We start from the raw sequence: 72,089 nt of genomic DNA, 5'->3' as shown, positions 1-72,089 counted from the left end.
ATCTCTTGGTTTGAAGACTTATATGATACTACCGTCTCACGATCACTCGAGATAAATTCCTTGAAGTGATACAAGTGAGCGTGGGTTGATTCCAATACTTAGAACTTATGAGCACTCATGAATGTTGCAACATCAATTGCTATGTCTAATACAATTCAAACAAATCTACAAACCCAATTCATGACAGTCTTATTTCAATAGCTACTTCCAAAGTATGATCGACTGTGGATAGTCTAAATAATATGATATACCATAACATAATTATTCTGGAAGTCAAAATATGCAAAATGAAACAATAGTAAATGATTGACACAAGACAGTACCATACTAGTAAATAAAAACGCCTTTTATTTATATATCAAATGTCAATTACATTTCAAATATTACAAGTTTCAGAAGCTATCTAATTACTAAAACTAATATCATCCTTCAGCCCAATGTGCCTCGCATGTTGTAAATGCTTAACCCTGCACAGTCCCTTCGTGAGGGGATCTGCTGGGTTCTCATCTGATGATAACCTGTTTACCACGAGGAGTCCTTCTATTCGATCTTTAATGAAGTGGTATTTACTGACGATGTGTCTGGATCTGCCGTGATCCATTGGTTCCTTAGTTAAGGCAACTACACTCTTGTTATCACAGAAAATTTCCATAGGCTACTTTTTTCACACCCCAAACCGTCTGAAAACAACAGCGGAAACGTTGGGGGTGGGTGACGTCATGCGTAGTATCACAACAATTGTATCATAGCAATCAAAGTAAACACAACCATTACATTACAGTATGATTATCTACATTTGTTTGAAAACATATTTTGTACATAACAGTGTATAACAAAAGTAAGAGACGCGACTCGAAAATGCTCCGTCTTCTCCAAAAGTTGGCAAGAGTACCTGTCTATTGTTGCCCTGAGAATACAAGCAGTTTGAAAGAGTATTAGCATAAAGCTGGTGAGTTCATAAGTGTTTAATTTTGGTGAAATTTTTTTTCTTTGATCCTTTTGAAAAGTGTTTCCCAAGAAAATCCTATATTTTCTTATAGAAAGTATGTTTGAACATCCGTTAGTTACTTGTTGAAAATCTGTTTATGAAAAGTCGAGTTATCCCGGGAAAATCCCATATTTAAAAGTTGATGGTTGGTTAACTATTCTATTCTGAGGTGTACAAGTATCTACCATACTTATATCGTTAGACGTAGTTTGCTTGAAATAACCATGTTTGCTCCCTAGGAGGTGTATTACCCTTATTACATAAATAAAACTAATAAATATGTGGTGAACTAAATCCTAAGGGTATTATTTATGCCCTCTAGTAATCAAATCGGTTATTACTTTGAGGTTAGTTCACTTGTTTCATTATTACAAAAGTAAATTATTGTTATCTAGGTTGCAAGTGTCATAACTGTACTTAGACTTGATATGGAGCGTAACGGGGCCAATATCTTTTTATGACTTTGTCACCCCTGGACCTGTCGGTCCAACTGTAGCTAGCAGTAAGGTGCAGGATTGTCGGTCTCGTATAGATCTATACACAACAATCACGTTCTCCCTCAAAGAGATTATGGTTACAAGTGCTAATTCTACACCTTGATTCTGTGGGGGTGTTACCAAGGACGTGTCTCCAACTTTAGACTAAAAATTTATGAGTAATAATACTGAAATCTTGTTTATGATTTGCATGAATCCTTTATAAAATAACACTTTTTACGATATGATTCACGATTTCATTGCTTTAGTTTTGAAAATTGTTTCTACGAGTTGATTTTTTAATCGTTTGGTAAAACTGTTTTCTGTGTTAAAAGCATACTGAACATATAATTATATTAAACAAACAATATACTTTGAGCACAATTTTCCTTGTACTTTTGCTTGTATTCCCCCTGAAAACATGAAAAACTCAGAAAAAGCTAAGGGTATGAACTCACTGTTTAACGTAGGATTCCACTTTACGATCAGTATGAGTGCTGAGTGTCAACTAATGTTTCATATGCAAGTGGATCCTATTAACATACAATAACACATATATGTATTAGATTAGAGTATGCCATGACTAAACATGATGGGAAACCACCCTAAGGACCTGGAAATGCTTGAACTAAGTGTCGGAACCATAAATGATTGAATGAGGGAGGTGTATGTCCACCCTAAGGGTGTGTACGGCCATGGGTGTACGGCCCATGAGTGTACAGCTGTACACTCATGATGGGGAGTGTTTTTGAGGTGTTTCCAATGTTATACAAGCATCCAAGGAGTGTTTTAGGTCCCATACTTAGTGGTTTTTGCAATTTTAAGGCCAAATATGAGCATTAAAGTGGGTGTAAGGCCATAAGAGTGTGTATGTGGTCGTACATAGGAGTGTGCATCTGTATAGAGGGGTGTGCGGCCATACATAGGGGTGTGCATCCATACACTCTTCATTTATGCTCAAAACGTTGATTTTTCAGGTGATTTAAGGTTAACACCAAGTTCAAGCTACTAGATGGGGGCCAAACTCTCACTTTGGAGAGTCTTTAAGGTCTGCACGACCACCTTATGAAGGTGTGCGGCCGTACACCTTCAAATAATGAAGAACATGAAGAATTTATGCTTAGATCAAGAAGTCTTACAAGTATAACAAGCTAGATGTTGGAATACATACGTTTTTGAAGCCTTTAGAGTGTTCTTGGATGAAGATTCTAGAGAGAGAAAGTAGACAGCAGCCAAAGAGGGAAAAGAATGAATGAAGGGGTCTCCCCCTATATATGGAGGTGAGTGTGTAGCTAGGCAGTGGGTGTGTGGCCGCACACCCATGTGTACGGTCGTACACACCTCCCAAGAGGGTGTATGCCCGGTTTTGACCCGGTACGACTTGTTGACTCATTCCTAATCTCATTCCCGGTTGTACTCGGGCTTAGAACACTTAAATGAACCCTTAAACGGTGTTAAAAGGTAATGGAATTGAGTTTAATATTGATAGAATTGACCAATCTTTACAGAATAAAAGTTTCGGCTAGTCACACCTTTATAGTTGGTACAACTCCAAGGTCTCCAATGAAGTTCTTCATCCATATTACCTCCTTCGCCGCCTTGATTGCTTTTATATACTCTGATTCGCAAGTTGAATCAGCTACTGTCTCCTGCTTAGAACTTTTCCATGTAATTGCTCCTCCATTTAGGGTTAAGACCCATCCCGAATGAGAACGGAAATTATCCCTGTCAGTCTGAAAGTTGGCATCACTATACCCTACTACTCTCAAGTCATCACTCCCACTAAGGGTAAGGACCCAGTCCTTAGTCCTCCATAGGTACTTGAGAATGTTCTTCATTGCAGTCCAGTGAGCCTTGTCAGGCCCTTGATATCTGTTGACCATGCTTAAAGCAAAGGTGTAACGACCGAAAAATATAACCAATTTAAATTTTTCAAAAACAACCCGATTTCATTAAATTGTTTACAAAAAGGTTTTCAATACAAATCATTTAGAGTATTCCCAGAATCACATTGCTACAAAATCATGAGGAGCGGTACGATTACGCCTTCGCCTTGCCACAGTCTCCTGAAGAACCTGAAAAACATTAAACCACAACTGTAAGCCCGAAAGCTTAGTGAGTTACCCCCAAAATACCAACCACATATATGCCCTTCCAGGCTACGACCTTCCGGTCCAAAACATATTGCCTTCCAGCCCATAACATATAAAGCATACATAACATAACAGAACATAGAACAACCATGCATATCGGGTCTACTGTGTGACTGGTCCGCCGGATCGGGCCTTCAGTCCACCGGATCCATCCTTCGAGTCTAGTCATGTCCTTCGAGTCTACAGTGTGGTTGGTCCGCCCGCACTGGGCCTTCAACTCACCTGGTCCACTCTCTGAGTCTACAGTATGACTGGTCCGCCCGCATCGAGCCTTCAGTCAGCTTGGTCCACTCTCCAAGCCTCGGCACGTCTGGTCCGCCCGCATGGGGCCTACAGCATATCCGGACCGCTCGTTGGGCCTTCGGAACAACCGGTCCGCCCTGAGTATCTTGGCCTACAGCACAAAGCAGGACCGCCTCAACCCATCTCCAATCCAAACAACCATGTACACATAAACATATAATCATATAACAGTTCACATTCAAACAAGCCGATCTAGCAGATCACATAGCATAACATACTCTAAGCAGGAAACCGACCTAACAGGTCATTAGCATAGCATCTCCCTATCTCTCAGGATACCGATCTCGATCAGGTCTCTAACATATATCATCCTAACTCTCAAGATGCAAGCATATCACAACAACAAAATAATAACAACTACCCGGATCTCAATCCGATAAAGGTCGGCCTTGGTGCCTTAGACCCTGTTGATATAGTGAGGATAACTCACCTCGAAACTGCCGGCTGAAAGGATAAGATCCCGCTGCTCCAACCCTGACACGAACTCCTCCACTGAACACCGAAACATTCAATTCAATAAATACCTCTAATTACCAAAATACCCCTGGAAGACAACTGGTCACCCTTGGACAAAGTCAAAGTCAACCCCTGACTAACCCTACTCGCCGAGTCAACCCGATGACTCGCCGAGTCCCTATGCTCAGAACTTCCCTCAATCAGCGACCCAACTCGCCGAGTCACCCCAAGACTCACCGAGTCCAACAACTCTGAGTCCACTCGCACCCAACTCACCGAGTCATCACTTGACTCACCGATTCTTGACTCAACCATGAAATATTGGGACTCTTCGACAAGACTCGCCGAGTCCAAGAACAGACTCGCCGAGTCTAAGGCTATCTTCAACCTACTCGCCGAGTTGTTCTTCCAACTCGCCGAGTTCCAGGCCATCTTCAAGCAACTCGTCGAGTCCACCCATGTGACTCGCCGAGTAGCACCGGTCTGAATCAATTCAGAAGCACTCCAGGCCATGCAATTGATCCAAAACATAGATCCGACCTCCTACAATCCATCCATCACGTAAAGTGGCAAACTTTACGTGAATCCAAAGAGATCTAGGCCTTATTCACCTTAGAACTAAGGTTTGGGACAAGATAGCTCCATTAACAACAAAAGAACAGGGGCTTTAAAGCTCTTAAGATCTTCTCCACTCCAGATCTGAGGTAGCAACCTCAGATCCATCCTTCCAACTCAAGATGCCACACAACTAAGCTTCCCACACAACCCCAAAAATGAGAATCTAAGAGAACACAGCCCAAGAATGAAATATTACCTCCAAAGAATGCCCCAACAGCAAAGAAACTCGAATCCAAGCAAAGACCTTTGATCCAAGCCTCTTCTCCTCCAAGATTTCTTCAACAAGCACCTCTCCAAGCTCCAATTTTCTCAACAATGGGGTTCCTCCACGAAATTAGGGTTTCTGGGACTCAAGGGGGATCAAGGAGGCTGTGGAGGAAACATAATGGTCTTTATATAGGGTTCATTCCCCGGATTTAGGGTTATTTTCGCCCAGCACCTACTCGCCGAGTCCATCTTTGGACTCGCCGAGTAGGTCGCTTGACACGCGACCAAAGTCGCGACTCTACTCGCCGAGTCCCTCCATGGACTCGCCGAGTCGCCCTTTAATATTTACACTTTTAGCCCTTCCACTTTACTCTTGCTATTCTGGGATGTTACAAAAGGCCACATCAGGGTGAGTACAAGTCATAGCATACATTATCGAGCTCAGCTATCTCAGCCTCTGTACTCCGGATCTGAGTCTTACTTAGTGTGGCATTACTCTAGATTGGTAAGTCCCCTTTCATGGAATACTGCATGTTGAACCTATTTAGCACCTTATCCAAGTAGGTACTTTGACTAAGTCCAATTACTCTCTTACTCTTGTCTTTCAATATCCTTATCCCTAGGATATAGGCACCTTCTCCAAGGTCCGTCATAGCGAAACATTTCCCAAGCCAGGACTTAACCTCCTGCAAGGCTAGAATGTCATTCCTATGAGTAGTATGTCATCCACATACAATACCAAAAAGCTAACTATACTCCCACTAGCCTTAACATATACACAGGACTTATCCTCGCTCCTCGAAAAGCCAAACTATTTTACTTTCTCATCAAAACAAAGATTCCATCTGCGAGATGCTTGTTTTAATCCATAGATGGATTTCTCAAGCTTACACACTCTATTAGGGTACTTTTCATCGACAAAACCCTCTGGCTAACTCATGTAAACATCCTCAGCTAACTTTCCATCAAGGAAAGCAGTTTTGACATCTATTTGCCATATTTCATAATCATGAAATGCAACAATGTCTAGCATAACCCTAATAGACTTAATCTTCGCTACTGGTGAGAATGGATCATCATAGTCAACTCCCCGAGTTTGAGTAAAGCCCATCGCAACCAGTTGCGCCTTATTAGTGTGTACATTCCCATCCATGTCGGTCTTCTTCTTGAAGATCCATTTTCACCCGACTGTCTTACGACCCGGTACATTGTCAACCAAGTTCCAAAATTGATTGTCATACATGGATTGAATCTCGTTGTCCATAGCCTCTTTCCATTTGGCAGATTCAGGGTCTGCCATGGTTTCCTTGAAGTTGTTAGGCTTATCCAAATTTATCAGTGTACTATCACTGATAAATGCATCACCTTCTGTAGTAATATGGAAACCATAATAAAAATCAGGTGTGTTCCTAACTCTTGTGTAACGCCTCAAAGGTACGGACTCATCAATCAGATCAACAAGAGTTTCCTCCTCATGTTGAATACTAGTGTTTGAGGTTCCTTCATCGCTTGACTCTTGAATTTCTTCAAGGTCAATTTGCCTCCCACTATTTCCTTGGCTTATGAATTCTCTCTCACGAAAGACTCCTCTCCTCGCCACGAAGGCAACATTGTCACTCAGTCTGTAGAAGAGATAACCAAAAGATTCCGTGGGTTGCCGATGAAAATACACCACTCATTTCGAGGTTCGAGTTTTTCGTGAGTCTCTTGCCTCACGAAAGCCTCGCAACCCCAAATCTTGATGTGGTCTAAAGTGGTAACTTTCCCAGTCCACATCTCGTGAGGTGTTTTGGCAACCTTTTTGGTAGGGACTAGATTAAGGATATGGGTAACAGTCTCTAAGGCATACCCCCAAAATGAGATTGGTAATGAAGCTCGACTCATCATGGAACGAACTATGTCTAACAAGGTCCGATTGCGCCTCTCAACCACACCATTCAACTGTGGTGTCCTAGGAGGTGTCAATTGTGAAACAATTCCACATTCCTTAAGATATTCAAGGAACTCGATACTAAGATACTCACCACCCCGATCGGATCGGAGCATCTTTATCGTCCTGCCTAACTGATTCTCCACTTATTTTTTAAAAGCTTTGAATTCCTCAAAGGTTTCTGAGTTATGCTTGAATAAGTGGACATAACCATATCTACTGTAATCATCACTAAAAGTCACATAGAAGCGATTAGCATCCCTTGTGATGGTTTTGAAGGGTCCATACACATCTATGTGTATGAGTTCCAATAAACCTTCACCCCTAGCACAAGTACTAGTGAAGGGTGACTCAGTCATTTTTCCAAGTAAACAAGATTCTCAACTATCATTTGACTTTAAGTCAAATGACTCCAAGAATCCAACCTTTTGGAGTTGGCATATGTGCTTCTTGTTGGCATATCCAAGTGAACAATGCCACAATGATGCCTTATCCAAGTAAGCAAGATTCACAAGTGTAATCCGAACTAAAGTCGAATGACTCAAAAACTCCATCCTTTTGGAGTTGTCCTATGCGCTTCTTGCTGACATGTCCAAGACGACAATGCCACAAGCATGCCTTATCCAATTCATTGGAAGAATCAATGTGTAAAACATTATTTCCTAAGTTTTCTACAACCATCATAGTTTCATATACATCATTACAAGGTAATTCTTTAAAATAAAAAACACCATTATAAAAAGCATTAATACCACCACACTCATTATCAAATGAAAAAGTAAATCCTTGTTTGTACAAACCATGAAAGGAAATAATGTTTCTTGCCATTTCAGAAGAGTAACAACATTTATTCAAATCTAATATAAACCCACTAGTAAGCAATAAATAATAAACTCCAATCTTGGTGACAGGCGAAGCTTTCCTATTCCCCATGATCAAGTTTATCTTCCCGTGCTCCACATCCTCACTTCATTTTAGGCCCTGCAAATCAGAACAAATGTGAATTCCACACCTTGCATCAAGGACCCAAGAATTAGTATATGGTGAGTTATTAGACAATATAGTGTAAATACCTGCATGTGTGGGTTTCACTTTCCCATTCTTAACATCCTGCAAGTACTTGGGGCATCTTCGCTTCCAGTGCCCTTTTTCCTGACAGTAGAAGCATTGTGCATCATTCGTGTTGGAAGAGGGAGTGGCAGAACCACCTTTGGTTCCACTTGAAGAGGAGCCATCAAGAGACTTTCCTTTGGTACCCTTCGAAGGGGTCTTCCTTTTTTACCATTTACCTTGCCCGATTTCCAGAACAGGGGCGGTGGTAGGAGTGGTAACAAATTTGTTACCTTTGACACTATTTTCAGCAGTCCTCAAAAGTCCTTGAAGTTTGCTAAGTGTGACCTCCTCCTTGTTCATATGATATGTCATATGGAACTGATCATAACAGGAGGGTAAGGAGTGTAGAATGATATCTATTATGAACTCCTCATCAAAGTTCACATTTAACTTTAGCAAACGGTCCACGAATCTTTTCATTTTCTGCAGGTAGCCCGTGATGGACTCTCCATTCTTCATTTTTGTTGTTATCATGGAGGTGATGATTTCATACATTTCTTGAAGAGCAATTTGATGGTATCTTTCCATTAGGTCCTGGTGCATCTCATAAGGGTAGAAATCTTCATAGGATTTCTGGAGTTTTGTTGTCATGGTAGCCAACAAGATACAAGATACTTTAGTGGCATCCTTCTCATGGGTAGTGTACTCAGGAATTTCCTCGGGGGTTCAAGATGACTCATCGATGACCATAAGCTCCTTGTAGAGGACATATTTCTTATCCTCATAATGAGTGACCATCCTTATGTTCCTAATCCAATCATTGAAATTAGTTCCATCAAAGATGACTCTCCCACAAAGGTTCATGAGAGAGAAGGATCCAGAAGGGTTTGAGCTAGAAGCATTGTTGGAAGACGTCTTAAAAAGAAGAAATACAAGTTTAGATTAGATAAAAATCCTTAATAATAAAGCCAAATGAAATATTAAGTCTAGGACCCAACACAATATTTTATAAATTGGAATAAGGATGTCATAATCCAAGCTACAAAACATTTGAAGGTAGGTAAATGACGATTTACTAATTTCCACCATGAAAAACGAAATAGATTATTAGGTTTTAATTGGATTGAAACTTTTAGATCTTTTGAGATTCATTGAACAATTCAATGGCATGTTTAAATCTCGATTATTCCCTTCAAGTTTGTGACTGGGATACCAAGGATCACAAACAAGGTGTGAATAACCATGCAAATTAACTTAGCACTCATAATTTTATCACCTAATTGATGTGTCACTTAACCACACACGCTCCATCGATTTATGATAAACCCTAAGCCACCCTTTGCCACCCTTGTTAGTCCAAGTTAGTGTGCCGGTTAACCACACACGCTCCACTAATGACTTAGCAAGGTGAAAAGAGTAATTTTATGGGTTAGCATCAATTTCACATTTTCCTAAAGTAACTAAGATTGGAAATTTAGTAAAACATTTAGTTACTTTATTATCATTATACTTTTAATGAGAATTATAGTCTTTGTCCTATCCGTTTGGCTAACAACCCTCCACCAATCAAGGTAGCGGTGGGTGAGACTGGACACCCATTAAGCTGCCATTTTATAGGCAACAACCTTATACCCCCCTTATAGAATAACTTTGTGAATGAGGCCTACTAACGGGAATACTGACGTGGTCTTACACACACACACACACACACATATATATATATATATACACACACACACTTATAATACTATAAAGTATAAGGGTTGAATTTTAAACTTTTAAAATTCTAGAGTTTGGAATTAAAGTATTCTAAAGTGACTTTACAAATTCCAAAACTTGAGAGAAAATTTTGAAACTATTCAAAACCTTTCATTTCTGTAACTTATGAGTTTTAATGATTTTAATGGAAGAGACTCTTGGAATTCCATAACTTGAGGACAAGTTATGGATTCCATTAAAAAAATTCAGATCAACAATTAAACTAACAAGCATGTCAAATAATTTCTATGATCTAACAAAACTCATTAGCATGCATAATTCATATCAACAATTTTCAAGAATCATATGAACTTAATATAAAACTTGAAACTTTGACAATTATCTACGAAATTGGATAATCACAATCATTACCACATCAAAAACAAGTTGAACAATTTAAAAACATTTTAGGGTAATGATCCTAGTCCAATTTCAGCATTAAAACTCAAAATTTTGCACTCATGGCCTCCAACTCGTCGAGTGCAAGAACCAACTCGATGAGTTGGATGAATTTCAACATGGACTCGTCGAGTCCCTCCATGGACTCGGCGAGTTCACTGAACAGTGAGCAGAAAATCGATTTTTTTAGCAAGTTGCATCAAGTATAATTAAAAACAAGCCTAGGCACTGATACGAATGATGGGTTTTGAGCATTCTAACACTTCTATGGTGTACATGCAACCCTAGAAACCTTTGATCTATGTTTTCTCTATTATATATGAAAACTTTCATTTTTCCAATGTTTCATCCTAACTAGCATATCATGGGGTATATGTAATACAAAAAAACTAGTAGAATGACATACCTTTCATGTAGCTTTGATTCCTTAAGACTTTGTGAGTCTAGCACCCCAAACGTGATGCCTCAAATGCTTCACATAACACCACCAACAATTGGAATAACTTGAGAGAAGATTATTATGCACCAAAATCGGCTAGCCTTCAATTGTATCTCTTAAGTCTGATTTTGCTAGGATGAGGCTTCATTATATAGTTTGCACATTAGGGTTACACCATGTAGCTCATGACTTTACACATTCCTCATGATCCATGGGTTTTAACCTCCATGGAGTATCCATGGGTCACCACATGGGTTTAGCCCAACATGAAGAACTATGGATCATAGCCCACTATATAAGAATGAATGATTTACCAAATCAATCCCCATTTATTTAATTAGTCTCTTTTGATCACAAAATTAATTCCAAACTAATTATTGATCAATACTAATTAAATAACTCATATTAATATATTAGAACTTATAATATATTAATAAACCATAAATATCCTCTTCTCACAAAAGTCTATCCAAATTCTTCCGATGCCATGCAACCCAAATGGATCATGCCAAATCGGGTCAAGTACATACCACATATAGTTATGGACTTAGACACCTTTTCCAACAAGAACATCATGCTAGTTATAGGCTGGGGATCTTCAGGAATTGCATTATAGAATTGCCTGATTATATGATGCTTGTTAGCCTATGATCTTGCTTTTATGAAACTGACATCATTACTGTAGTTTCTTAGGATATGCAACATAGTTGTAGATAACTAAGATTCTATAGCTTGATAATGTTTTGTTTGGCCTTATTTCTTGTTCTTGTCTAATGAAGGGCTTATGGTAGGATCAGATATTCGACTGTCTATAGGATCCGGTGTTATGTATGATTAGCATACACGAGTGTTGCAGTGTTGGTGGAAGTTTCTTGAGTGGGTGCAGTATATGGCGGGTCGGCATGAGGATTATTATCCACTCGTGAGAGTGTAAGGGCAGAGAAAAGGTGCATCCGAGATGATGGGAGATAGAGATCGAATATTTCGTATGAGGATCTATCTAATTTTATTGTGTTTTAGTGCCAGTTGACTCCAGTACTTGAATGTTGCTTGCTTTGTGCTTTGTGGGACTCACATTGATGGGAGCTAACTATCAAATGAATACATTACGTTACATGTTATGGAGATTAACTAATCCAAGAGTGAAGGATTTGGCTCTATTGCTCAACACTTGTTTAAGTCTAATTATTGTAGGGTTGGGTCGTTTTGTTGAAAGATTATTTAAGTTTTGTTGCATGTAATTATATTCATGAAGTGGTTCGCTGGCATTGATTGGAGCCCCTCAACAGATGATGGTAGGGGAGGCGGGGAATCCTAGGAAATCCTAGGGAGTATTTTAGTGTTGTTGTTTCGTTGTTGAGTAGGTTTCGAGAGTATTTTATGAATAGGTCTTAGAGGACCCAAGATGATTCTGGAGGAAAGTATGGATAGGTGTGGAAGGTAGTATTGGGCCCGTACTACTAGAAGCATAGGATCCATACTCGAATCTAAATTTTTTTTGGGGGTTCTAAGGGATTGTTAGGGTATATAGCATGGTTTGATACCATGATTCATGGCAGTGGTCGCGTATCGGTCAACCTTTTGGTTATGGATGATCAGGCATAAGGATGGGTATTGTAATTGTTTTGATCCCCAGTGGTAATAGCGCGTTGGGTTGATTGGTTCAAACCTAGATGAGTTTGTTGGTCTTGAGGTCTCGATGGTTTTGATCAAGGTTGTGCATTGAGTCACGGGACTCAAGAAGGAAACGATTGTTATGACCGGCTAGGGAATTGCAACTGAAAATTGAGTGGTGGATTGATGGATTGGATTGTCACTATATGCGGCAAGGATTATTCCCTTTCAGTTTTCCGAGTTCATATAAGGAGCGAGCAATCTTGTGAGTGTCATAGTTGGGATGTAAACCCAACATGGGGTCTATTGTCTGTGGTGTTTAGCAATAATATGTCAGCGTGGAAGTATGCAGGTGGATGGATATGGTATGGATGCTTTGTGATGCAATCAAGGGTTCGTGTTCTTGGGTTATAGGCAGGTCGGCTATCGTATTGACGATTGGGATTGAAAGCTAGGAGGTGATGTTTTGGATTGTAAGCTGGTGTTGGCTTATGCCCTTGCAAGGAATCTTTAATGTTAAAGTGGCCATGATTGGGGAAATTTCAATGATCTTCAACTAAAATTCAGGAATTCTCTTGGGATATGTTTGACCCTTATCTGGAAGATCATCCTACGTGTGTTATCATTCCAAGGCCAGTGATTTTTGCACCTGGTTAAGCCGATTTGAGTTATGGTTTGGTTTCAACACCAGTAGGTGGTAGTTCGACCCCTAATTGGGTTAGAACTGGGTATTCTGCTTGGAGAATCATCGATCTGTTTAGGTTTGTAGTATTGTGAGAATGGTTCCTAGGGATCTACGGTGCGAGTATGTGGGATTTCGGTTCAAGATTTGGTGAAGGTAGAGGTATATAGTAAGTAGCGATCGGATGTATGTGTTTAGGAGACACATGAGTTGTCCCTCAGTAGGAAGTGGTTGGTCAAAGAGCTCATTGCAACTATTGGTTTCTTGTGGGGTGTGCCAAAGAATAGATGAGGAGCTGTTGGGACCACTCAGGTTGAGTATTGGTTGCAGAGGGAATTTTTAAGCTCGTTGCATGGATTTCTAATTATAGTACTAGCTTGTTCAGAGGTCGATCAAGGAATCGGTTTCAAAAGTGGGTGCGATCACTTCCACATGAGTTTTAATGCGCACTCGATTTTTGGTCGCATCGTTCTTCATTCATCGAAGGTTCCTTGGAACTTTCAAGTTGTGAGAGTTGAAGTTCAATGGATGTGTTAACCTATCATTAAGTTCAGTATGTTTTATGCCCCTTTAGTTTCTGGGTATGTTTACCCTCAACGGTGGTGTGGAATTTTAGTCCGTATCAGGCTCGGGTTTTGGTAGCATTCAGGATCTCCTTGGAAGTATTTTGGAGTTAGTTACATGTTTGTAGAATCTATTCATTCTCAATCAAGTATGGGATCTTGTTTTGACCGATCATGAGGATGTCTTCTATTATTGAGTGAGGTGTTGTTTCGATAAAATTATGATATTTCTTCCATTTTGGATGAGGTTATGGGCTCCCTAATGATGGGCATTGTGGTAAATTCATTATATGTATTGTCGAGAGGGGTATGCAAATGGACAAGATAGTATTGGAGAACTTGGTTCGAATTATACGCATGGTTCTTTTGGGTTATGGCCTTTGAGTTGGATCAAGAATACGACCATTTATCCTATTATCGGGTCATGTGCAACTATGATTTCGTTGTATTTTGCATTGATAACATCGTGTTCTATGAAATGAAGTGTGTGTGGTAAGACCATGGGCGGTGACCATGGCGGGATAGTCGTCTCGTGAGACTTCAGGATGGCCATAACATTTACTGGATTGGCAGATAGTATGGAAGTGTTGTAAGTATGCGATGGGATCGTAGCATTCACCAGGTTAAGGTAGAACATCGTTGGGGTTGTCGGAAGTATAAAGGTGGACCATCTCGTGTCGTGGTCAAGGCTTGTATGAGTATGTAAATGTAGGTGAGACCTGCTAGAGACCGGTTAGGTCAAGGAATTGGATTATGATTTTAGTAGAATGATTATGTGGGTAGGGAGCGACATAGTGTAGTACATAGGCTAGAATAGCCTTATCTGTTGGACTCTCAGGAACCTGATGGTTGGACCAAGTGCGAGACTGGCAGTCTCAGTGGTGGTTTGGGGATTTTATATCCCAACTTTGGGAATAGTTGTTGTGAATCAAAAGACTTCAGGTGAAAGGCAAGTGTAAATCCTTGGATCTCGGGTTATGGGTTATGTACCGATTTGGATCTTGGTTTAGATTCGCATTGGGAATCGTTAGTATATAAGTGCAAAATTTGTATCTCAGCAAGTTATGGATTTAGGAATCTGTATGTCGGGTTATCAGCTGGAAGGTTCAGGGTCAAAATGATTATTCAGTTCTGATGGTAGGAGGAGACCCTTGTGATTGTGTTTTAGAATGGTTCTACCTGTGCGGAGATTGGGCGAGTTATGGGGATTCAGAATTATAGAAGTTGTGTTTTAGATCGACAATTATAGGTTTAGTGATTTGTTCAGCACTAGAAGGTTTTTTTTGGAACGTTGGTTCTTACGAAGGTGGTAAGGAGTGATTTCAAGTACAAAATCTAATTTAAGTGGGGGAGAGTTGTAATGCCTTGTTCCGAATCCTTTCTTATGTCTGGGTGAAGGACCGAAGACCGAGTATCATTAGGCTTAGGGTCTTTGAGGAAAAAATATATAGACCCATTTGGGTGTGGATAATGTAATTTGAATGATACGGGAGTTATGTCTGTGTTTTGGCGCCAATGGGTATTTCGGTAAAGTGTTGGTTCAGGATTTTATGAATTTTGGATTTTGTTTTTTGGAACGTTTTTATGGCAAGTATGAGTTAATAGAAGTGTATAGATTCTAATTACCTTTCCTTGGATATAAAGAACATCAAAATCAGATTTAGAACGAAGACGTTATACCCGTTTGAAGTTTGGTCGGTTTTGGGTTATGCTGAGTACATTGGGCATACTGAGGCACTCTGAGTACGTTGGGCGTACTAGAAGTACGTTGGGGGTCACAATCAGTTCCCAACCTTATTTTCATGGTATTAGACCTATTTAATCTCCTTAACTCCCCCAAACCCACTCCATTCTCAGCCTCCACCCCTTCCATGAAACCCTAACCCTAGTTAAGCCTTGTATGCTAAAAGAAGGTGTTTTTGTTGGATTAATTTCTAAGTCCATAACTATAATTGGTAAGACTTGACCCGACCCGGCATGGTCCATTTGGGTTGCATACCATCATGCACTTGGATAGACTATAATGAGAGAAATAAGACACTTATGGTTATTAATATATTATAAGTTCTAGTATATTAATAATAAGAATGATAAGATTATTTAATTAGTATTGATCAAGAATTAATCTAGGATTAATTAAGTGATCAAAAGAAGACTAATTAAATATATGGGTTGATTGTGTAAATCATCCATACTTATATAGTGGGCTAATGCTACATGGATAATCAAGTTGGGCTAAAACCCATAGGATGATCCATGGATGCTCCATGGTGTATTTGAACCCATGGATCCAAGGAAATGGAAAGCCATGACAATTAAGGATTTACCCTAATTGTAACACTATATAAAGATCTTATTCTTGACAAAAAATCGGCCACTAGAGAGAGTAACAAAGGGCTAGCTGATTTCATGAAGTGTAGGACTCTCTCAAGTTATTCTAAGTGTTTTGATGATTGTGATTCCATTTGAGGCTTCCACACTATTGGGGCTAGGCACTCAAGCTTAATGAAGACTTTCTACATCAAAGAGGTATGTATTCTATCTTGTTACACTCATTGTTTTGTATGCTAGATTAGGATAATACCTTGGACGTTCTTATTTGCATGTATAATAGAGAAAACATAGATCCAAGGTATTTAGGGTTGCATGTACACTTAGCAGTGTTAGAATGCTCAAAACCCAACAGTGGTATCAGAGCCTAGGCTTGTTTTCTTGTTATACTTGCAAATGGAGCTGAAAAATCGAGTTTTGATGTTGTCAGCCCAGCAGACTCGCCGAGTCCATGAAGGGACTCGACGAGTCCAAGGCAAAATGCATCCAACTCGCCGAGTTTTGTTCATGCACTCGACGAGTTGGACCCCAGACAACATATTTTCGAGGTTTTTGGCTAGAAATGGACTAGGAACATTACCCTAAGTTGTTTTTGAACTTATAAACTTGTTTTTTAATGTGGTAATGTTCATGCTAATCCATTTTCAAAGATAATTGTCAATAGATTCATGTTTTGTATTAGTTTAAGGTTTAGACTAATTACATGAGAAAGTTTGATTTGAATTATCTTGTTCTTATGAGTTGCTTAGATTAATAGAAAAGTTAATTGAAATAGTTGTTTTCAATCCATTTTAATCTAAGAGTTGAGTATAAAATGTGTTTGTGTAACTTGTCCTCAAGTTACATGAATAGTCACATTAAAGACTCATAAAACTCATAAAATTGGCAAAGGTTACAAAAAAAATGAAGAGTCTAGTTCTAGTTAATTGGAGTTATGACTCCATAATTTGTCCTCATGTTATGGAGGGCCAAGAGTCTCTTCATTAAATAAATAAAAAAAATAATGTAACCTTAATTAATTCCATAAGTTATAAAAATAAAGAAAAGTTAATTCTCTTATTAGTTTAAAGTCTTCCATAAGTTATGGAACTTGAAGAGTTTTTTGGATTAAAACTACTTTAAACACATAAGTTATGGAATTAATTAGTTTTGAATAGTTTCAAAACTTGACCTCAAGTTTTGGAATTTGAAAAGTTTTCTCTTATGAATACTTTAATTCCAAATTAGCCCTTATAATTTTTAAGAGTTAAAATTCAACACTTATACTATTTATAACATTAATGGTTAATTATTATATATATGTATAAGAACAAGTCGTTTTACCGTTAGTAGGCCTCATTCACGAAGCCGGTCTATAAGGTGGGTATAAGGTTGTTCCCTATAAAATGGCGACTTAATGGGTGTATACTCTCACCCACCGCTTGCTTGACTGGTGGAGGGTCGTTAGCCGAACGGGTAGGACAATGACTTTAAATTCTCCCTTCATTAAAAGTATTAATGATAAATACTAAGTAACTAAAATCTTAATAATTCCCAATCTTAGTTACTTTAGGAAAAATGTGAATTTGGTGCTAGCCCATGGAATTCACACTTTGTACCTTACCAAGTCGTTGGTGAAGCGTGTGTGGTTAACCGGCACACTAACTTGGACTAGTAAGGACCACGAAGGGTGACTTAATGTTTGTCATGGATCAATGGAGCGTGTGTGGTTAACCGATACATTGATTAGGTTATAATATTAAGGATACCAAGTGAATTGGTATGGTTATTCACACCTTGTTTTGTGATCCTCGGCATCCCAGTCACAAAATTTGAGAGGGCACACTCGAGATTGAAACATGCCATTGAAAAGTTCAATGAATCTCAAAAGATCTAGGAATTTCAAATCCAATTAAAACCTAATAAATCATTTCGTTTATCTTGGTGGAAATTGGTGAATCGTCATTCACCTACCTTCAAATATTTTATAGCTTGGATTAAGGCATCCCTCTTCCAAATTATAAAATATTGTGTTGGGTCCTAGCCTTAATATTTCATATTGGGTGTCATATTAAGGACTTTAAATCAACTATCTTGAATATCTTCCAAAACATGTCTGGTTTAGACATTTATGATCTTCCCAAATCTCTTGAAGATGATGTTCCTCAACATCATGCTTCACTTCCTCTATCTCCTCCAATTATTCTCCCTCACCCACAAGTTCTTGAAAAGTTTAAAAGTCACTTAATCCCTATTGGCAAGCATGGTCTATGTGTGCTCACATCTTGGAGATAAAGTCACATATTGACAAGCCGGGAGAGTTGGGTGTCAAAGTCTTGAGAAAGTTGGTGGTTCAATCACTTTCTAAGTCACATAGTGAGTTCTTTTGGAACACCTATGAAAAAGACTATGACAAGACCCTTAATGATTTTATTTGTTTGTTAAGATCAACTTCCTCAAAACTTGATGGACAATGACAATGGTGACACAGGAAATCCAGAAAAGCATTCTCTTCCCAATGGAAAGGGATCGGCCATAGTCAACTCGGTTGACCAAATGGTAAAGAGAAAAGCTAAGTCTGTGATAGTCCCGTGTACCATTATCAAAGGGTCCATATGTTTATATTGTCAAAGAAAGGAGCATTGGTTGCAAAGCTGCCATAATTTACCTAAGGATGTTAAAGTCGATAAGTTTGACTCTACTTCAGGTAAAGTCCACTATCTAACTCTGCTAAGTTTCTATTCTGAGATTCTTATTACATAATGTGAATGGGTCACATGCTGATGTCTTTTAAGAATCAAAGAAAAGATAGGAAGCTTAAAGAAGTATATGCTGATTTTGATTGCGAAGATGGGTTTTGATCGCATGGTTCGGTAATCAGAATTTTGAGCTGTTGCTTAAGAGTTATAATATATTGCTTGTGAATAGATAACAACAAGATTTTCATGTGGATTGTAAGGATAAGTTTTTCCGCAAAGTTTTAAAATAAAAGAAAAAAAGGGTTTTAATTTTATTTATTTTAAAAATATCCTTACAATGGCATCTGTGGAAAATTGTTGCTTATATATTTCCAGTAATAGCAATATTGGAAAGTGGATTTGATTCTTTCATTTGTGGTAGTGTCTGAATTTACCAAATGAAGAAAGTTTTTCATCACCCAAGTTTCAATTGGACAGAAACTTGGAATCATACAAGTTGTTTTGTATGATGAATGAGAATTTTCATCTTTGAAAAATTAAGACTAATTCTTTGATCACATGTATATGTGAGTCAATTGAAGGACTAAGGAATTAGGTACATTGGGTGTGCGTTGGTCAAGGTCCACCACAAAGATTGATTTGTCATGTTTTACTAAAGATTAGTAAATATGATTATACTTATAAGGTTAAGTATAATTCTGTAACATTGAAAAGGATCCAATGTATGGCAGAGCGAATAAGAAGAATCAAATTAGGCAGAAGGATAAAAGTTTCTCAAATCTGAAAAGATGGGAGAGTATTTTAGTATCGTATTTCATGATCATCTTAATGATTATGAAACCATATCACAAATTCATACTCTAAGGACGTCTTAGTGCATTGTTATGGCTAAGAAGAGAGGTCATGAATTGTTGGATTGGTTAAGATCAAGGAGATGAGTCATACTTCGTTCCAAAACAATTCTTAGAGTCATACTCCAAGATTGTAACATTGAGTGACATAAAGTAAGGTTTAAAACACTTATCAAATGTAGTGTGAAATGTTTCTACTCTTGTACATTTGAGATTGGTAAGTTGTGATGTCTTGGATGAGACAAAGACCAACTAAGACCAATTGTGTGAAGTGTTAGTCTTGATAAGAATCTGCACTATCCCTTGAATATTTGTTTTGTCAAGGAATGGTTCTTGACTAGGAAAACTTATATGTCAAGGGGACAGTGGGAGCCTTAAAGATCCTGAAAGAGTTTCAAGATTTAATCAAGAGTAAAACCTGTAATTTATCACTAACACACGACTTAAGGTTTGCAACCTATCGTGTTGACATAATTCTCATTTCTGTACCTACTTCAAATAAGTTGGATTTTCATGTGAGTTATCAGAGTTCAACTTGGAAGCATTGGTGGGCCTTGTGCTACCAAGGTGACAGTAAACTAAGATTGAACACGTTTAATCCATGTAAGGCTGAATTTCTCACTAACCTTATCTTGTGATTATGGTTTTGACAAATTCGCATGGATAGGAACTCATACACTTTAAAATCTAAGTGTCATAAGGTTTCTCTCCGATTCATGAAAATGATGGTGAGGAAATTCTTTCACTAAGTAGATTTTACGTAGATAGCAATTGTGTTATTTGCATTTTCAAAAGTCGTTAGTGGAGCGCGTGTGGTTAACCGGCACACTAACATGGACTTGTGAGAAATGGCAAATGCCTAAGCAATTGAGACTATGATTACGGAATCCCTTTTCATAGTTCTGAAAATTGTTTAGACACACATGTGAGATATCTAAGAAAGGATGTATGAATCTAAATTTCAGAAGTCCAACAGATTTCTGAAAATATGTCAGAGCTAGTGGGAGCATAAGTGTTATGCTGATACTCATCATGTTAGTGGGAGCATGATTATTATGATTAGTATTGCAAGCTAGCAATTTTAATTATAGAAAACAAAGTTTCAATTCGTGAAGTTGCAGGGGTTGAAAAGTTGTTTTGCTATAATTAAGGGAGAGGAAATTATACTTCATTTCAATTCTAAAGCTTAGATTGAGATTTTAATCATCTTTAGTCAAGAATATATATAAGAATTTTATGTCTGAATGGTTCGACTTAAGAAAATTCTATATATATTGTGTTCTCAAAATTCAATTATGACTACGGCATCCCTCTTCATAGTTAAATTTTGAAAACATGGCAAATAAAAAATATTGTAGCAAAAGACTGGTCTAGTATCATGTCTTTATGTCAAACATCATGAATCGTGTCCCATATGCTTCGAATATAGGATCGATTTCACGTGCTATAATATTCATCCTTTCTAAATTTTCCAAATGCTTAAGGCATTTAGAAGGGAAAAGTCTAGAACTGGATATGACTAAAGTGATTAAACAATTGTCGAGGACAATCTAAGGTTTACCAAAGATTGGTTTCTCAAGGACAATTGGAAGTATAGTGATAATTCTGGAAGGACCATATTGACATAATCTGTAAGGAGGAAACTCTTGTTCGGAAGTGATAGTCAAAATGGGATCTGGAAATGTTTCAAAGTTAGAAATTATTCAATCAATGTAAGATTAGGAAACTTAATGCAAGAAGGATGTTCCCAAGGAGCTGATCTCCTTTGGAATGCTCTGTAATGGTTGTTGTCAAGTCTTTCTGACTTCGTGCATAATCATTACAAGAGGATCAATGCATATAAGTTTAGAATCTAACAGATTTCAGTAAATGACATGAATTTGGAATTCTTGCATTTACAATAAGGATTTGGGATTGTGAAATGAGTATCATTGGAATCATGTTCAATTGATCTACATCACAATGTAAGGATCATAGACAAACATAGTGTGCATACTTGGGGTATGGCATAACTATTGTTTAGAAAACAAAGTGTACATGCTAGGAGCATGGGACGACTGTTGTTTTATTCAAGTCTTAAGTTGATTATTTGAAACATTGAATAATGTGTAATCAATATGGTGATAAATAAAAGGTGGTTTTATTTATATTCAAAAGGGTTCTGAGACCATATTAGATTCGATTATTATTGTGTTTTACTTTGCATGTTTTGACTTCCAAAATATCTAGGTTATTCTTTCTGAATTACTAAGTTATTTAAACACTCCATAGTCATTCATATGTTGGAAGTAGGTATGAATCAAGACTGTCATGAATCGGGTTTGTAGATGGCTAAATGGGTTTAGTCATGGCAATGGTTGCTACAACATTCATGAGTGCTCATAAGTTATGAGTATTGGAATAAACCCACGCTCACTTGTATCACTTCATGGAATTTATCTCGAGTGATCGTGAGACGGTAATATCATATAAATCTTCAAGCCTAGAGATATGAGTTGTTACCTATGAGTTGGTTGTGCATTGATTGCACGTAAATGCATCAGTAACTTGATGTTATAAAACGTGCCTTTGTGTACAATTCAACAAGTAGTAGAACAAGCATATGAGTCGAAGTTTATCTGTTCCTTCTAGAAATAGAAGCGATATCTGGGCCCTCGATGATTTTGTTGTGACCTATGTACCGGCCGGTCAGAACTGAACTGATGTGTTCGATTAAGTTCTTTGTCAAACAAATCGAAAATCGGGAAACAAACTGCTGGACAATAAGTACGACGTTGTTCCATGTATTTGTCCGGATGATATCATGAGAACAGAGGATTATATGATCACTTATCTAAAATGGACAAGTCATTGACAAGATCAGAGTTCATCTACAAGGTCAGAGTTCGACAGAAGCTTTTGAGAGCTACGATTGCCAGTTGGTTCCTGAAGTCATACGCAATAATAGTTTTAGACTTATCCAAGTGGGAGACTGTTGGATTAATTTCTAAGTCCATAACTATAATTGGTAAGACTTGACCCGGCCCGGCATGGTCCATTTGGGTTGCATACCATCATGCACTTGGATAGACTATAATGAGAGAAATAAGACACTTATGGTTATTAATATATTATAAGTTCTAGTATATTAATAATAAGAATGATAAGATTATTTAATTAGTATTGATCAAGAATTAATCTAGGATTAATTAAGTGATCAAAAGAAGACTAATTAAATATATGGGTTGATTGTGTAAATCATCCATACTTATATAGTGGGCTAATGCTCCATGGATAATCAAGTTGGGCTAAAACCCATAGGATGATCCATGGATGCTCCATGGTGTATTTGAACCCATGGATCCAAGGAAATGGAAAGCCATGACAATTAAGGATTTACCCTAATTGTAACACTATATAAAGATCTTATTCTTGACAAAAAATCGGCCACTAGAGAGAGTAACAAAGGGCTAGCTGATTTCATGAAGTGTAGGACTCTCTCAAGTTATTCTAAGTGTTTTGATGATTGTGATTCCATTTGAGGCTTCCACACTATTGGGGCTAGGCACTCAAGCTTCATGAAGACTTTCTACATCAAAGAGGTATGTATTCTATCTTGTTACACTCATTGTTTTGTATGCTAGATTAGGATAATACCTTGGACGTTCTTATTTGCATGTATAATAGAGAAAACATAGATCCAAGGTATTTAGGGTTGCATGTACACTTAGGAGTGTTAGAATGCTCAAAACCCAACAGTTTTGAGTGCTTTGGAGTATGTATCGTGCACCTTAAAGAAGAAGGAACTTCTTTGAGAAGTGTTGGCTGCTTTGGATCTTGTAGATCTAGACTTTTTTCACCTTGATCTATCTTTTTAAGGTATAAAGTTTGAATCTTGATGATGCACTTGTTAGATCTAACTAGTTTTGGATGTTATGATCTTTTGGTCATTTTAGTGCAAAAAGTTTAGATCTTGAAAGTTTGTGACCTTGTTATAGATAAAGTTGAAAACTTTATCCATCTAAACATCATTTTGATTCAAATCTGAAAGTTGGAGACTTGTACTTAATGGGTTAAGTTGAAAAAGATGAACTTTTAGGTCCCTTTGAGACTTAAAGATTAGATCTTGTTTGTTTGGACCATTCTAATGGATAAAGTTGGAAACTTTATCCATTATAAAGCTATTATGAACTATAAAAATGTGATATTGGCCCTTTTATCCCTTCCATGCAAGATTTGTGAAGTCTTATTGGGTTAAGAACTTAGGGTTCTGGACATTAAGCACTTTATAGCCATGCAAAGTCATAAAGTTGGAAACTTTATGGCTTAGGACATCATTTTGGGCTTGGATCTGAGTTTTGGATGTAAGAACTTATTGGAATAAGCTCCTAATGGAGTTTTGGGACTGAGATGAGTACGTTGGGCATACCTGGTGGTACGTTGTGTGTACGCAGTCAGCGCTCTGCTATTGGTCAACATCATAGTACGATGGGCGTACTCCGTTGGGAAGAAATATTGACTTTTAGACCTTGACTGTTGACTTTGACTTTAGCCAGGTTTAACCAAGTTTGACCTAAGGATATTTTGGGTTATTGGGTTAATTATTGTTAGCGTGAGGTTCTCCGGTTCGGTGGTCTGAGCAGTTATTTGATTATCAGCAGACCGAGGTGAGTTTTCCTCACTGTAATTGCAGGTATAATGCACCAAGGCCGGCCCTTTGGATTTAATATCCTAGTATGTATACTATTGTGTTGTACTGATCTGTTAGATCGGTATCCTGGTATATAGGATGATACTATGCTTATTGATCTGTAGATGTGTCTAACTGGTTGTAGACTGTTATATGATTATCTGTTATTTGTGCACATATTTGGCCGGTGGCTGAGGCTTTATTGCTTTGTGCGCAAGCTAACAGGCTGGGGGGGCATACCAAAATGATGGTTGAATGGTCCTGAGGGTATTCCATCCCGAGGATGAAAGGACCTATTATAGATTGGCATTCCAACCTGATGGTTGAGGGGCCTGGGGTATTCCAACCCGATGGTTGATTGAACATATAGTGCATGGGCATTCCAACCTTGATAGGTTGTGGGACGGGGATAATACCACCTCGATAGGTTGTGGGCCCAGTATGTATGGGCATTCTAACCTCGATAGGTTGTGGGTTGAGGGTAATCCAATCTCTATAGGTTGTGGATCCATTGTATATTGGCATTTTGTCCGTGGTATTCCATCCCGAGGATGATCAAACCCAACATGTTGTTTGTTTGTTATTACGTGTATGTGGTGGTATTTTGGGGGAACTCACTAAGTTTCGTACTTACAGTTTTTGGTTTATGGTTTCAGGTACTTCAGTGGACTATGTCAAGGCGAAGGCGTGACAGTACACATCCTTGGTTTTCAACTGATTTGTTCTTGAGAGACTCCAATTTTAAATAATGTTTTGAAAATAATGGTTTTGTAACACTTCTATTAGAAAATGGGTTGTTTTGAAAAGTTTTAAATTTATTTAATTTTTGGGATGTTACATAGGGATTTCAATCCCACAATGTTATTGTTGGATTAGGTACCTAAGCCATAACTATATTTGGTATGTACTTGACCCGGTTGTAGCATGGTCCTTTTGGGTTGCCTTCACCAAAGAAACTCAACTAGATGAATAGTGGAGAAAGAGGTTATTATGGTTTTTTAATATATTATATGAATAATATATTAAAGGAGAAATCATATTTGTTTAATTAATATTGGTCAAGAATTAATTAGAATTAATTGTGTGGTCAAAAGAGATTAATTAAATAAGGGGGCTGATATTGTAATTATAAGATAGTTACAAGGTTGGGCTTAGGATCCATAAGGAAGCAATGGACGAATTCTATGTGGGAGCCCACATAGAAATCGTCTAAGGGGCCTTCTGGAAGGATCCTTTGGGTTGCTTAAGGACTAAGCAACCGAATTAGGGTTTGACTGAAACCCTAATTGCTCAGCTATATATAGAACCCTTGGGCATTCAATTTTTTGCGACCACAACCCTAGAAGGATTCATTGAGCCGAAAATTACCTCTCCCCTCTCTCTCTAAGATTCTCCAACTTGCTTTGGTGTTTGTGATCCATTAGAGGCATTACATTGGAGGTGCTAGGTTCTCATAAGCTCAAGATCATCAAGCTACAATCAAAGGTAACATTCTTACTAGTTTATTTATGTTGATTTCGATTTTGATATGCTAGATCTAGGTTTTGCGAGATTTGGATGATTATTGCATGTACAGATAGAAAACCTAGATCCAAAGCTTTAGGGTTTGCATGTGCACCATAAGATTGATGTTTTGCTCATAACCCAATAGTTATTATATATATATATATATATATATATATATATATATATATATATGTGTGTGTGTGTGTGTGTGTGTGTGTGTTTTAGAACTCATAATATATATAATTTCACCTCATATAAACAATTTTACCCCACCCTGTCGATCCTCACAACGACACGATCTATACTCTCGGATCTAAAATTAACCTCTTTACCTAATCCATACTCCCGAATCAAGTATGTCTAATCCATGCTCTCATATCAATATATATGCCCATTCCATACTCTCGGAGTAGGTAGAATTGACTATGTCTAATCCATGCTCCCGGATTAATGACAAATAACTATGTCCTCTCCATACTCTTGGACTAAGGACAAATGACTATGTCTAATCCATGCTCACAGATTAATGACAAATAAGTATGTCCTCTCCATACTCTCGGACTAAGGACAAATGACTATGTCTACTCCATGTTCTTGGATCAACGACAAAGCTTAAAGTTGGACCCTCCATGTATATCTCACCCACACTCATAAGTAGATACTACCCGATATTTATCTCAATTAATTTAGGTTTGTCTGTATCCTAAATCATCATATATTAGCAGATATGCTCTTAACACGTATTTCAGGCAATAAAAAATATTTCACACAAAAAAATATATTTAATACTTTAATCAATATTTGTATTAAAATCATGTTCATGAAAGTAACTATGCACTCACTTGTTAAAGTGATGACTCCAAACTTGGGCAGCGCTTCGCTTCTAACAATTCTATTTTCCTTCGACAAAACCTAGTATCATTATCACTAGATTTTAGACTAATATTTATTACGACTAATTATTAGTCTAGATTTATGAGCAATATTGTTTTATAAGTGTTAAATAAGACTTTTCAACTACTATGTACAGAAAGGGGCCAGACATGGAACACCGGAGGGCGGGACTATTTTGTCATTTAAGTTGTTCTGAAATCCAACAACCCTATGTGGCCCTTCAAACCAGATTTCTCATTCTGCGAGCAATTAAAAGGTATTATAATAACACTTAGTATAGTTTAAAATACTCTCATATATTTTTTATATGTTCATAATAACGATAATGAACGTAAACATAAGCTATACTTAAAGTAGGGTAAGCATAACTCACTTACAATGGAGTTTAGCGAAGAACCGGGCTATGCGCGGGCAGAACATCTGAGCTGAAATCTCTTCTTCTTGGGGCCTTCTACCGCTTCGGGACTCGCTACTAACTCCTAAGAAGGGCTAGAGAAAAGCCTTGAGTCTTTGGGAGTGTTTTGGGAGAAGAGAAGTGGAAATGTGTGAAGAAATGGGATGATTTGCGCCTCTATTTATAGGTTGGAAATGGCTCAACATGGCATGTTTATGAGCCCTACACGACGTGTTGGTGTGCTAAGTTTCATCATTTGGTGGCAAGGCGTGGGGAAGAAGCAGTGGCTTAGATCGCGCCACATGTCACTCGCTGATCACTACAAAAACTAATTACCTTCTAAAATCCTTAACTTTCGCATACAAGTTCCGTTTTAGACGTTCTTTATAACCACACGTAGGTATTGACGGGATCTACACTATCGTTTAGACTCTGTTGGCTAATTTTGAATTTATTTTTAAAGTTATATTTTAACAGACTTAGACATATAAAGTCTGTTAAAAATTAATAACTTTGTCATCCGACGTCCGTTTTCGTTTGTCTTTATATCATTGAGTTCATATCAATGAGATCTTCAATTCTCATTTATATTGTGTCGGCTAAAAATCAATTGATCTAAAATTCAATTTCCGGGATGTGTATTTTTACGCTAAATCTTAGAAAAATAATAACTTCCTCAAACGAAGTCAGATTTTGACGTTCTTTTTATGCACGTTCTCGGTTTAACGTATAATACGACTTTCGTTTAGATCTCTATGGCTAAAAAATATTTTATCAAAAATTCAATTTGTACGATACGCGACGTTGTACCGGTTTTATCCCAAAACGTCAATGTTTCATAACTTCTTTGTTATAAGTCGGATTTCAACGTTCTTTATATGTAAGAAATCCTTGTGATATATATTATGACTTGGTTAAGATTATTATATATATATATATATATATATATATATATATATATATATATATATATATATATATATATATACACACTAATTTACAAGTGCCTGAACAGGACTTGGCTTTGATTGAACCCTTCCATTTTTTTTAATCTGATTTATTGTAACACCTGTTGTGTTACGTGGTCTTTACATGCTTCCCCCACCGCCTTTGCTATCCAATAGGATGATTACACAAATGCTTCCACCGCCTTAATACCTATATAGCACCGATCGGAATTGTGTCTGCAACGACTTCTAGCCCTAAACATCACGATTTAGGCCTTCAGATGGAAACATCGACCGTGATGTAGTCCAAGCCTAACAATCGTCGGCTCAAATTATGTTTATTCAGAGTGATCGATGGTCGGCGCCTGAACGCTCTTCCGCCATGGATTTCGTCATCACACTCTACAAACTACGGAATCCCGTCCAATTTCACGATTCTCTCTTTGTAAGCCCTACACCCACAAATGGTCCTCGGTCTGGTATTTGATTCTTTTTCCATATGCGGATGTTACCTCTGTCGTTGTCCAATCTCTGCGCCACCGCCTGTTTGGAAGGTTGCCAATAAGATGATCAGTGATTCGGTGCCGAGAAAAGCTCGGTCAGGTAACAACAGGAACGCAGATAATTTCACTAATTTTTGAATATATTGGGGAGAAATTTATGATTTTTTTACTTTGTTGACATTTCAGCATCCACAAAGTGGTCTCACGAGTCGATATCTGGTGGTGTAGTTGTTGGTGGAGGGGGGTACAAAGCACATTCATCGTTAATCCTTGACTTCACTTGTAAGGCTTGGTTTGACAGCCACCTCACCGGCGTCGGTGGCTCCTCCATCGCCTTCCTCTTCCAATGTTTCAGTAAGAATTATTTCTATTTGCAGTATTTTTTTCTAGGGTTAGTCTGTCTTCAGTGAGACTTTTCTTGCAACAAAAACACAACAGCACCTTGTAAGTTGCTCATTACTTCTTTCCATTCTTATCTTCACTTCACTATTTTCATAACAACTTATCTTTATTTATTTATTTGTAATCATTATTACTTTCTAAAGATACCAACTTTTTAATCAAGTGTGGTGGTTCAGGAGTAAGGTGCAATGACATACAGTTCGATACCGATAACTCTACAGCCTTGGGACATGCATCCTACTATTTATTTCAAGAAAAATGGGTTGTAAGCAATGGTGCTATAGTAATTGACAGAAAAGACCCTTCATTCATACAAACCACATCAATACAAGTCAACAAAACAAGATACCCTGAGCTTTTTAGAACTTCAAGAAAGTCTCCAAGGTACCTTAGATACTATGGTTTAGGGGTGCAAAATGGTCCTTATATTGTAACCCTTTTCTTTGCTGAAACTGTCTTCAGTTTAACCACTAGTATCTAGAATGTTCATCCCATGCGTCTCTTTAATATTTACATCCAAGTTAGACTGCTATTTTAGATTATATTTTTCCATTTCTTATTAATGAGGCTATTTTGATCTCTTTTTTTTTTTTTACAATGTTCTTCAGGTAAATCAGGAACAAAAGGATTTTGATATATCAAAGGAAGCAGGAATCAATGACAAATTTTCATTTTAGGGGTTTTCAAAAGCTAAAATTACTTATTTGCCATTTATGATCTTTTTGCAGGCATCTTACCTTCCACCCTCTATAAGCATTAAACAGACCCTAAAGCCTATATGGGTTGCATGAAATCAGGACCTGTTATTTCTCTAAAGTAACCTCTCCATTCTTTTACTAAGAATTACGATTTTCATGAGATAAATGGATAAACCTTTTGTGTTATGTAGGAATGCTAAATAACATTCACAGGGGAAAATCACAACATATTGGAATCACATAAGAATGGAATGCCAATTCCATTGAAAATGAGGTGGGAATATTACAAAAGAGAAGATGGAAATGATGCAAGAGGTAATCAAGCTATAATTACAACGTGGGACACATAAGTATATAGAAACAGTGAACGAAAAGCTCCAACCTGCTGAAAACAGACAAAAGGTAATGGTTTCATCTTTGTCTAAAATTTTCAATATTCCAACACTCTTTTAAGTGTTTTTTTTTTCATTTTACCAGTCAAGGGTTTGACAAGAACGTATAAAATCGAACCTTATGGTTCTTGAAATCTTTGGTAACTTTCTCTTAGCATCTCTACTTCTTTTCCTTTATTTTTACTCTTGTTTCAATCATGTTTTTTACTATGTCGTCTTTGCCCTATATTGTGATGTTTATTAGTTCAGTTAGTGATTTACATTATGAGTAGTATCATTGAAGTTGCTAATGTTGAGATGATGCCAACAGTTCCTGAAACTGCATGTGACGTTGTAAAAACACTCTTATGTGTCCTTTGAGGCAAAAGAGTAATGGCCAATTATCGACATTAATAAGTTATCTCCCACAAACAATTTCACCATGAAAATATAGTTGAAAGTTTTTTTTAAACTTACCATAACTTTGAAACCAAATGCAATCGGTTTGCAAATTTTTCTTTTGTATTTTGATGGTTTAAAATCCAATTATCGATCATGGAGGCTTTACTTGCTTTGACATATCTTATCAACAAAATAGTTATTTCATTTTCTGATTGTCTTATCAACTTTTTTAGTTAGTATCATGCTTAATTCATTGTTTATTTTTGTTTTCTCCATTTGCCTTGATACTATCCAAAGTGTCTGTTAAGCATTTATGAATCTTTGTGTCTATTTGAAATTTTGAAGTACTCATAAATTGTTAATAGTGAATGATCTGTTCTTCCTTCTTGAAAAAAAAAATTAAAGTCCTATTTTTATTGGTTTGTTTTACTAGCAAACTGATAAACATTGTGCTCATCAAGTCCAATGTTGTGTTGTTTATAAATTTTTTTGTTTGCACTTTGCAGGGACTACAGGGAGCCCAAAGGTTGTCATGTTAATCCATTCACCTTTGGTTGCACAATATCGATTGTTGATCTTTTAATACACTAAATACCAATGTACTTTCCATTTACATGTTTTTGTTTCTGCATCTTCTCAAAAATAAGAAATGGAAATCTTTCATGAAATTGGAGAAATCCATCTTTATTCTTTACTCTTGGATGTATAGATAAAGTAAAATATCTATTTGCACTAAATAGCAACATACTTTCATTTCCAATCATGTCGTTTTCTTATCCGTTTCCAACCCTGCAAAGCAGGGTTTCTTCCCTAGTTTATTCTAAATAATATTCTATCAAAAAGTCATTTTTGACGTTTATTGTCCCTAAACTGATTAGACCGAATATGCAGGCGTTACAGGTTCCTACATAATTAAATATTCTGGAAATGGGTTCAAAACATGCAAAAGTGAAACACAATAACGAATAAAACAACTTTGATAGCAACAAATGCTTTTTATTAAGTGTCTACAAAATAAAATTAAAGGATTTATAATTTATATTGTTATATGTTTATAAATTAAAACAAACTATTCTAAGTGTGCTTAAGTCAAATCACTTGTAAATTAAATGCCTCATGATCGAGTATTACTGTCAGAGTTATTGACTTAACGAATAGGTTGATGTTATGGATGATGATGGTATTGACCCTAAATATGGTAAGGTGTATCGCAGGAAGAATAAAGAGGCATCTAGAATTTAGAATATTTAAATAAGTTAAGATAATTATTTACTTTTTGGTGTGGGAGTTATTTAAGGTTAGGATTGAGTTTTTTAGTTTCCATGTTTAAAGTATTTTCTATCCCTATTTAAAGAGTGATTCTGGAAGAAATAAAGGCACGCTGGAAATCAATTATTTTAATTCTCTTAGAATAGGTTAACCTAATCTCCTCTCCAGGGAGATTAGGTCTTATTAGTATTCACGACTGCAGGAAGCACAACAACAAGACCTGTCACGAGATCAAAATCCCGGGGCATATCAAGTTTGGTATCAGAGCCGCTCATGATGTCGACAAAACAAGAAGAGCTGATGAAGAAATTAGAAGCGTTCATGATCCAACAAACACAAAGCAACAATGATTTGAAGACAAGCACCAATGATTTAAAGGCGGCTATGACAGCCTTGCAGACTAAGCAAGCAATAGTGGAAGAGGGATTGTAAAACCTAACCCATAACAAATATTGCAAAGAAGAAGAAGACAATGAAAGCGTGGACAAGATGTTCGAGTTAGAAAAATTCGATGACCCTTCGGAACAGGTGCGTGGCAGGGGACGTGGCGCCACCTTTGGTGCCAATCCAAACAGTAAGTTTTCGTACCTAGGAGGCTGGGCTGGAAGAGGTAGGGGTTTGACCCAAGATGGAGCAGGAAGAGGATCGAGCAAGGTTTTTGATTCATGGCGGACAGCCGAATCCCTTCCTTTCAAACACAATTGGGACTCCCTCAAACTGGAAGGGTCAAACAGAAGGGATCATGGGGCATCAAAAGACTAGGAAGAGACAGAAGATACGGGATATCGTGGGGGAAGGGTACCGAGATTCGCTAAGATGGAGTTTCCCACATACGATGGGAGGGGTAATCCAATCGAATGGCTGCAAAGATGTGAAGACTTCTTCGAAGAAAAACAAACCCCGACTGAATCTTGGGTTAGGCAGGCCACCTTTTCACTACAAGGACAAGCTAGTGGGTGGTACCATAACCTACGAAGAATGAAGAACCGCTTGAATTGGTTCAAGTTCTCAAAAGAGTGCAAAATCAGATTTGGACCTCCGATGAGCATGAACCCCTTAGGCGAGTTAACCCGCCTAAGGCAAACAGGTACAGTGGAAGACTATTGTGAAGGATTTGAGTCGTTCCTGAGGCGAACGACGGGGGTGACTCCGAAGCAAAGTTTTTGGCATTTTTGCGCAGGATTGACTAATGCTATCCGGTACGAAGTAGAGCTTGCTAGACCCGCCACATTATACTATGCCATGAATTTAGCTAGACAGGTTGAGTACAAACTAGCAGAGGAGGGACGACCAAGGAGTTTTGGAGCACCTCTGTCATATAAAAACTAAAATCAGGAATCAAATAACATCGGGGGAACCCATACTACGAAATCTGAAGTTAAGAATCTGTCTTTTAAACCACTCACAACAACAGAAATGGTTGAAATATGAGCCAAAGGCTTATGTTTTAAGTGCGATGAGATGTTCTCAATCGGACACAAATGCGCAAAGTTGTTTTGTATTATGATGGCAGATGAGGAAGAGGAGGAGGGCTATGATGAAGATACTCCCATAATTTCATTAAATGCAATCAGAGGCGAGAAGAAGGACCAAACCTTTCAGGTTCGGGCTAAGATTGGTAATGGGGTTCCTTGGGTACTTCTAGACAGTGGGAGCACCCACAATTTCATAGAAGGAAGGGCAGTGGAACAGCTCGGTGTGCCAATCCAACACCGACCCGGGCTCCGAGTTGCATTACCCGACGGTGGTCAAATAACTAGTAGTGGGATTAGCAGGGATTTTCCAATAGAAGTACAGGGGTTTGAATTCAGTGCAGATATGTTTGCCATTCCCTTAGAAGGGTTTGATATAGTATTGGGGATCTGGTGGCTACAACAACTCGGGAAGATATTATGGGATTTCACAGTCCGGGAAATGGAGTTCACAGTTAACGGGAAGAATATTAAATGGTTTGGTGAGTCCTCCGACACAACAAGCTTGGCAGCTCTCACCACAAATGATAACCTAGAACCAAATTTAGATGAACCTTTGGATGAATTTTAAGATATTTTTAAAACGCCTCAAGGGCTGCCTCCCTCGCGGTCCAGTGACCACCGAATCTGTCTCAAGGCCAACATCGAACCAGTGGCTGTCCGTCCTTATCGGTACCCCATCTTCTCAAAGGTGAAATAGAAAAACAATGTGCAGAGATGTTGAGAAGTGGAACTATCAGACCTAGTCAATCCCCGTTTTCCTCACCCGTACTCCTAGTAAAAAAACATGATAAAACATGGCATTTATGTGTGGATTACAGGGAGCTCAACTCAAAAACAGTGAAAGATAGATTTCCGATACTGGTGGTTGAAGAGCTCCTCGATGAGTTGCGTGGTGCGTCGGTTTTTACCAAGTTAGATCTAATGTCGGGATACCATCATGTACGCATGTTTCCGGACGATATTAAGAAGACTACATTTTGCACTCACCATGGACACTTTGAATTTCTCGTGATGCCCTTCAGGTTATCCAACGCCCCCTCGACATTCCAAATCTTGATGAACGAAGTCTTCCATGCGTATCTACGTAAATGTGTTCTCGTTTTTTTTTATGATATTTTAGTGTATAGCTCCTCTATGTCTGACCATTTGGCTCACCTTCGAATTGTTTTTAAGGTATTACGGGCACACAACTTATTTTAGAAGCGATCTAAATGCACTTTTGGAAGCCGAGAAGTAACTTATTTGGGACACATAGTTCGTGAAAATCGGGTAGCAGTCTATCAAACAAAGATAGAAGCCATTCGTGATTGGCCAAAACCGCAGAACGTTCGAACCTTGCATGGGTTTCTCGGGTTAACAGGGTACTATCGTAAGTTTATCAAGGATTACGGGGTCATCGCGGGTCCGTTGACAAGTATGTTACGCCGTAACAGTTTTGTGTGGGGCCTCGAGTCCGAATTTGCCTTTAACCAGTTGAAAGAAGCGCTCTCCAACTCCCCAGTTCTTGCATTACCAAATTTCACAGCAACTTTTATCGTTGAGTGTGACGCATCAGGTAGTGGAATTGGCGCCATATTGCAGAAGAACAATCATCCGGTGTCTTTCTTTATTCGGAAATTGGTTGATCGACACCACAAGCTTCCGGCCTATGAACGAGAGCTAATTGGGTTGGCCAAAGCGGTGGTTCATTGGCGACCCTACTTATGGGGTCGACACTTTTTGATCAAAACCGACCACTACAGCCTCAAGTTTTTGCTTGATCAACGGCTAACCACCTCTCCACAGCAACATTGGGTCAACAAATTACTTGGGTTTGACTTTACTGTTGAATATAGAGTGGGGTCATTAAACCGAGCCGCCGATGCGCTGTCAAGGAGGGAGGATCAAAACGAAACCGAAGAACTCTTTTTGATGTCAGATTTGCAACCAAAAATATTCGACACTCTACGCGTTGAAATTGAAACGGATGATGAACTCCGGGAGTTGCGAAGAAGGATAATCGACGGGATTGAGGATAGTAAGTGGGCTGTTAAGGATGGGCTAATCATTCATGATGGTCGGGTGTATTTAAAATCTAGCTCTCCTCTAGTAGCCGAAGTGATTTCAGTGGTTCATAATGCCATGCATGAAGGGGTACAGAAGACGATGGAACGAATACGCAGTGATTTTTATTGGAAGGGTTGGAAGGCTTCCATCCAAGTTTTTTTTCGACAATGTGTTGTGTGTCAGTGGAACAAGTGGGAAACCCTACAACCAGCTGGAATACTTCAGCCCTTACCCATTCCAGAGTCAGTTTGGTCGGATATATCAATGGATTTTGTCAAGGCATTACCCAAGGTGTCAGGTAAATCAGTCTTGCTGGTGGTAGTAGATCGATATTCTAAGTATGGCCACTTCATTCCTTTGGGACACCCATATACTGCTAAGTCTGTTGCTAAAGTTTTCTTTATGGAGGTTTTTCGTTTGCATGGGCTGCCAGAAACGATAGTCTCAGACAGGGACAAGGTGTTTCATAGTGCCTTTTGGAAAGAGTTGTTTCGCCTATCTGGATCCCAGTTAGCTTTCTCCACAGCATATCATCCTCAAAATGACAGTCAAACTGAGGTAGTCAACCGTACTGTTGAGATGTATTTACGATGTTTGACGGGTGATAAACCTCGCTCATGGGTGGCCTGGTTACCATGGGTTGAGTACTATTATAACACTTCTTACCATACTTCGTTGAAGACTACACCATTTAAGTTGGTGTATGGACAGGATCCTCCCAAATTACTCAATTATGTTGCAGGTCATTCTAAAGTTGAAGCTGTGGATCAGATGCTTATTGATAGATCTGAATTTTTAGCTATGGCCAAAGTCAGGCTTGCTGAAGCTCAACAACGCATGAAATTGACTTATGACAATCACCATCAACACCTAGAATTTCAAGAAGGCGATTGGGTTTGGTTAAAACTCCAACCTTATCGGCAACTCACTGTAGCCAAGTCTAAGTTCACCAAACTTTCACCAAAGTTTTATGGACCATTCCAAGTGATGCAACGAATTGGATCTGTTGCATATCGGTTAGCACTTCCGGAGGGTAGTCGCATCCACAATGTGTTTCATATATCTTTGTTAAAACCCCACAAAGGAAATCCTCTAGAAGTTTTTACTGCTTTACCACCTCTTGTTGATGGAAAAACTTTGCTACAACCTTATAAAGTGTTGCATGCTCGTTAGTATGAAGGAGTTCCTGAGTTACTGATTCAGTGGTCTAGAGAAGATGAAAATAGTGCGACTTGGGAAAGGCGGGAAACATTTTTAGAAGCTTATCCTGATTATGAGCTTGAGGACAAGCTCAAATTGGAGGGAGGGAGTAATGTTATGGATGATGGTGGTATTGACCCTAAATATGGTAAGGTGTATCGCAGGAAGAATAAAGAGGCATCCAGAATTTAGAATAGTTAAATAAATTAAGATAATTATTTACTTTTTGGTGTGGGAGTTATTTAAGGTTAGGATTGAGTTTTTTAGTTTCCATGTTTAAAGTATTTTCTATCCCTATTTAAAGGGTGATTCTGGATGAAATAAAGGCACACTTGAAATCAATTATTTTAATTCTCTTAGAGTAGTTTAACCTAATCTCCTCTCCAGGGAGATTAGGTCTTATTAGTATTCACGGCTGCAAAAAACACAACAGCAGGACCTGTCACGAGATCAAAATCCTGGGGCATATCAGTTGACAAGATTTTCTTTTGATATGATTATATTGGCTATGATGTCCTAAACAATTACCAAATATGATGGTACTTACTGAGTATGTGTCATGTGAGCTTGTGCAACTTGGGATCAATACCCGAGGTAACTACACTCTTATAGTCACAAGAACGTTCATATGGACCCATCAACGATTGAATTCAATTATCGAACAATTATCCAATCTCTGGCTGCTAGATGTTGTGCAGTAAAATACTAAATATATCAAATTCCTCATCCGCCGACTTTTCAAAGAGATATCTCTTATAAAAAAAACATGTACAATTGGGAGTTGTAATATATGATTAAATATTAATAAAAATAATTTTTAATGTACAATAGGGAGTTGTAATATATGATTAAATATTAATAAAAATAATTTTTAAATATAACTATAGGGAGTTGTAACTTTGTACTCGTTTTATGTATGCATAATGGCAATAAAAAATGTTTTGTTGACATTATCTATCTATCCTTTTTCCTCGATATCATTTCAAGAATTCAAGTGGATGAGAAATGATATTCACACGTTTTTTTTAAATAGAATAAAAAGAAATTATTCGTGATGGTGAGGAACCACATACTCGACAACATGACCCTAAGAAGCTTTGATGACATGGGACTGGATATCTCCACTTTCTAAAGAATATTCCATTTTTAACATGATACAACTTCAAAAGTGTAGCACCAATTCCGAAATTCTCATTCAGTCGATCAAGAACTTGATGTTTTTTCAATTTTAATTGATTTTTAGAGCTTATTTTCGAATTAACTTTATTTATTGTTGTACAAAAAAATTCATAGTTTGTATAAGCATATCGTATATTGAAGTATTTTCTAACTTGAACCAAGTGCATAAAAATTTGTACCAGGTTGAATGTCAAAGGCCAACATGTATCGATTCTTTTAATGGTAAAGTAATGTCTCGGTCGTTAGAGCAGAACAAGATGCTTTTGTGGAGAGAGCCATATATTTTGCATGGTCCGTTTATTATTAATGAGACTTATAGTTGGACAAAAAAGGTAAAACATAATGATTCCTTTTAAAGTTGATATAGACAAAGTTTTTGGTTCATCGCTTGGAACTTTATTAACTCGGTCTTTGAACAAATGCACTTTGGTAGTAGGTGGAGGTGGTGTATTTGTAGTTGCCTTTGTATCGGAAGAGTGTGAGTCGTTATCAATGTTTCTTCCACTAGAGAGTTTGCTATGCACCAAAGGGTTAGGAAAGGTGATTCTTTTTCACCATTCCTCTTTATTCTCGTTATGGAGGGATTCATCCTTATATGTTTTCACATTTCTTCGGTTTTACGGTTACATTTGATGAAAGCAAAATTTATGATATTTGAGTTGATTTTGTTCGAAGTCTCATTTGCGAAGCATCTACAATACCATTTACATATATTGATTTTTTTACTTCTATTATTGCTCATTTAATTATCATCGTACAATGAGTGAGATAGCAAACGGACAATTAGAATTTTAGCATTGACTGATTCAAATCAAAGCTTAACTCTTATTTAGTGGTAGATTCACCCTTGTGACATGGGTCTTTGGGAGCCTCCATATTACTTCAAAATCTCAAAGCTCTTAATAAAGTCACTTAATCGTTAGAAAGAATCGGGAGGAAATTCTAGTGAGATGAAAATTTGGAAAAGAAAAGGATCAGCTATGTCTTATAGCAAAATATCATCATCCCAAATATTTACGTGGCCTCAAGTGGGGTAACCTTCATAATTTCAACCTTGCCCTTACTGAAAAATAGTGGTTTGATTAAAATGAAATGATTGTTCAATTTGTGTAACATCCAGATCCTTGAGGTATTTAATTCCTTAAATTTATAGGTTTTAGAGGGGTCATGATGTGAGATTTGACGGTCACGTCGTGAGTAATTGTTGACCAGTTGACCACATCTTCACGAGGTCTCACAATGTGAGGTATCAGAGCTCATGACATGAGGACAAGTGATGACTTAAAACAATAATATTTAGGGTATTTAAAGGAATAAGAGGCTAGGGTTGCACACCCTTAGCCTCTCTCACCCTCTAAGCCATCTGGAAACCCTAAATTCAACATTCTTTGAGATATTTGGTTATTCTTGGTGTTTTGATTGCTTAAAGGAGAAGAAAGAAGAAGAAGAAGAAGTATCATTTATGGTGGAAGTTGCAAGGAAGCTCCTTTATCATCAACTCTTACCATGATTGGACCCTTTGTAAGTTCCAATAGTCAAACTTTATCTCATTTCATGGCTAGATTTAGGATTTTGGTCCCATTTCTTTAAGTTGTATCTTGTTGGAGTGCAGGAGATCCGTAAAGTTAACAACTTTATGGATTCAAATGGTCTTTTGAGTCTTATTCCATTCAGATCTGGAAGTTGGTGTAGTATAAGAGGCGTACATGTGAGTTGAAGACCATATTCCCACTTTTGACCTTAAAGGATGGAGGGACATGCATGGTGCATGCATGTCTATAAAGCAAGAATTTTTATGGACCATTAGGGTCCCATTAAGCTTCTATAATTGAAGGCTAAATGGATTAAGAACATTGAAACATTGGTTTTGGCTTCATACCGTTCTCACAACGTGAGACATGATGTCATACCCCCAAACCAGGATGGCGAAAACGTCTGGGGTGGATGACATCATCTACAGTATCATAAGAATTGAGTAATAGTAAAGAAAGCAACATAACCATCATAAATATAATTGAAAGAGTTACATCATTGTAAGTGTTACATGTTTCAAAAGTCAATTACAATATGATGACAAAAGATTTGTTCGACGCCTTAGCGTCCCATCATCAAAAGCTGGTGCTTGTTTGTTTTAAAGATTTCTTGAGAATACAAGTTGTTTGAAAAAATATCAAAAATTAAGTTGGTGAGTTCATAAGCGTTTTTTATGAGAAAATATGTCGTTTTTCCTTGTGAAGTGATATAATGTATTTTCCAGAAAATTTGATATTTTCTTTAAGGTAAGTTGTAGTCTTAGAACTCTCAAGACCGATATGTGTAAGTTTCTTGTGCTTAAAATTTATAATACGTAGTTTTAATATACATAAAACCATTTAAATACATGTTTCTTGAAATGGCCGTTGTATTGTACTAGGAAATATAATACTATCTAAATGTGTTGTTAGCCCTGTAACCAAAATGTATTGTTAATACTCATGTGAGTTATTATAACCATACTAGCGACTAGTTGACCTGTGGCGGTGCTCTTCAGGCGTCGGAATGTTACAATATCTGTCACCCCAGACCTGCCGGTCGAACTGTAGCTAACAGTTTAGGTGCGAGATTGTCAGTCCCGTATAGATCTATACACAAGTATCACGCTATCCCTATAAGGGATTTTGGTTTATAATACATGACTTAAGTTATGTACTTAAAAGTATGGTGAAGCCAAATGTCTCACAAAATTTCTATATCTTCACTGTTGCCCCTCTTCTCAAAGCCCTTCGAGAGGAAGATGAATGTCAATCAACAAGTTTACGTATGAAAAATCATTTTTTCTTGTAAATATATGGCTTACCTTTTCATAGTGTTTATATAACGTATAAATAATTAAATTTTTATATAATTATTTCTTTGTCCAAAAAGGGTAAAATAGCGTGAATATTCCACAAAATATACCTATTATAGTTTGTAAATGTATGTTCCATTGAAAATGAAAAACCTTTGTAACTTAACGACTTTGCATGTAAGAGTTTATATGTTTGGTAGTAGCATTTACGTAGCATTTTCACGTAAAGTGTACAAAATATATGAAAACGTAAGAAGCGATTTGTATATTTACACAAGTATTCTTGTGTTTTACTTGTACCCTCCGCCCCCCCCCCCCCCTACCCCAAAAAAAAAAAAAACATAGAAAAATATTGGAAATTGTGGGGGTATGAACTCACCTTATATGAATTTGCGATTTGATAACGAGGTGGTGGTGATGATCTTTAAGTTAGAACACTTGAAGGTAGTCGTATCAACAATCCTTGAATTAGCTTGGAAGATGGTCATGTTTTTTAGAGAAAGCAGGAATGGGAAGAATGGGTTTGAAGACTTGAGAGAATGTGAGGTGAAGTTGTTTAATTGTGAATGAAGAATGGTGAAAGAGTTCCTAATTGTGGTTTATATATGGGATAAGAGTGAAATAAAGTGACAGTAAGTTGATGTTTACATTGGTATGTGTACTTATCACGTTGGGAAGGTAATTTTAACCAATCAAGTGGCATCATTTGACCACCATTTGGTGATTTCGGCCAAAATGGGGGTGATTTCGGTCAAGGCATGACTGAAATCCCTTTGTACACTCATCAAAATGTTGATTTTGGTCATGACATCATCCAAGAAAAGGTTTTCGGTCTATGTGAAGAGATATCAATCCTAACGGGCCTTAAAATAGGTGCTTTCGGTCTTGTGGTGTTTCCATGAGGGGTGATTTCAGTCTAAGGCTTGGGATTCTAATCCATAACAACCGAAATTTCATGCCATTTTATTCCCAAAACCAAAATCCCTAAAGCATTGTAATCCATTTGACTTTTGTTGGATTGAGTTGTCTTGCGTTGTCTTATATTGTCTTATATGGTCTTATGTTGACTTATATTGACTTTGAAAGGTTTATTACCACATGGTTTTCAAAGTATATATTTATATATTAACTTATATAAGCATGCTCTTTTGGCTTTGAATGTTTTATTGCATCAAAGTTACGTTGCAAATTCACTTGTACATGGTTAAAGTTTAGACCTTGTTTGATCTAGAAAATTTCCATTTGTCACATCATCCCCCCGTTAGAGGGAATTTCATCTTCAAATTAGTTCTACAGTGGTTAATCATGAGCTAGGGAAGAGATGTGGGTACTTTTGTTTCATATGGTCTTCTCGTTCCCATGTGAATTCAGGTCCTCGCGTGGCATTCCAACGAACCTTTACTATTGGTATGCGATTTTGTTTCGTCCTTTTGATCTCCGTATCCATGATTTCCACAGGTTCTTCTACGAAGTGTAGACTCTTGTTTATCTCGATTTCATCGAGTGGGATTACAAGAGTTTCGTCAGACAGATATTTCCTTAGATTGGACATATGGAAGGTGGGGTGTACGTTATGTGACAACCCGATACTTTCTAGTCAACAAAAGTCAATTTCGTTTAATAAAATTTCGAATTTTATTTGTTCCGTTAAGTTCTTGTGGGTTAGAAAATAATCTAAAATATATAATTAGAGGTTATATAAGTTTTCAGAACCAAAACCACTCGAAAAATCAAGATTCCCCTCGAAAAATTAGCAAACTTGTCCAGCCACGCGTTTACGACCATAAACCCCTGGGCCGTAAACCCATTTACGGCCGAGAATCCTTTTCCGACTGAAAACCCAACCAATATAAAGGTTTTTTCCAGAGATATTTTTCATTTCTCACCTTCTTCACCCGAAAACTCTCTCAAGTTGCTCCCAAGAACATTCATATCTTCAAGAAAAAACCTTCAAATCTTCATATTTTCACCAAGAACATCTTCAAATCTTCAAGTAACCAAGAACTCCATTAACCAGGAACTTGTTTACGACCTATGTTCAGTTGTAAACCCGTGTTCGGCCGTAAACTCGTGGTCAGTTGCAAACCCCTTGGAACCGAGAACCATCCCTTCATTTCTAACACTCTTGGTAACTATTCCTCACACAAAAACAAGTGTTTTCTAACACTTTAATTAATGGTTTCGCTAATTCAAATACATGTGTGTGTTTAATTATCATTAGGATACCATTAATTTCGCGTACACCAACTCGAGGGTCATCTTTCCTGACTCGCTGTCCAGCACATACGCGTAGCCAATTGTGAATTCATACCCCTACATGTTTACTGTTTTTAATGTTTTCAGGGGGATACAAGTAAAACGCAAGTATTATTGTGTTTTTATACAAATGATTTCAAACAGATTAAAAACTTTTGCAATTGATACAAACTGAGAAATCACTACATTTTAGAAAAATATTAAGATACTTTATCCCTTTTGTAACATGTTGAGCATAAGGGAAGTTTTCAGCATACAACCATAATTGCAAAGTTTTCAGTACAATACGTGAATCGAATACATAACATACATGCAAACTATAATAGGTATAGTTTGGGATTCAACACACAGTTTTATCAAGTCCATAGCTTAAACAAACATATAAACTATGATAGATATAGTTTATGATATACAATACTATTTTCTGAACACAAGAGTACAATACTAAATAATTATTTAAGTATAATTATTTTTACTCCACAAGTATACATACAGTTTCAAGTACAAGAGAACACTACAACACTACACGTAAACTAGTTAATATAGGGATGTAATGCAATAGCTACTTAAATTGTACCCTTCGGGGTGAAGAACTAAATCCTACAACAATATAACCAGAGTATCCTTGAGGGAGAGCGTGAGTCCACTTTCCATATCCAAAACTCACATCTTGAGAACTTCGCATATAACTTCTTCTTCCTTAATGTCTCTAAAACTTGCAGTAGGTGCTGACTATTCTCTTTTTCACTTCACGAATAGACCAGAATGTTGTCGATCAATACAATCACAAACTTGTCTAAGTAAGGCCTGCATACGCGGTTCATTAGGTCCATGAACACCGTGGGTGCATTTTTTAATCCGAAAAGCATAACTACGAATTCGTAGTGACCGTAGTGAGTTTTGAATGCAATCTTTGAAACATCTTCCTCTTGGACTCGTAGTTGATGGTACCCCCACCTCAGATCAATTTTTGAAAAATAGATTGCTCCTTGAAGTTGTTCGAGCAGGTCGTCAAGTTGGGGTAGGGGATATCGGTTTATGATGGTTAGTTTATTTAGATCCTGGTAGTCGATACACATTCAGAATGATCCATCATTCTTCTTTACAAATAGGACAGGTGCTGCCCAAGGTAAGAAGCTTGGTCTGATGAATCCTTTGCTCAATAGTTCGTTCAGCTGGCTAGATAACTCCTGCATTTCTTCCGGTGCTAGACAGTATGGGGATTTGGCTACGGGGGTGGCTCTAGGAATTAGGTCGATTCAGAATTCGACTTATTGCGCAGGTGGTACTCCTGGATGGTCTTTTGGGAATACATCAGGAAAGTTACAGACTTTAGGAATATCCTTGACATCTTTTACTTCCTACTTCTTATCCACCATGTGAGCTAGAAAGGCATGGTATTCCTTGCATAGATACTTACAGGCCTTGATGCAAGAGACGATTTGTAGATTTGCATCGGGTTTGTCGCCATAAATGGTGAGAGTTTCATTACTTGGTAGGTTAAGGCGAATGGACTTTGCATAACACATGATATTAGCGTGGTAAAGACTTAACCAATCCATGCCAATAATGACATCAAAGCTTATTATTGCTATCGATATTAAATCAATTTGAAAGGAGTGTTGTTTAAAGTTTGAGTGCATCCTATTTACATATCTTTAGTACTTTCAGTTTTACCATTTTCCATTTCTACTGTGAACATTTCTTTGAGTGAGTGTTGTTTTTGATTGAGTATGTGTTTAAATGTGTGGCTTACGAAACCCCTATCTGCTCCACTATCGAAAAGTATGCATGCATAGGAGTTATTGATGAGAAACGTACCAGTAACCACCATGGGGTCTTCAACTGCTTCTTCATGCCTTATGGCTAAAACTCCTCCCACACCGCCAGTATTTGTGTTTCCTGCCTTTGGTTACTCTTTTTTTGAAATTCTCGGTCTCCCCACATCCGTAGCAGGCTCAGCTTACCCCGTCATTGGCGGCTTGGGTGATTTGTTGGGTTGGCACATTACAAAAAAGGGTTGTATGCCCCCTTTTATTGTAATTGTTGTAGTGCATTTTCCCGACAAGTTCCTGTGTGGTGAAAGTTGAACTTGTTTCATTTAGGTAGGTTCCCAGTATATTATCTCAATGACGTTAGGGAGGCAGGGGTAGTGGCAGCGTGAATAACAAATAATTTGTTGTTTCTTGGCAAGGTCCTGTGCTGGTTGGTTCTTCTTTTTGTTCCAAAACTTTATTTTATTGTCGCCCCCTTTCATTTGCTTGGGGGCGGGGGCCATTATGCCTTGGCGGACTCTGTGGTCGATGAGTCTCTGGGTCAAGCGTTTGGCATTGTCAAAAGTAATCAGGTTTGAAGCTAACACGTTCCCTTGAATCTGGGCGGATAGTCCCCATATGTATATCTTCACTTTTTTACTCTTCGGGGTGACCATCCCGGGACACAATACTGCTAGATCACTGAATATGGTAGTATAGGTTGCGATGTTAGAGCTTGTCATTTTGAGATTCCACAGCTCCTGTTCTAGCTTTTGCACTTTGCCCCTTGGGCAATACTCTCCTAGCATTAAAATCTTCAAGTCCTCACAGCTTATCGAATTGGCCAGTGGGAGGGTCAATGACTTGCCCGTTCAACCAGGTAAGGGCCCTGTCAGAGAAAGTGCAAGCTGCAAATTTGACTTTTATTGCTTCGGGGCATGCACAAATTTCAAAGATTGATTCAGTTTTATCGAACCATTGCATTAGAATGATGACACATCCGCTTCCACTGAAGGATTTGGGTTTGCCATTAGTGAAGTATTTTTAGGAACATTCCCTTGTGCATTTCTGATTGTCTCCGTGGTTAGAATTTGTAGTACCACTTCCTTCCCTACTGGTACCATTGGTGCTGATTTGTGACATGGCGGCCGCCACAACAACTGTTACAGCAGCCTGGAAAACGACAGGGTCAAATTGTGGAGGTGGAGGCAGTGGTTATGGTGCTGTTGTGGTGTTGTTGAAACGCATGTTAGATTTGCGCAGTGACATTCTTCTACCATAAGGTTAAAGACAAAATGATGGTAAGTCTTCAGTAGTGGTTATAACTCGGATGTCATTGAACAAGATTATATCGGTTCTATTTGTATTGTGTTCTGACTTTAAAGTACTTGCAAGCAATTCATAATAGAAGTCTATGTAAAACAAACTTACGAATTTTAATAGTGTAGCCTCAAATGAAAATCTGTGACTTGATCCATACCAGGTCCTTCTAAAATCACTTGGTGTATACAAGTTATATAGAATTAAGATTTAATAGACCGTCAAATAAGTGGTTCTACCCTAAGCCCACAACCAAGCAAGGAACATGACTTAAAGCGGACTCACCAATCCTAAGTCTATAAGATCTTAATTATATATGACTCTGATGTATACACTAAGCAATCATAGGTTTACTATGAGTAACCAATTTATAAATACAAGGTTATGAAATTAGTGGTAACACTCACAATAAAATAAAATGAATGCCAATTTCATTGATATAATTTAGTATACGGTGTTTGGAAAATTTGACCTCGATGCAGGTCTACACTACATCAATGTAAGGGGAAATTTTGACAGCATTATGAACCCTCGAATAGTATAGTCACTTAATCGCAAGGTCGAATCTATATGTAGAAAAGAGTAGCACTAACGCCTACTCGTAAACCTAGTCTATATTAAAATGTGAGTAGTGTTTGCACTACTCTTGGTGGGTGTTGCTCTGAGGGCCATGAAATGAAGATATGAAAGTTTGCATTGCCCTAGTCTCTACTTTGGCTTCTGTCACTTGACTTTCTGCTTCTATCACATGTCCTTCTAATGCGGCTTGATGTTCCTGAAAGTCTCTAACCTCGGCTCGAGTTGCGGTCACTTCCTCCTGAATAGCCTTGGTGTGGTTCCTGGTCTGATCATGGTCTTCGTCCAGGTGACGAAGGCGAACTGCGGTGACCTCAGTGGTGGCACCAACTTCCATGATGTGGTTGACAGATGCCCTTGCTTGTTCACCATGGTAAGCGATGCGACGAGCTATGAGAGGGAGAGCCTTTTCTTCTGATCCTCATCTATCGAGATTGTAGAAGCCTCGTTCCATACCGTAGGTAGGGTGCTGGCCCTGTTCCTGGCTCTATCTCTTCAAATCTACCACCCATCAAGGCATCGGGACCTAGAATTTCCGTCTGGGAGTGATGTTTTGGACAGCCTGGGGTGGATTGTAGACCCCTGGTTCCGAATCGGTGTCATCCTGATTATCCTCCTCATATTCTTACTCCATCATTTCCTTAGGATCCTCCTCGGGATCCTCTTCGATCAAACTACCATTTCTGTGGTCATGGAAATAGAGGTCTCTGGGTATATGAAATCCTGCCATTGCATCTGTGCGAGAATAGCGATATGAGAAATATATGAAAAACTTAAGTGTATAATTCTGTAATATTTCTGAGGGATAATAAATTTTTAATAGAAATATTTTTAATGAAATTTTTGTGACGTGACCCATACCGGGTCCTCCTATAATTACTTAGTGTATACACCCTGTATATAATCAAGATCGAATAGATCGTCGGATAAGTAACTCCACTCTAAGCCCACAACCAAATAAGGATCAAGATTTAAAGCATAATCACAAATCCTAAGTTTATAGAATCTTAATTATATATAACCTTAATGTATACATTTTGCAATTATAGATCGACCAGTATTATGGTGAGAAGGTTTCTTACGACTACTAGTTTTAATAAATATCAAGGCATAAACATTGTTGTTACGGTTCTTATAGTATCAAAAAAAAAATACTCCTATAGTATTTTTAAACTTTTATGTTTGGTTCTAGAGTTTCTTGGTATGAGGGGTTGGTAAGTTTTAGACTTGTTTTACACTATGACCATTCCTCGGCATATGTTGGTCACATACCGGATAAATATAGTTGATCAGGCTATATTCATCCCCGATCTGATTACATACCCTGATGCCTACTCGTAGTGTCCAACTTATCTCAATATTTTTTGTTTTGTTACTATTACGATACTGAACTAGCGAGTATGATTGTACTTATACTTTTATAAAAATATCATAATATTTTAAAGTATACTTGTACAAAAATGTTAGTCAGAGAGTTTTAGTCTCATTGTATTTATAGTTTGTATATCTTATGTGGTTTGATATACTTAGTTCACTAAAAACAAGGCTATGATACTAATTTGTCACACCCCTAAACCAGGATGACGGAAACGTCCGGGGGCGGATGACGTCATGTACATTATCATAACAATTGAGTAATAGTAAAGAAAGCAACATAACCATCATAAATATAATTGAAAGAGTTACATCATTGTAAGTGTTACATGTTTCAAAAGTCAATTACAATATGATGATAAAAGATTCGTTTGACGCCTTAGCGTCCCATCCTCAAAAGCTGGTGGTTACCTGTTTTAAAGATTATCTGAGAATACAAGTTGTTTGAAAAAGTGTCAACAATTAAGTTTGTGAGTTCATAAGCGTTTTGTATGAGAAAATGTGTCGTTTTTCCTTGTGAAGTGATAGAGTGTATTTTCCAGAAAATCCAATATTTTCTTTTAAGATGAGTTGTAGCCTTAGAACTCTCAAGACCGATATGTATAAGTTTCCTATGCTTAAAATTTATAATACGTAGTTTTAATATACATAAAACCATTTAAATACATGCTTCTTGAAATGCCCGTTGTATTTTACTCGAAAATAACGTAATGTAGTGTGTGTGTGTGTGTGTGTGTGTGTGTGTATATATATATATATATAAAGTACCATTTAAATGTTTGTTAGACCTATAATACAAAATGTATTGTTAATTCCCCATGTGAGTTATTATAACCATACTAGCGACTAGTTGACTTGTGGCAGCGCTCTTCAGGCGTCGGAATGTTACGATATCTGTCACCCCAGACCTGCCGGTCGAACTGTAACTAACAGTTTAGGTGCGAGATTGCCAGTCCCGTATAGATCTATACACAAGTATCACGCTATCCCTATAAGGGATTCTGGTTTATAATACATGACTTAAGTTATGTACTTAAAAGTACGGTGAAGCCAAATGTCTCACAAAATTTCTATCAACAGGTTTACGTATGAAAAATCATTTTTTCTTGTAAATGTATGTCTTACCTTTTCATAGTGTTTATATAACGTATAAATAATTAAATTTTTATATAATTATTTCTTTGTCCAAAAAGGGTAAAATAGCGTGAATATTCCACAAAATATACCTATTATAGTTTGTAAATGTATGTTCCATTGAAAATGAAAAACCTTTGTAACTTAACGACTTTGCATGTAAGAGTTTATAAGTTTGGTAGTAGCATTTATGTAGCATTTTCACGTAAAGTGTACAAAATATATGAAAACGTAAGAAGCGATTTGTATATTTACACAAGTATTCTTGTGTTTTACTTGTACCCCCCCTCCCCCCCCCCCCCCCCCCAAAAAAAAAAAAATATTGGAAATTGTGGGGGTATGAACTCACCTTATATGAATTTGCGATTTGATAACGAGGTGGTGGTGATGATCTTTAAGTTAGAACACTTGAAGGTAGTCGTATCAACAATCCTTGAATTAGCTTGGAAGATGGTCTTGTTTTTTAGAGAAAGCAAGAATGGGAAGAATGGGTTTGAAGACTTGAGAGAATATGAGGTGAAGTTGTTTAATTGTGAATGAAGAATGGTGAAAGAGTTCCTAATTATGGTTTATATATGGGATAAGAGTGAAATAAAGTGATAGTAAGTTGATGTTTACATTGGTATGTGTACTTATCACGTTGGGAAGGTAATTTTAACCAATCAAGTGGCATTATTTGACCACCATTTGGTGATTTCGGCCAAAATGGGGGTGATTTCGGTCAAGGAATGACCGAAATCCCCTTGTGCACTCATCAAAATGCTGATTTCGGTCATGACATCATCCAAGAAAGAGTTTTCGGTCCATGTGAAGAGATTTCAGTCCTAACGGGCCTTAAAATAGTTGCTTTCGGTCTTGTGGTGTTTCCATGAGCGGTGATTTCAGTCCAAGGCATGGGATTTTAATCCATTACAACTGAAATTTCATGCCATTTTATTCCCAAAACTGAAATCCCTAAAGCATTATAATTCATTTGACTTTTTTTGGCTTGAGTTGTCTTGCGTTGTGTTGTATTGTCTTATGTGGTCTTATGTTGACTTATATTGACTTTCAAAGGTTTATTACCACATGGTTTTCAAAGTATATATTTATATATGAACTTATATAAACATGCTCTTTTGCCTTTCAAAGTTCTATTGCATCAAAGTTACGTTGCGAATTCACTTGTACACGGTTAAAGTTTAGACCTTGTTTGATCTATAAATTTTCCAGTTGTCACACATGAGGTCTCACGACGTAAGCAGGCAAAAATCGTCGCCTACTGAGTTGTCTGAGTCAGGAACTAATATTTGGACTCGGAACGGGTGACTCTCACGATGTGACCAAGGATTGGTCACGACATGAGACGCGATGTTGGGTTTTTGGCCTTATTAGGCCACCAGTGTTCTGACCTTGGGCCATTTTTAGGTTGTGTGCCTTCTTGTATTTGGGACCATATAGAGCTTTAGGTGTCCTCTAGGAATTGAGTCACTATTGGGCTTTAGTGTCATTGGGCTTGGGCCTTGGTTATTGGGCCAAGTGAAGGAAGGGTAAAATGGTCTTTTACCATGGGTATTGGGACTAATGAAATTGATTCCCAAATATGGTTTATGGACCAATGATTAATTGGGATTTTATTTTTTGGTTAGCGTGGGGATTCTCCGGTTCGGCAACCCGGGCATTTATCTTATTCTTCACCAGATTGAGGTGAGTTTCCTCATTGTACTTGGCGGGTCGAAGACACCAATACCGACCAATGATTTATTATGATTAGGATGCTAGTTGTTGTGTGACTCTTGCATGTGTGGTATGTGGTATGTATACCGGGTGGGGTCTGATGAATATTGTATGTCATATATCTTAGTAATTCTTGCATGTATGTTATATGTCTTTATCTATATTGGGTGAAGCCTGATGAGTATGATTGGGTGGGGCTCATATCATGTTATTGACAAATCTATTCCAAGTGGGCCCCGATGATTGTAGGGCAAGACCTATTGTATGTATGGTATGTGGTGTCTTGGGGAACTCACTAAGCTTCGTGCTTACGGATTTCAATTTATGTTTCAGGTACTTTCGGATCGAAGGGGAAGAGCTTGGGATGATCGCGTTGCACACACACCCTGTTTTCCGCCTTATTTGACTCGATGTATCTAGATGATTGATTGTTATACTCTTATTTTCCCTTGGTGGTTTTTATAAACATGTTTAATTGATGGGCTTTTTAATATGAAAAAAAAAACTTTTTGGTACTAACTTTTGGGACATTACAATTTTCCCCCGTGTTCTTCGTGTTACCCACAACTCTGTTGGTCATAACTACAGGCTAACAACTAAAAACTTAACTCGGTACATGTTTGTGTTCATTCCTATAATTAGAGAGGACTTTAAGGAGTTGGGCATTGATCTCCATCATCTCTTTAAAAGAAAGGTTGAAAATAAAGCAAATACAAGTTTTTGAAATGATAGGACTCGCCATTTCATGATTGATTCTCTCGTTGAGTTATACCGATCCCAAGAAAAAATGTTATGTTTTTTTTATCATGTCCATGTTCTTGCTATTATTATGTTTTATGGCCTTAGAATTGAAAATATAAGGAGGCTCAGTTTTGAAAGTTTTTAATTTCATGACATGTTGAGTCTTTTAGAAACCTTTAGTTTTTCAACATTTTGGAGACTCTTGGCACTGGTTGGGTGATCCAACTAATAATTTCACTATTTAGTTCCTACGGAGATTGATTACCACCCTGAACCTATATTGATAAAGTGGAATAGTTGGGTGTCGTTTAAAATTAATTTCTTTTCTTGATAGCTTATCCAAAACCATGCCCTTCTCGCTTCGGATATTATACACTAGGTTATAGCCCGCGGGAACTAGGGTTACAACAATAATTAATTTTTTATAGTAAAACTCATAATTATTAATCAGTTATGTTTAGTAAGTTATTAGTTAGACATGGTTTTGTAGGATTTTCAATATAGAAATACAATTAATTATCGGTAATCATAACGGAAACTTATTCAAGACAAAATTTCTTCTAAAAAGCAGGAATCAAATAAATAATTGTCTTACTTATTATCAACATCAATACTTTTCAAAAATAAAAAATGATGATAAAATGTCAAGTATCATTTTATAAAGCATTTGAAAAGAAAATATAAATTATGAGAAAATGACAAGTGATACAAACAACTATTCTTTTATTATAAAGGAAGATAAGGGCATTCATATTTGATGTAGCTCTTGTATATTCTGCTAGCTGGAGTTCGATGGATCAATAGTTAATATGTTGTTGATCGCCACAAATCTATATCGGGAAACATAATCTTGAACGTTTGAATGACATAATTTCATTACTTACGTTTATAAGGATATCAATATAATAAAGAAATATTTGATAACTTATTAATGACTATTTCATACATATAGGTTATGAGTACAATAGTAGTCTTGGATGACAACAACTTGCTAGGTTTAAGAAATACGAGACTATAAAGTTGTTGTGACATGTTAAAGTGAGAGATTGTTGAAAATATATACATGTTCACAAAAAGTTGATAATATTTCTATAAATAGCATGGTCCATTTTCGTTGCACGCTAGATGTGATTCAAGCGTAATATGACAAAAGAGAATGATGACGGACTAGTTTGTTAATTCATTATGTGATGGTGTGTTAATTAGAAACTAAAAGGAACTTAGGGGATAATTCTCCCAAGTCAAAAGATAAGACTTATTAAAACACTAGGTTTGCGATCCTAGATAAAGATATACAAATTTCATTCCATCATTCCTCCCTAGTTCATGGTTTTTACCTACACATTCTCTAAGATTCGGGCTTGGTCACATCAAGAAAAGAAGGGTTTGTCTATTTATTGGTCATTCATTTTGGGTGCAATCGGTGCAATCACATTACAAAGGTGTTGGTTCGGACCTTCAAATCATCCAAAGAACCATGACCATCAAAGTACAAAAAAGTATTGTTTCGATCCTATTCCTTATATGTGTTTTGTTGCTAACAGTTTCTAGAACAAGATCTAAGGTGAGTAATGATGGTTAAAATGTTTATTTTGATTCCATAGCTATTTTGTGAAAAAATCAATCACAGCCTAACAATTATTCAAACTACATGGTGGATGTTATGGAGATTCAACAATGCGTTGGTATTCAACAACAACAATAGAAAACATGACTACATTTTTGATTCAGTAGTGGAGTATTCATTTTTGTGGTTCTCTTCTAGAAATCGAAAAGCTCATATACAATAGATTGATTGGCTCCAAAGTCCGTTATTTTCTTTGTAAAAATCTTCCCCTTCTAGCAACTTGCATGTGAGTGTCTCCTAATTAAATCCAGTTATTTGAAAAGAATCGAGCATCAGTCGATCAAGACATAATGACACTTGATTTTGACATCATACATATCAGAGGTATCGATTGCGTCATATATATATTCGTCATGTTAAAATTTTGCATATCTACAAGGTTATACGGTCGTTATAGTTGGACTTTGATTCGTACGGCTATTGGGTTTCCTCTGTTAATTTGTTTGTTATTTTACTTGTTTATTCACAATATATATGCTCACAAATAGAGGATAATATTTTGTTTCTATTTAAGATATAGATTGCTATATACATGGACATTCATAAAGCATGACGTAGAATACTATAATAAAAATAAAATGATAATATTTTATCACAATTTACCATTTTACTTATACAAAAATTAATTATTTAAAAATGTTATTGAAATTAAAAAATAAATAAATAAATAAATCAAAGGAAACTTATGAAATAAAGTAACCTCCAAAACCGTAAACGAGTCAAAATAGGTAAGTTATAAGTTGTTCCTCCAACTTCCCCCGATAAGTTACAAAAACAGGCGAGATTTTCGTGACATAAACCCACGCACTAATATCTCGACACGTGTCATATCTACAGCTGTATTCCTTCTTCTTCAACCGCCTACTTCAAAACCCCCGTAACTATAACGCCTTCTCACCTGTTCAAAACTTCACCGACTCATTCGGTTACCCTTCTTCCCTATTTAATCCAAAACCCTCTCTTCTCCTGTTCATCTTTCACCCATTGTCGGCCTACATTTCATGGAATCATCTCGGAGTGATTTGGAACGGATCAAGGGACCATGGAGCAGCGAAGAGGATGAGCTTTTGGGTAAGTTAGTTGAGCGGCATGGTGCTCGGAACTGGACGTTGATTAGTAAGTCGATTCCAGGGAGATCTGGTAAGTCGTGCCGTTTGCGGTGGTGTAATCAGCTTTCGCCGGAGGTTGAGCATCGGTCGTTTACGGAGGAGGAAGATAAGGTTATTGTGGAGGCGCACAAGCGGTTTGGGAACAAGTGGGCGACGATTGCTAGGTTGCTTAATGGACGCACTGATAACGCGGTGAAGAATCACTGGAACTCGACTTTGAAGCGGAAGAGTTCTGCGGTCGATGGCGGAGAGGAGCGGTCGGCGAGAGTGCTGAAGCGGTCGGAGAGCGGTGGTGCTGATGTGACTGTCGCTATGTCTATGTCTATGTCTGGCAGTCCTTCTGGATCTGACATCTGCGATTCAGGTAACAATATTCCGTTTCTCTCCATCGGAAAAAACGATACAACCTCTTATGGATTGATTGGATTACAACCGCCGCCATCGACGGCGTTAACACTTTCTCCGCCGGGAACAAGTTCGTATGGTTACGAAGTCCGTGATCAAGCGTCGCCGTTCGGTGCAGAGATTCTTTCAGTGATGCAAGAGATGATCAGGAAAGAGGTAAGAAAATACATGGAAGAAGAAGAAGAAGAAAGGTTGATGCAGTGTGAATCGAACCAAAACTAAATCTTGATTAATTAATTAATTAATTAATCAAATCTCATGGGTTTTAATTAAGATTAAACTTTTTTAATCAATGAGGGATTGTACAGAAAAAACATGTATCATGAATCCATGAATCATCAGCAGAAGAAGAAGAAGAAGAAGAAGAATGGCACAGAAAGTACGAATTTTTTGATAATCAAAGAGATTAGTTTTACAGTTGAAGACTCATTTTGAATTTGGGAGGATAATAGAGTTTTTTTGTATTGATAATTTAAATGGTATTTTAAACGGACGTTAAGTTTCTGTTAATGCCGTTTATTAAATGTGATGGAGATCTAGAATATGTGTAGTAGTACGGATGGTACGATTGGGTTGTACTGATGGTTGATTTGATTGTACCGTGCTTAGCTGTCGCGATGCTGCACGGGGCTCCAGGCTGGACGTTTTCTTGGATTCTTTAGAAGTCAGACGAAAGTACAGTTTCACCCCCTAAGGAATTTGGTCGTACAATTGTACCCCTGAAAAACTGAGGCATTAACTTTTTGGGCAGTGTTAATTTGAAATTTTAAATTTAGAGTAAATTCTGATAAACCACACAACAAAACGAAAGTATTATAAAGACGATATAAACCCATAAATATCTTTCCATTTCAAGTTTGGACATACCCGATTAACCTTTTTGTTTTAAAAAAAATATATCGTATGAATAAAAATTGATCAATAAATTTCAAGATGCCAAAATAAATTCTAATAACTTCTAATAGTTAAACCTTACATATACATAGGTGTTATCATTTAAACCTTTTGTGGAGAGATACATGTTTTACTTAAGAAACAACTTCAACTGTTTTGCCATTTGTGTATTCGTTTAATATTTCTAATGACCTAGAACCATATTTGTATGTTTAAATTATGGATCGATAGGATGTTGTGCAACTTTCAATACTTGTACCTAAGCCTTATGGAGTTCTATAATAGAGCAACTAAACTTTTAAAATACAGAAGTGTTGGATGGAAATGTTGGGGAGTGGTTGATTCGGTAACATTTAATAAATCAAGCACAATGCAGGAAAAATGGTTTTAAATGACCAAGAACTGTTCCAATTAAGCTATAAATGGATCATCAAATACAATCAGACAAACAAGAATCAAACAAACAAACAAAAATTCATTTTGTTTCTTAATCACCAAAAACACCATACAAAATGTGTGTGTGTTTCTTTTTCAACAAGAAAGAGTCGAAAGCGAGGAGAGAAACGTGAGAGATCAATGAGCATTTAAGTATTCTAAGGGCTTTAGCAATTAACTATTTTTTAATCTATATCGGTTGATTTGAAGCTCAAAAATATTAATTACTATATAGAAATTATCCAATCATGTTAATTACATAATAAGCCTCTCAACCTTTCTAATTTCTAACTATATCATCATATTTATGATAAATTAACAAAGTAGTCACTCTTAAATCGTTATTTTTGATTTGAATATTGATTGCATTCTGTGTGTAACCCAATAAGCTTATGCATCATTAGCAATGTTACTAACTGTGTCAGTAAGTGTATCTCCAACATCTTGACTTGTGAATATGAATTAGATCATCAGATTCTTCAAGGTACGACCACATGCTCAAATTTATTCATGTCATTAAGGGGTCCAACTAATATCACACTCTAACAATTAGATGATTGAATTCCATATTCGATTATATGCGGTTATCATCGAGTTTCACACTATATGATAGTAGCATTTATAACTACCTTGTTAAGAACAAGAATTAACTACATCTATGCATAATGATATGCTCACTGAGAAGCCAGCATACGAAGAATTCACAAATTCAATGTATTTTCAAGATTTACTTAATGAAGTCCATCGGAGCAAACATGATCTTGATCCTATCTCTCTTGCTTAGAACTTTCTTTCGTTCCTTCTCTCATCCTTTCTCATGTTCTTGTCACCCTAATCACAACCTATAATTGGCCGCAAAACCTTCCTTATGTTTCTTTATGCTCTTTCTCACAGCACAAGCTTCTGAATTTTTTCATCTAATCGACCATGGTTGCTCCTGCACAAACTATTGAAAAACCATATGACATCATCAACATCAAATCATACATCCATTTTATTCTATATGTAGATCGAAGGTGTTGTTTGTTTTTTTGGAAAAAACCTCTTCAAACCTCTTATTGCTGCGCGGTGCAGCACACGTGCAACACTTTTTATCTCGCAATTGTTTGTTTTTTAGAAGTCTTCTGAGTCAAAAACCTCTGCGCATGCTCTGTTTGATGCAACACTTGTACTACCTCTTTCAATCTCTTCCAACCTTTTCTTCTTCTTTTTTTATTGCTGAAATTTTGATTATATATTATTAAAATTTTATTTCACATTTTTTTTCGTTTATTCTTATTGAATTTATTTTTTATTTTTTTTATATTTAATAATGATAATCTATTGATGAAACATCATTATTTTTTACTAAAATATCTTTATTTTTTATTGAAATATCATTCTTTTTTACTCAAATATCATTAATTTTTACCGAAATGTTATACATTATTAAATTTTACGTATTAAAAAGCTATTTTCGGTTTATAAAATTAGTTTATTTTAATTTTTTAATATCTACAGCACTATGCAGATGTTAAAAAAGCAAACACACTTTTTATTATAGTCTGCAGCCGTTTGGTCAATCTCTTCTATTGCAGAGGGTTGCAGAGGTGGTCCGCAGACTTCATTGATTTTTGCTTCAGAAAATCAAACAACACCTAAATTATGATGCTTGACATGACCTTTTATAAACTCGTTGCATTGGATTTGGAGTCACAAATCGTCTTGCCGAACCAACAAAAAAGACTAACATTGTAGAATGGAACCGAATACACTCTCTTATAGAGTTATGGATATATAGGATGATTTTCCAATCTTTCATCATGATTTTTTAAGAAAAACACAATTGCCAGTCCAACAACATGACTCCATGGACTTGGTTTAATGGAACAACTTATAATTATTCCGAATCAAGAGACTCCTATCTTAAATGTTTAATACTATGTCACTAAACGAACTTGGTAATGGTGGATTGTACATGGATTCCAAGGCATTATTTCATTTGCATATGGATGCAAAACTCATGACAATGGTTTATCTTCTTTTGTATAAGTTGTTAATGGTTCAAAGATTCCAATTAGTAGGTATGTGGGCTCCATTCTTCTTAGTTCTGATCCCTATCATACACGTATCTTTTATCCATGTTCTTATTACTCCCAATATCATTAAAAATCCTATTTATGTTCGCCATGACAAAAAAATGTTCAATTAAATTTGACAAATTCGATTTTTTTGTGAAGGATTATCAAACACGTCGAAACCTCCTGAAATGTGACAACACGGACGATTTATATTGTTGTTAATAAGAAAGGAGGAATTAATCAGGAAAATATTTGTTATCAGAAATAAAATCTTGAGGTGGGTCAATCTAATTTGGTGAATTGGATTTAATCTCAATCAAATATTACTAATCGAGATTTTCTCAAATCTAGATCAGATTTTAAATTTTCTTAAAAAAAACAGATAAATATCCACCTATAATATAACCCATTAAAACATATGTTTTTATTTGTCATGGGCTACACATGTGAAATCTTTGATTGTGCGTCACTAACTCGTAGTCTACTACTAGTTTTAAGTTTCAAAGTTAGATAGTTTCTTGGGCCTGGGCTTTAGTATAACCCATTAGACTTTGGGCTTGGGCTTGGGCTTTTCATGATCCAACACTCCAATGAGTTTACTTCAAGCTGCATCACATCAACTATGCTGTGTATACAATTACAGGGAAAGGGCCGAAGGGGGATCGAGAGACCAAACGGAGGACCGAGAAGTGTGTGATCGAACAAATCATCGATCGGAATTTTGCATAGCGTCGATTGGAATTGGGGTTTACCATCGATCGAATTCTGCATTTCCAGTTGCTGACTGAAGAAGAAGTACACGAATCAGTAAACCAGAAGGGAGGATGTTGCCGACCTCATCGAAAGGGCGAATGCCCTCTCGCCCCAATCCAATTTTCCCTCAGTACCTCCGTAGAATAGTCAAGGTTCTAATCCTCTCTCTTCTGTATCCGTATACTGAAAAACCTGTTTTGTATTTTGCACATTGCTGTAGATCTGATCTAGTTGCTCATCATTTCTACTTTCAAACTTTTTTTTTTTCCGCTAGAATTGGGGTTTTGCATATTAATTAGTTAAGCTATTGTGGTTGAGACAGACTAGCTTTTTTCTGTTCATTCTAACTAGTACCTTGGGGCTCAGCGTTGGGGGAATTTGAAGTTCATATACTTGTATCTTGACTCATAAGTTGTAACTATTAGATTAGTAAAAAGTCGTATACAGAGTGAATTATCATTTATCAGCATACTTACTCAATCCGGTTGGTGATTAAAAGTGCATTTTGATCCTTTCAAGTCAAGTTTTGGAATCACCATAAGAGCTACAACTGATCTAGGCTGACTCTGAGAAACAATAAAGATAAAGATTCCTGGAGGAACTATTGATGGTTTATACTCGTCATGTTCAAATGGTTGTATTCAATGACCTTGGTAAAACCAAAAGGGACTACCTTTTGCTTACCTTGAATTTCTATGCTTGTTGAGATAAGTATAAGCTATTCTATGACCTGTGGTATATCTGTTTTTAAGGATGATATGACAGATGTAGAATAGTGAAAGATCCAAAAGTTACTGCAACTAATGGGCCAAAGATGTAGATTAGTTGATTTCCTTTATCTGTAATTAAAAACCATGGAAACTATATGGGTTCTACTAGAAAAAGGTACACAATACACAAATGAGTGAAGGACCTTTTCATGAACTTTCTTGGTTTAAGTCGATAGTTTAATATCTAAGGCAAAATCATGGTGTTAACTCAATGAAACTCATGTGTAAAATCAAGTCAATGTATCAAATTATGTCTTCAAGTCAACAATCCTCAACATTAGGAGTCATGTCCCCAATCTTCACAACTTTAAATACCTATCCATGGACCCTATACTCCAATAATCACATGTGCAAATGCTATACATATATAATCAATATCCAAGAAACATAACCCCAATAAGACCCAATCACACATATTCAATGCAAAATGTAATACCTACTATAACACTTGAAGCAGCTGTTCAACACTTGAACATATTTTATTTTTACCTTGTTATTTACTTATTTTGCTATTATATTCTTCACTTGCTTTTCCAGTAATTTATTGCTTAAAAGCTTAGGAATGAAGAACAATATTTCTACTGTAATCTTTTCAATTTGACTCCAAATTCCTAAATGGTTAAATTGTTAACCCATAACATCTATATATAGGCATACTTACTTACTTAGGAGGTTAGTTAACCACCTATTCCACATTGACCATTTGACTTCATTAAGTGACTTTCCTATATTGCCCTTTCTTATATCCTATTTTGCATTTATCAACTTCTTTATTGCAGTGGCAACAAATGGATATTGAATACACTTTCTGGCAAATGCTTCATTTATGCACCTCACCAAAAGTTGTGTAAGTATCCTTTTTTTCATTCTTCTTTATGATATTAAATATTAAATATTAAATATTACAAATTACATCCTTGGCTGTTTTCAGATCTATTCAGTAAGTGTGAGTAGATGACCATTTTACACTTCTGTCCTTGTTAAGTAAAAAGGAAACAACACCTTGTTAAGTAAAAAGAAACTAATATTACTTTCAAGATTCAACTACTAATATGCTAATAATATCTCCATATGTATTAAATCTTGCAAAATAAATAGATGTTTGATTTTTGGAATTTCTTGATGACAATAATTTTTATGTTTTGAATGTGGGAATTATGAATTGGATGCAGCTATCAGCACACCAAGTACCATAAACGTAAGTCAACCTCTTTTTTAGTGTATCTAATAATGAATATATAAAAATAATATAATACAGATTATATGTGGATTTCATTTTACCTTTTTTTTACCTTTTTACCCCTGCAGAAACAAAAAACCAATGGGCACGTGATGATCCTGCTTTTATTGTAATTTGTATTCTTCTCTTGGCAGTTTCAGCTGTCGCGTATTCTGCTGCGTAAGTTAACCATTTTTTAAAACACTTTTTATTATTTGAAAAATTATATAAAGTTTTAATAACAAAAATGTTTTTTTTTATGCGAAAGTAAAAATCACAGCTTTTTAATAGATTCTTCTTTCTTGGTCATTTTTTTAATTAACTCACAAAAATATTCATCAATTATAATTAAATAATCTTCAAATTAGAGATTAACCTATACATTATATTACAAAAATATTAAAAAAAATTAACTCACTCACTTACTATATTGCTATTTATGTATATATATTTGTGGTTTTAGGTATGATCATAGCACTGGGCATGCTGTTTTTGTGGTTTTATCAGTGACATGTGTCCATTTTCTATTGGCCGGAGCAATTGTTGCTACATTTTGCTGGTAACCAATTCTCACATTCTTTTTTTTTTTTTTTTTCACATTTTTTATAGATAAAAAAACTTATTTTTGAATATTTATATGCTTAATGTCATTAATTGTTTTTTTCAAGGTTTGTAACTAATAATTACCTTCGTGAAGAAACCTCACACAGTCACGTGGTAGAACAACGCGTTGAATGGCAAGTACAAAAACTCTCTTTTCACTTTTCCAATAACAAGGGCATTTTCGTCTTTTCCATACTTTTTTGAATGTGACAATCTTGTCCTACTAATATCAGTCTCATTGTTAGTCCAATAGTTAATCGTGCCCTTTGTATATAATTTTAATACAAATTTACCGAATTGCCCTTTATATATACTTTCATTAAAAATTTACAGAAATGCCCTTTGTATATAATTCTGGTATTATATTTATTGTACAGGTTGTATGCATTTGATGTACACTGTAACTCCTTTTTCCCAATGTTTATCGTGCTTTATGGTAAGTGAAATGGATTATATGATTTTTGTATTTTCTGCTATTAAAATTTAAATGTTATATACATGAAGTCATAATAATAAAATTTTAATTTTATTTTTTTGGTTTTTATGGCAGTGATACATTTTTTTATATCACCACTTCTGGTAGCACATGGATTTGTTCCGCTTCTGCTGTCAAATCTGATTTTTACTGTCGCCATATCTTACTATCACTACCTCAACTTTTTAGGTTATGATGGTAACAAATTTCTTTAACCTTAATATCCACAATTTACTTAATGACCATTTTATCCTTGCATTCAGAAAAGGGTAAATATCACAAAAGTCACTAAGTTTACACGAAAATTCGATTTTGACACTGCGTTTTCAATTTGTTAAAATTTTGAGCAGTCAACCCGCTTGTCTGCTGACGTGACATGATGACATGTCAGTTTTGATGATGTTGCATGCTGATGTGTCAAAATTGAAAAAAATTACACAAAAGACACTTGGTTTTTACTTTTTTCAATTTTCACCCCAAGTTTTAGATTTGACATTATTTTTTTTTGTTCCAAATCGAATACCATTTTTTCAAATTTTGTTCACTGTTGACCATTTTCCATTTGAATAAAATTGGAAAAAATGATGTTTAATGGTGAACAAAAAATGGAGTGTCAGAATTGGAAAATACAATTTAAAACTTAGTGTCGAAGTTAAAAAAAAGTGAAAATATGTTGTCTTTTGTGTAATTTTTTTTTTTTTCTACAATTTGACACGTTAGCATGCCATGCCATACCGGTCAAGTGGTCAAATCTGTGACTTGTGATATTTACTCTTGAAAAAAAAATCAGTTTTAATAATGAAATGTTGTTATTTTAGGTAAAAATAAAGTACATTGCCGATATTATTAAACAGAGTAAAGTATGTTGCTATTCCTCACATTTTTCCCCAAACGAGCATAAAAAATAATTGTTAAATTAAGCTCTTTATCTTTAACAAAATGAATTCATTTTAAGTTCCTTGATGAATTTTAAATCGTTTTTTTTAATGAACACAAATCAGTTTTGATAACTGTAGTTAATGAATTTTTTAATAATAGTATGAATCCATTTGTTTGAATATTTTTGATTTACACGCTTGTGAATCTGAAAAAAAGATTTTGTTACTACCTAGTACCTTTCAAGTACTTTTTTTATTAAGATGACGCTTTTTAAATATTTTTCTTAAAGAATATAAATTTTTTTTTCGTAGCAATGTGAACGATTATAAAAATTCTATAGACGTCAAACCTGACATCTTTTAATAAAGTTGTTTTTGTTTCATTCTATTAAAAAAACAGCATATCGTAATCTTACCAACTCACTTTATTTATTTATTTATTTATTTATTTTTTATATTAATATCGGGTAACAAGTTCAAGGTATAACCCTACACCTTTAAAGCGTGCTTATTTCCTACATTTGCCTTTTACACCCACCTTTTGATTTTCAATATTTTTCAAACCTAATTCTTATAAAATTCAACGTTTCGACATAGATTTCTTCATATAAATGAATATAAAAATTCGTACTTTTTATGTTACAGTGCTTCCGTTTTTAGAGAAGACCACTTTCTTCCTATACCCAATTGGCGTTGTCATCATTTTTACACCTATATGTAAGTGTTGCATTTGTTCTTATTTAATTTTGACACCATGAAGTGAATAATTTTTTAATTTTGTTTTGCAGTGATTTTAAGCGGGTTTAATCCTTCGAGATACATTATGAACATTTACTTTAGTCAATGGTCGTGATTTGAGTTGGAATTTAATGTGGAAAATTACATGAAATATTAGAAGAAATTGAGTGGTAGTGATGAATCTTAATGTATACACAAGGGAAGCTAGGAGTTTACATTAAACGACAAAGAGCTTTGTTTTCTTAAATGTGTAAATGCACCTTATGCCATTTTGATTGAAAATCTATTGTCATATGTGAGGGTTAATATTGTCTTTTCGTATCGTCCTAAATAACATTTTATTTTAAACCCTAATTTGCATCGATGTATTATGTGGTTATTAATTTTTTTTTGACTACTTAATATTTTTTATTAAATATACAAAAATTATATAATTAAGTAAAGTAATATAGATTTGAGAAGTATAATGTGTACTAAAAAATGACAAATTATATTAAGGATTTTTGTTGACATTAAATATAGATGAGTATAAATTTGTTAATATTAAAAACAAAGCTTTTGGAAAGGTTTATTTGTTAGGGTGAGTTTTTTATAATAGGTTTTTGTAAAATAAATATTATTGGGAAGCTTAAGGTCATTATTGATTCTACTATTCTTTCTCATTACAAAGATAAAAAAAGCTGGAGTCGATAGAAGAGTATCACATTGTAATTGTTTCTCTAGGCCTCTAGATGCTTGTTAGAATGTTCTTTTATAAAATCCTTTTGTTCTTAAAAAAAAAAGATAAATGCAAAACTAGATGGAACATTCTACTACCATAGTTTGACGTGTTCTTTTACGAAGATTGTCTACCAGAGAAAATCTACGAAGGTATGCATATTGATTATCTTCTGTGCCATGTGGCTTTCATGTCATCATGTGGAAAACGCAAAACAATTAATCAATTATATTGATATTATTGTTGGCTACCACATTTAGAAACAAATTGAGGTGGGGTAATTCTCACTTCTATATGATATCTTTTGGAATGTTGTTCTGTTTCTAACTTATTAAGGGGTTATTATAGTTGTTGATTGAGTCAGATCTGATTGAATCACATCCAACATCTTATCAAACCAACCTCTTATCAGACTCAGTAAGAGTCATATTCGGGGCTATAAAACTGAATCAGAAGCTTTTAATTGTGGTATCAAACAATCTGAATCATATTGAGTCAGACTCAACTCTTTATCAAATCCAGTAAAAAACATATCCAACAACACCTAAGCCAAAAAAGACTTTTTTGTTGAAAGAAAATTGCAATACAATCATATTCTTGGCTTTATACCGAGAGCAAAAACCTTAAAGTGAAGGGAGTTGCATGACTTTAAAATTCAACTTTAAGTGTCTTTTATAATGATTTTTCTAGCATCTTGTTACTTAACCTTTTATATATATATATATATATATATATATATATATATATATATATATATATATATATATATATATATATATATATATATATATATATATATATATATATATATATATATATATAAGGGTTCAATTGAGAAAAAAAAAGTTGAGAATGGGGAAATCATTCTCAGTTAATCATTTATTTTTGCCGCAAAAAGATTCCAACGTACCGGCGGAAATGGAAAAGAATGCACATGTGTTTTCTAACAAAACATGTTTCCTTAAACTATGCTAAACATTACCTTAATATATACAAAAACATAGTTTTTCGTTTTTTTTTTTTAATTTTTAAGAAGCTATTTTTATCGAAAAATGATTTTAAATATACTAAAATTCATGATTTTTTATTCTCTACAAATAGACATCCATACTGATATAATCTTAAGATTATATATATATATATATATATATATATATATATATATATATATATATATATATATATATATATATATTGATATTTTCAGCTATCGTTATTCATAAGTGAATAAAAATGAATCCAGTTTTTACTACAGTATATTCGTTATTCACTTATAAATAAAAACTATGATTAATTTTTTTTTTTTACAATTTAAGTATCATTCATATATGAATATGTCATATACTAAACATAATATATTCATATTTAAATATTAGACGATACATTCACTTGTGAATATTACATAGTATATTCAGTTGTGAATGTTAGATGATATATTCAATTATGAATATTATATGATATTTTCATATGTGAATATTATATAGTATTACATGGTATATTATATGAGAATAGTACATAGTATATATTCACTTGTGAATATTAGATCGTATATTCACTTATGAATAATAGTTGGTATATTCATATGTGAATATTGCACGATATATTCATATATGAATATCACAATGTGTTTTCAGAAATATATATAATTTTTATATGTTATTCACATATGAATAACATACAGACTTGCATATTTGTTTTATGTTTTAATAATCAAATATTGATTCAGGTGAGAAAACATATTCATATGTGAATATAACGTGATAATTTAGTTTATGCATTTCATCAAACAGTTGGAGTGCATACAAGTTAACTTTTTTGAAAATGTGATAAATATGATACTTTGACTACTTAAATCTTCTAAAATAGTAGATTGGTAGAGAAATATATGAAAATTTCAAACAAAAAATGATTTGAATTTTTTCTAACTTTAATTTCGATGTTTTATTTGATGAACGATGTTGAATGAATGATACGAATTGAATTTTTTGTTGATTATCGATGATGTTGTTCTAATGATGTTGGGAGTATAATTAATCGTAGATGTTGGAGATATGTTCGTATTCAAACAAAATTGAAGGTTGGATTGAAAGAGCAAAAAACGAATGAATTTCAACTGTTCGTATTTGTGATTGAATGCTATTATATCATATTTACAAGTTTATCACCGTGTCCTTTATGTTTAGAAGCTAATTAAATGAGTGACTGAAAATGATTATCACATTCTCAACCTTTTTTATTTTCTCAATTGAACCCATATATATATATATATATATATATATATATATATATATATATATATATATATATATATATATATATATATATATATATATATATATATATATATATATATATATATATATATATATATATATATATATATATATTGCTAGTTTTGTAATACTTTTTTGGTATATCATACCGTTAGTTTTATTACCTTTTTTTGGATATCTAAGACTGACCACACATTGCAATTAGTCATCGCATAAGTGAGTCCACAAATTATGCAGCGAATTGTCATGTTGTTTTACTCATTCTTGACCACGTTAGTTGGACATTTGGGGTGAACGTTTCTAGAAAAATATTATTCAAAGTAGAAGAAACCCTTTTAAACATTTAATGCACAACCTTTCTGTGGAGATTAACATGTAACAAGTCAATTAAACTTATGGTTCATGTACTATCCTCAAATGCCATAACAAAACTGGCATTTATAATATATTTAATTCAATTTATATATATATATATATATATATATATATATATATATATATATATATATATATATATATATATATATATATATATATATATATATATATATATATGTCATGCCTTATGTCATAAAGTACTTAATTTTTTGGTGGTGGAGGTGGTGGAAATGCATTCATAATATTATGAGCACGACTACATCACTTTCCTGATAAGTCATTTGTGTCTCATAGAAGCTTTTTAAAGCGACATTTAAAAATATGGACCACAAATTTTGTATAGATTCAAATTTTCTTAGTTTCTTATTTGGAGGGTTGGTGAGTAAGTGGATATTGCTCTTACTCTTATTTTGTAAATTGTAATTGATATATATATATATATATATATATATATATATATATATATATATATATATATATATATATATATATATATATATATATATATATATATATATATATATATATATATGTGTGTGTGTGTGTGTGAGAGTAAGTGGATATTGCTCTTACTCTTATTTTGTATATTGTAATTGATATATATATATATATATATATATATATATATATATATATATATATATATATATATATATATATATATATATATATAACTTTAAGTTATTTTAAGAACCAAAAAATATACGAAAGCCTAAAAACTCCTAATCTCAGCTCAATATTTTTCAAAACGAAGACTATTATTAGAGCAATTCCAATGGAACAATAAAAATACCATTTCAGTGTTAGTTTTTCTCTTTATTAGTTTTTCTCTTTAGTATTCCAACCAACCTCTAAATTACACAATTTTAATACGTGGTAGGATTGATTACACTATTTTAGTGTTTTAAATGATTTCAAAACCGTTTCAAACCATTTGCAATTGTTTCAAACTGATTTATTAGCTACATTTTATAAAAATATATTTATATATATATTTTTATATATAAATAAGGTTCAACAGATTTAGAATTGACACTTCCGTCCTGAATCCGTTTCCTTGTCTGGTTGTGGGTTCAGGATAAAACTATTTATTCGACTGTCTTTTCATTCTTAATTATATATGCTGTGAATATAAATAAAATATTGTTCATCAAAATTGATAACCCTTTTGTAACATATCGAGCAAAATGGTATTTTTCACAAATCTCTTACTACCACTTTTTACACACTGTTAAATTGCAAATGCTTTCAGTTCATTAATGAGCATACATTTAAACTATAATAGGTATAGTTTGTGAATCACTACACTATTTTACTAAATTCAAGAAACGATATTGTTTATGGAGCACTACTCTATTTTACTATTTCAAGGATACACTACTAAATAATTATTTAAGTATAACTATTTTACATTACAAAGTACACTACTACAAGGTAATACATACAGTTTCAAGTACAGGAGAACAATATAACACTACACGTAAACTAGTTAATACAGAGTTGTGAGGCACTACTTCATTGTATCCATCAGGGTACAGGTTCAAGTCCTATAAATTATAACCAAAGTCTGGAGGGAGAGCATGAAATTGTGTATAGATCTATACGGGATTGACAATCTCGCACCTGAGTTGCTTGCAATAGCTAGGCCGGAAGGCTTGGGGTAACTAACGTCATAACATTCCGACGCCTGAAGAACGTCGTAGAGGTCACTAGTCATTTTAGCATGGTTATATGAAACTCACAATAGTATCAACTAAAAACTGTTTATGGGATTAACACTACTTCAAAGGTTTGTTTTTAATAATAAGACTACACAACTTTTCTAGTAACAAGAACATATAATTTAGAAGGGACCTATAATGCTAATTCTATGATTCCTTAGTTTATACGTTATGATTATATATAAATAGTCTCCGATAGGCAGTAGAATGTGTGGTTTCCTCTTTACTTCCTGTTCCTTTTTTGGTTGTGGGCTTATAGCATATCCATACAGTCTACTATCCAATCGATACGGCTATATATGACTCGTATACCCTAAGTAATCCTAAGGGGAGACAGGTATGGGTCAGGCCACTATATACAAGTACAATACACTATTTTCTATTATAGAACTCACAGTTATGGGGAAAACATATATTAATATAGTTTTATCAAATAATAAAACTACAAGTATACAAACTTAGTGTACATTAACATGCATACGTTTTGGTCTAAAGGTCTAAGACCACATCCCTATTATACTAAGAAAATATTGTATTTTCTAGAAGGTCACACTCACATTTCAAAAAGGACCATTACAGTTAACTCTGTAAGTATCTAGTGAATACGTTAGGGTTATATACAATGAAGATCCGAAAGGAAGTGGAATGTGTGGTTTCCGCCCCATTTCCTGTTCCTTGTTTGGTTGTGGGATTAGGGCAAAACCATACAAACAATTGTCTTCTCGATCCGAATTGTATATAACTTGTACACACTAAGTACTCGTAGAAGGAACTAGTTTGGGTCACATTTCATTAAATCAGAAAATTTAGGATTTCCTGGAGGAACACATCAAGGTTTACAAGAAACAAAGAACATACTTTCTAAAACAAAATGCTTACGAACTCACAAACTTTAATGTTGACACTTTTAAAACCACTTGTATTCTCAGGACATTAGTAGATAGGTACATGCACAAGCTTCGAGAAGACGCAACATAGTAGCTTCAAGTCTTTATTATGTTATTTACTTTTGGGATCAATCATATGTGATTCGAATACAATCTAGACATTATATTATCAATACAATGGTTGTTGTTAGTTTGATTACTATTTTTCAATTGTTATGATACTTTACATGACGTCCTCCGCCCCCGAACATTTCCGCCGTTCCGGTTTGGGGGTGTGACAGATTGGTATCAGAGCATTGTTTATAGTAAACTAAGTATATCAACCCATAAAAGATATACATCTATAAATACAATGGGATAAAAACACTTTGATCAAGAGTTATACTTTTATAATATAAAAATATTTTTACAAAAGTATACGTACATGCATATATACATACTAGAACAAGTATCACAAGAAGAACAAAACATAAGTATTTAAATGTTGGACACTACAGTCAAACCTAGACAAATATGTAATTATATCTGGGATAAATATAGCCTGATTAACTATATTTATTTGAGATACGACCAAGATGTGTTTGGGAGTGATAGTGGTGTTACAACGAGTCTAAAACATACTAACCCTATGTACAAAGGAATACTAGAACCAAACATAAAGTTTAAAAATACTATAAGAGTATTTTATGATACTATACAATAACAACAAGTCTAAAAACTTATCAACCCAGTATCCCAAGAAGCTTTAGAATCAAACATACAATTAAAATACTATAGGTGTATTTTAGGCACTATAACTAACTTATGTGAAAACTAAAAGTCCCTTACTGGCAGGTCTATAATTGTGGAGTGTATGCTCCTAGGGTTATATATAATTAAGATTTTATAGACTTGGAATTTGTGATCTTCGCCCTACTTCCTGTTTGTAACGCCCGAGTTTCAGGGCTAAGCATTTTAGACAATGTAATAGTCTAGGTCAACTCTTGTAACTCTTTTTAAAGAAATAAAGATGAAATATTTGAGTATTATGTGCTTATTATTTAATTATAAATGTATAATAAATAAAAGATAAAAATAAGCGTCAAAATTAAAGTGTGAGATAATCCCTATATCTTTACATAATGTTGTAGTGGTCGAAACAAGGATTCCGAGGATATAAGGAACGCCGAAATCCGAGTTATAACGAAGAAGTTATGACCTGTCGAAGTTTCACGACAAAACCGACACGATACCGGGAAGCGTAAATAGTGAATTTACGATAGAGCGAGATATAGCCTTAGTGATCTAAACAAAAATCTTAGAATATGTTAAACTAAGAATATCGATAAAAAGAACGCCCAAATCTGACTTCGTATGAAGAAGTTATGATTTTTCGAAGTTTCAGATTAGCAGTGTACAACCCGAAATTCGAATATTAGATCGAGTGATTTTTAGCCGATACGACCTAAAAGAGAATCAAAGATCTCGTTAAGAGAAGCGTAACAAGAAAAAGGTGGGCGAAAACGGATGTCGGATGAAGAAGTTATGAGGATTTAATCGACCAATATTGTTCCGGTCTGTTAATAATATAAAATTTAAAATTGCTTCAAATTTAGCCAACGAAGTCTAAACGAAAGTTGTAGAGTATGTTCCCACCTTCGCGTGGATATAAACAACGTCGAAAATGGAGCTCGTATGCGAAAGTTACGAATTTTTAAAATTAGAAAGTGAAATTGCGAGACCTGGTGCGAAGTAGCTGACGTGGCAGCGCCACAGTCGTCCGATGCCAATGACAAGGCTCGTTTCTGATCAGTGCCACATCGCCTCGCCTTCGCCCTACGCCCCGCGTACGAGATCCGATACACCCAGCGTACCTTTGGGTCTTATCCATCCGGAGTGCGAGACAGCTGGCTGCGAGCTGGCATCCATACCCGAGACTACGCCCAACGTTCGCGAGGCTTCGCCCCCTATAAATAGATGCGAACTCTTCCGGATTTTTCACACCATTTCTCATTCTCTATCTAAAATCTTTCTCTCTCTAGGGTTTTGAATCCTCCTTAAAGTCTAGGTGAACCCCTAGCACCCTAAGGAAGCGTCGAGGCTCCCGGAGTCCCGAGAAAAAGGAGTCTTTCGGTTTCGAAACGCTGCTCCAATTAAGTTTCGGATTTCGATAAAATTCGCTGTAAGTGTGCTACGCTTACGTAATTTTTAATATAGCTTTCAAATAATTATAGGAATGTTATTAGGTCCTTAAAATAATTATTTGGGCTATTATTATGAGTTATATTGAGTGCTATTAACGCTTGTATAATAATAATAATAGTCAGACTAGTTAATTTGTCGCAGTTATCGTTAGACTAAACCCTAGTGGTATTGGTACTAGGTTTTATCAAAGGAAAATCATTTTGAGAGTATCGAAGCGCTGTCCGAGTGCTGAGTCACCACCTTTCAGGTGAGTGCATAGTTACTTTCAGCTTACACATAGATATGAAGTATTTTTATATAAATTACGTGCTATGTGTGCATATTATCTGAATACTTGCTATCTATGCTGGGTGAATGTTTTTATACATGTTTTCAATGATTTAAAATGTATATGTATTTTATATCTACGAAAATGTTGGGGTAAAACACGGGTATATGTAATATGTGATGTGTGATAAAATGATGAGAGGCCTCGATGTTGTTGTTGTTGATCTAGTCATCTAGCGGAGTATAGATGACAACCACGGACTTTTCTAGACAGTCCAGTGGAACGTTGGCAGGCTCGCAACCTGTAGGTGTTTGTGAACGATGTGTTCACCGGTGTATTCCATCCCCCACATGGTTGCCTTTAGGACATTTATTGCTGAGGAATCCCCTTAGCAGTAGTGTACATCCCGATGATGATCCTTAGGATAGGTCCCTTATGATAGGTGTTTAGGGACATAATGTGAGGTTAACGGGAACAGGTAATCGGGTTATTGTTGATTGATGAAATTAATAAACTTATTTATTGTGGGTTGAAAACCCTAT

General features: G+C 35.7%; 2 protein-coding genes and 1 pseudogene across 2 annotated transcripts; all 3 read left to right on the top strand.

Annotated features, from left to right (window-relative positions):
- The first annotated feature begins 32,370 nt into the window (after nt 1–32,370).
- On the top strand, nt 32,371–32,883 carry LOC145007296 (uncharacterized). Its single transcript, XM_078966257.1, has one exon. It carries the CDS (start codon nt 32,371–32,373, stop codon nt 32,881–32,883), a length of 513 nt encoding a protein of 170 aa, XP_078822383.1.
- Nucleotides 32,884–53,654: 20,771 nt separating this feature from the next.
- Nucleotides 53,655–55,050, top strand: LOC145004351 (transcription factor MYB73 pseudogene; annotated as a pseudogene).
- A 3,262-nt stretch (nt 55,051–58,312) lies between these two features.
- Nucleotides 58,313–63,431, top strand: LOC145004350 (UNC-50 family protein). Its single transcript, XM_078963247.1, has 10 exons — nt 58,313–58,587; nt 59,985–60,052; nt 60,378–60,403; nt 60,514–60,604; nt 60,888–60,983; nt 61,093–61,161; nt 61,405–61,463; nt 61,578–61,700; nt 63,026–63,097; nt 63,169–63,431. The coding sequence occupies exons 1-10, from the start codon at nt 58,507–58,509 to the stop codon at nt 63,231–63,233; spliced, it is 750 nt and encodes a 249-aa protein (XP_078819373.1). The 5' UTR covers nt 58,313–58,506; the 3' UTR covers nt 63,234–63,431.
- The last annotated feature ends 8,658 nt before the right edge of the window (nt 63,432–72,089 follow it).

Source organism: Lactuca saligna, chromosome 7 (genome assembly GCF_052625555.1).
Source record: "Lactuca saligna cultivar CGN05327 chromosome 7, ASM5262555v1, whole genome shotgun sequence".
In the NCBI taxonomy this organism is placed as follows: Eukaryota; Viridiplantae; Streptophyta; class Magnoliopsida; order Asterales; family Asteraceae; genus Lactuca; species Lactuca saligna.
This window is presented reverse-complemented; position numbering and strand designations above follow the sequence as displayed.

Coding starts and splice junctions, on each gene's coding strand:
- LOC145007296 (XM_078966257.1), top strand. CDS start 32,371: ATGGAGTTTCCCACATACGATGGGAGGGGTAATCCAATCGAATGGCTG.
- LOC145004350 (XM_078963247.1), top strand. CDS start 58,507: ATGTTGCCGACCTCATCGAAAGGGCGAATGCCCTCTCGCCCCAATCCA. Junction 58,588..59,984: donor ACCTCCGTAGAATAGTCAAG/GTTCTAATCCTC, acceptor TCTTTATTGCAG/TGGCAACAAATGGATATTGA. Junction 63,098..63,168: donor CATCATTTTTACACCTATAT/GTAAGTGTTGCA, acceptor TTTGTTTTGCAG/TGATTTTAAGCGGGTTTAAT.